The sequence below is a fragment of the Pyrus communis genome, chromosome 2, assembly GCF_963583255.1.
Source record: "Pyrus communis chromosome 2, drPyrComm1.1, whole genome shotgun sequence".
Lineage (NCBI taxonomy): Eukaryota > Viridiplantae > Streptophyta > Magnoliopsida > Rosales > Rosaceae > Pyrus > Pyrus communis.
The window spans coordinates 29,980,296-30,045,460 of record NC_084804.1 but is presented as its reverse complement, the minus strand read 5'-3'; the positions used below and the strand labels follow the sequence as shown (position 1 = coordinate 30,045,460).

At 38.0% G+C, this 65,165-nt stretch overlaps 1 protein-coding gene and 2 pseudogenes across 1 annotated transcript; 2 read left to right on the top strand and 1 right to left on the bottom strand.

The window, feature by feature from the left end:
• The window catches only part of LOC137727115 (ribosome biogenesis protein BOP1 homolog), a 7,858-nt pseudogene extending 6,725 nt beyond the window's left edge, over positions 1-1,133 (top strand).
• Positions 1,134-38,934: 37,801 nt separating this feature from the next.
• Positions 38,935-39,534, bottom strand: LOC137725031 (secreted RxLR effector protein 161-like). The gene has a single exon (XM_068463642.1). It carries the CDS (start codon positions 39,532-39,534, stop codon positions 38,935-38,937), a length of 600 nt encoding a protein of 199 aa, XP_068319743.1.
• A 4,485-nt stretch (positions 39,535-44,019) lies between these two features.
• Positions 44,020-57,553, top strand: LOC137726821 (ribosome biogenesis protein BOP1 homolog; annotated as a pseudogene).
• The last annotated feature ends 7,612 nt before the right edge of the window (positions 57,554-65,165 follow it).

Here is a 65,165-nt window from a genome sequence, read left to right as displayed (position 1 = left end):
AAACTCTCAAGTATGTTTCACATTTATTTTGTAGATGATGCAAACTATTATGATGATTTGTACTGTTTAGGAAGGGGGATAATACTTTCGTGCAAACTGCTGGCTTATTTCACTTCCAGTGTTACGGACTCTGATATACCCCGCAGAGTGCATAGGTTTTTGGAAGATGTTATTTGTTTGATAGGTCTAATACTATATGACCAGTCATTAACTATTTGACAAATACCAAACTAACTTTATACAGCATTTGCCTTGTTACTGTGGATGCATATATTTTTCTGACATTTCGAAACTTATCAGGTTGCTTCAGAAGGACATCAACAATGTATCTTTCCATGGTTCGTACCCACTGTTTGCAGCATGCTCTCATGACTGCACTGCATATGTTTTTCAAGGAATGGTTTATTCAGATCTTAACCAGAACCCTCTTATTGTTCCATTGGAAATAGTCCGAGGTCATACAAGCTCAAATGGGAGAGGTGCGACCTATAGCTTTCTCTATTTTATGTCCTGTTGGGTGGTTTAACAAAGATAATAGAATGCTGCTAGTGCATGTGCGGAATGATTATTGAAGATGGGCATCAGATTACCTTCGTAAACATATTTCCATGGGCTTTGAATGTTTTTAGAATGTATTATGTGTTCAAGGTTCCTTCTCAAGAATGCAGATAAGATAAAATGCTAAGGGGTTAGGAGAAAAAAAATGCATAGTTGCAGGCCAAATGCATTGTGAACTCAGTATCATAGCGTCATTCAAACTTTTATATAAAAGCTAAATCTTTGTTTTCCCTGACTGGTATGCAGGTGTATTGGACTGTAAGTTCCATCCAAGGCAGCCATGGTTATTCACTAGCGGTGCAGACTTGGTGATTAGACTGTATTGCAATTGAGAGGAAAAGAAAGGTAACGGCCTTTAGTTGGTGCCCGTTTATGGATCCGACTGCTCGGATCTGAATCTTCTACGGTCTACAAATATAGTGCTTAATTGTTTTATGTACCATGTGTTGATCGAAATGGTTCAATCATAATTTTGACGGTATACAACTAATTCTTCGTTTTTTGCCTTTATATTTAACTGAAATTCCGTTGTGTGTTCCTCTTTCTTTACATTGAGTTCATATTCCTTTCGTATATTTTGAGCCGAATATGTGGGATTGGATGTTATTGTTTCAGAGCTTGTGATTTCTTTTCCTAGCAGTGAAGGGTAATTGTGGTTAGGTTCAGACAAGCCTCAACAGGTCCTTGTAGTTGTCGACAGAACTTAGCAGGTTCCTGCTTGGTGCTTGACAAAATGCTTCATGAGGTTATAATGCCACTTTTTAAAAATATGAAGACTATTTCTTTTCCTAAATTACGTCTAATTTTTTTTGTTGTCAAATATTGTTAGAAGCGTTTTTCAAGCACCCTAAACAAACCCAAAGGGGGAGATGCATGAGTGCCTGTGGAACTCATGTCGATTAAAAGGACAAACTGGGTGATTCGACTTTAAGCAAAGAATTAAAACGTAAGTACCTTCTTTTGTTTGTTTCTTTAAGAAAACGAGAGAGACTCTAATTTTCAAATATTCCAATAAAAAAATATAAAGTTGAATCCTAAGTCAAGATATGTTGAATCCTAAGTCAATCCACTATTTGTCAATTAAGAGAAAATTTTATCTAAAGAAATGCAACTGCTACTTACCAACTAATATTGCGATTTAGTAAAATACCTCTTCAGTTGTAAGTGAAACATCTCAGGTTTAACTTATACGAATGACAATGATGTATATTGAGTTCAATACTTACTTAGTAGATGACCTATTGTGTGGCCTAGCTCAATCTTCCATCTCCTTAAAAAGTAAAATGTCATTGTATAAAAAAGAAAAAAGAAAATTGAATATACTTTATTTATATTTTTTTTAACTTCTCTTCCTAATTAAATCAGAGTATATTGATGAAAGTGTGCCTCCTTTTCATCTCAAAAATTATGTGATTAATTAGTGTTTTGTTTCCAAAATGCTGAATGAATATGACAAACACATGCACGTAAAAGCTAATTGTAATGTAAGCAGCACCTAAGCACAAGCTTACTGTCCGATTATCATTAATTTTGATAATTGTGCAGGTTTAGCAGGTAGATCTCGTATAATTAATTAAATTAGTTAATATTGTAGCCATAACTTCATTATTTCTGATGCCTTCAGTTCATCGTGTACATGTCTTTTCGAAGTTACAGTGCTAAAATTGTTCCCTGCACCCACTTGGTGACTTTATAATTTTTTATTTATAATTTTTTAGAGCTTTTCATGCACCCGCTTGGTCACTTAAACCATAATTCAATCTTAAGTTTTTATTAACTTTAACTTAGTTGGTTTTATTACCCTTTACCTTTCGTTATTCTTTTTTATATTTCATTCATCATTTTGCCTTTTTCTCAGATTCACAATCGTTGGTTTTACTTTTACCCTTGCAAAGGAAACTAAATTATCAGGTCTAAAATCTTGTGAGAAAAACATATAAGCAAATATGGCCTAAATTAAATATTTTGCGTCGTATTGTTTGTATTGATATGCTCATTTTTTTTGCTAAAAAATTGTAACATAATACAATGAACCACGACTAATAAAGACTGCGACGGAGAATGAAAAATTCATCGATCTAATAGTTTTAAATAGTTTTTATTTTAATGATATATGTCTCTACTTGATTAGAGATGCCTCACATTTAACTCACATAGATAACAATAACTATATATTGCAGATCGAAAAATGCATTCTCATCACTTTGCAAATTTACATTGCCAAAAAGTCCTAAAAAGCAGAACAAGGAGAGACTCACATCATATGACATGTGTGGGTTATCATAATATGACGTACTTGACCTATAATTGAGCTTCCATGAGGAGCAAAGCATTAGTTGTGGTACTTTTTTCAAGAAAGATCAATCACCATCTCTTTGCCTAAGATGGTTGGAAACTTTCACATATGATTGATAATTTTGATACTGATCTTATATTTCAGAATCTGGGGGAGCCTATTTTTTCTTGATTTCACCTTGCATAAAGTGGATTACGTAAGAAAAATTATACATTACAATGATAATAACCACCCTATCGAATAAAGGCATGCTAAAATTTGAAATTTGTTAGACTTTTAGCCCAAGTGAGACTTTAAGAATTTTAATTACTTGAAGCCGGTTTGAGCATTCTTCAAGTGACGATATTTCTAAATCTTGAAGGGGAAAGGGAAGGATAAATATCTTGATTGTGTTAAAGAAAATGTCTATTTTTCAAACTTCCAATCCAACAATTGGTTCCAATTTGCTAACCTTAGAGATAAAAGCATAAAAGCATTAGAGATAAAAGCATAAAAGCATCTTCAAGAGAATTGCTAAATTCACCTTTTTTAAGAAATATGTAGAGCAACATAGAATTTCCTTTCTCACCATTACCATTAATTATTTTTTTTCGAAGGTAAGTATTTCATTATATGTGAATTGAAGGGTTTACATTAAAAGTCAAAGTATTAAACAACCATTCTAACCCAAATTAGTCCTAGACATAAAAGCCGCCTCCTATAAGGCGAAAGAGGCTACTCCGTATTACAAATACGAGAAGCAAAAATAAAATCTACTGACCTCAACCGTTGCTTCACATATTGAATATAAAGAAGAAGAGCTTCAATTACAACATTCAGTTGAACCTTGCCATTAATCATATCCACAAGACCCTTAGAATCTGATTCAATCTGAACCACATCAAATTCCATATCAACACAAGCCAACAATGCAGCCCGCACCGCTTCTGCCTCCGCCCTTAAACTAGACTCACATGGAAAATTCCCCACTCCCTCCGCTCCTTTAAAAATCCCTGCGAAATCCCATGCCACCCATCCAAATTCCTTTACCCACTCACCATTAATTAATTCAATATAAAAAAATGTTGGAAACATTGGGTCTAATTGCTATAATAAATCACATAAAAAATCAAGAAATAATTCATGAAATTATATATCAGAATCATGCATGCACATGAGTAACCAATGTTATATGAACATGATATAATGGATTAGAAAAAGCTAGAAAATATGGTCGAGGCAAGTGTTGGACACTTTGTCCTTAAGACAAGTTTACATCCCACTACGGTGCTCATGGTTGATCGGCGCATGTCTCCCAAGATACAAAGACCACGTCCTAGTAATAGTAACACTCCAAATCACAAGGCTCCTTGAACCATGATTGTGTTGAAAACCCTCTCATACGGACTCAATGAGATTCTAATATTTAGTGAACTCTATGTATGATTATGTAAACAATAAAAAGTTATGTTTGTGATTATAGGGGGCTTCCCTATTTATGGAATGTGAGATACGTGTGACAGCCCGTCCCAAATTATTCGTCCCATAGGTGTGAAATGACGATTTTTCCCTTGGTGGTTATTTGCCATTTTGGGATGTTGTTTTGTTGTTTTTGGTGGTTGACTCTACATAACACACACACACACACCCATACCATACACTCCCGGGACCTTTCTCTTTCTCTTCTCTCTCGGACTTCTTCCATTTTCTTTACAAAGTGTATGGACCATTTCAAAGACAACTATCCACGCACGGATCAAAGGTTTGAAAGTGGGGTTTGGACTCCTAGCAAGCTCAGGAACTCATCCACACCAATTTTTGGACTTGAAACCCTCGAAAACCTAAGAACCAGGGAACCCCGATTTGGTGCACTGTTCATGCACACATGATCGTGGGGTTTTTAGAAGTTGCTAAGGTCATAGGAAGCCTTAGAATACTTTCACGAAGCTCAGAGAAGCATTTTGGAAGAATTGGACGTCGGGAAGGCCAGGAATGGCGAGTTGCAGGTTTGGCCGAAATTTCATGGTTTTTCCGGTGAGATTCCATGAATTTCAGGACTTGAAAGTGGTAGTGTTTTGTTCTACTCGTTGTAAGCTTCATTTTGGTACAAATTTCATGGATTTTGGTTGAGAAATGAAGAAGATATGAAGTTTTGAAAATTTTCTAATTCCGACGAGAATTCAAGTTGCGGACAGCGGCGCTGACGACGGCAACCAGCGAGACTCACCGAAGAAGACAAGGAATATTCCGTCAACTTTGACGAAATATACTAACGGCCTCAGGTATATGTAACGGTATATTCCATTTTTGGACGGAATATTCCCTAACGCCATTAGGGTTACCACACGTGTACCAGGCACGTGCTTGCGTGTGTCCGGCACGTCTGGCCGTGCCTTGGCCGATGCGTGGTGGCGCGTGAGAGGTCGGAAAATTATTTTAAAAATATGGGGATGTTCGTGAGGTTGAGTAGATCACGTTGGTATATCCAAACACCCCATTTGAGCATTGTATGAGACCTATCTTGAGGACGAGTTCAGTCACTCAAGGCTCGGGGGTTACGACCCTTCCACATACCAGTGAGTGGGCTTTTGGTTTTCCGTATATACCTATATACTTGTGGTTTTTCCCAGAAAATGAAATTGAATGTTTATATGTTTTAAATGCCATGCATAGTTTTTGCCTATTTTATTTATGCATTAGTAGTTGCATATAGGTATGTTTGGTGTTGCGGACACACAGGTAAGTGCCAGGTAAGTTTATAGTTTATGGTTCTGAATTAGTAGTTATGTGAGATGCATTGAGAGCTCATAAACTTACAACCCGGTGTTAGTGCTCCCGCCCAAAGTAAGGCACAGTCATTCACATGATGTTGACCTCTCGTACCACACGCTCATCTTGGATCTAAGTTAAGTGCACAGTCCTGTCGTACAGACCACTTTAGGTGGTTCCGACTTGTAGGTGACCCGTGATTATTCGCACAGTCTTCACGTGATCATAGCACTTGAGCGTATTTATTTACACCCAGTCCTGTCGTACAGACCACTTTAGGTGGTTTCGACTCATATGCAGGTGTAGTGATTGAGTTGTGGATTTGAACTCTAGGTTCAGCCGTACAGGTCACGTTAGGTGACTCCGGCTGACATATATTCTGCATTGATTAACATTACCTGGGTTACTTACATCTTATGCTGAGTTAGTTGACATGGCTTACATACATACATATTGTGAATGTTGCTACTTGATAATTCACATTTTGCATGCATTTATATCTTCCATATTTGGCGTCTTTGTGATGTTTTTGGATTAAACTGGTTGCATTTTACATTATTTGGTGTTAGTGTGCAGCCAAGTGTGTAATAGGATCAATTGGAAGGCAAATGAAGTAAAAACACTCCTTTTGGTAGCTGAGCATTATTCCAAACGTGGAGAGGATTCTGGAGAGTTAATTTGAAGTCCAAATGAGGAATCTAGGACTAATTTGGCTGTTGGAATTTCAGGAAAAGTTGTGGAAGACATGTGGTGCAATTCGGCCATATTGGGTGGTTCTAAACAAAGCAAAAACATTGGAGTCAGATTGGGTGGTTCCACACACCTTGCCGTGCAATCACATGCATTTCCAGCTCCCTTTTGTATTTCCAGCACCAAAACATGCACTCACATGCATTTCCAGCTCCCTTTTGCATTTCCAACACCAAAACATGCACTCACATGCATTTCCACACACCTTGCCGTGCATTCCCTTGCCTTTCCAGCTCACCTTGGCATTTCCAGCTCCACTCTTCATGATGGCAGTCCCATTCTCTCCCATTCTCTCCCTATAAAACCATGCAAAATCACTTCTCTTTGGGGGGATTCCATTATTCCCACACCCTAGCCGCTCCACCTCTGTCCATTTTCTCTCCCATTTGCAGAAATCATTCAACCCTAGCCACTCCACCTTCATTTACAACACGCTTGGAGAACCAACACCGAAGGCCACTCTTAAGGGATTTCGACATCAGTTTTGCTTCAAGGGTTCCTTCTCTTTAATTCTATGTTCACTCATGTTGTATATGTTTATGTCAAACATTCTGTAAACATGAAGTGTAACTAATCTCTTTCTAGGGATTCGATGTAGCCTTGCAAGATTGCCATGTAGTTAATTCAGAATGCTCAGTTGATCCATCTATTTCTTGTTTCATTCTCTGATTTAATTGCGACTTTGTGTGTTGATTTTAATGCTTGATCACCATTTGAATTAACCACAGGTTGTTTAGCCAAGATTAAAGCACACATTATGCATATTCTTGGTGGATATGTGAATGAATGAAGGGAATGTTTTGAAAACATCATGCCGAGTGTTTCCTTTGGTTTATGAAAGTTTCTTGTGCGTGACACATTCTTGATTAGGAACCGAAGTTGCACATCACAATTAGGCTCATGATTAGGAACATTTGATCAAATCCACACATCATATGGTTGATCATATCTAAGTGAAACAAACTCAAGAAATAGGTAGATGGCTGAGTATAAACTGACTTAACAAACATGAACTTGGTTTAGCAATGGTAAAATCGAATCCCTAGCTTCATCTCCATTGGTGCTATTCCATTTTATTATTTGTTGATTCATTTACTTGTGTTTATTTCATTTTTCGTGTGTTTTCAAGTTACAACAACAAATCTGTCTAAATTGATTAATTTTATTCTCTAATAGGTTTCTTGCAAAACAAGTGGTTGTTTAGGTCCAATTAGTCCCTGTGGATTCGACACCCTTACTTGTGCCGTTATACTAAACATATTTTAGCACTAGGAAGGAATACAACATTAAGACTACTCTGAGCATGGTTGTGATATATTTATATATTCTATTTTTTGGGAAATTATACGGGTTTTACGGAGAGGGGTTAGAACTTTTGAGATTGAAATGATTTTGAAAAGCTTTGTTTTTGCCCACTCACACTTTTTGTTTTGCGCCCCTCCAGGTTCTACTTAGAAGTGCTTTGGTGGCTCACGAGGACTTGACGGTGGTTCTGACAGAACATCATAAATGTAGGATCACCTTTGGGTGTTGTGTAATTAGTATTCGTTCTTCTGGACTGCACTTAGGCTTTCTGTGCTCTGATTATTGTTTATCACACTTATTCTTACACTTGCGTATTACTTTAACTAGCTTCTTTAATAGTTTGGTTTTTATTTATTCGTACTTTTATTATTATTTTTGCTTCCGCACTGTGCACATGGTTACGTCACCCTCACGTGACGGCCATCACGCCTTGATTTCGGTTGGAGTGTGTCATATGTCTTTGGAAAGCATGTGACTATTCATGAAGAGTCAAAAGTTGCAACACTTTATTTAAGTGGACATATCTTTCTACCAAAAGGCTCCACTTCGAATTTCCATTCAATTAATACATTTAATATAATAAATATATTATTAAATTTTCCAACAATCCCCCACACAAATGGCAATTGACTCAATACCATGCAAATGACAATGCAGACACTAGAGAGAGAATTCAGTAGGAAAAGTACCGCATCGAGATAGGTGGCTTTTGTCTTTGAACCTTCCGTAGTGAATTACTATCAGATTTACTTGGCTAATCAGTGAACGTGATGTCTTGAACTGCTCAGCGTGAACTAAGACAATAGTAATCACACAATACCCTTCCAAACACCCAATGGTTGCTCGATTGTGTTCATTTTGGCCCTGAACAATTCTTGGTTTCTCATGAGTGCTTTTAGAGTACTAAGCCCTTCAAAAATTCTCACAAGAATGGCCCCATTCTTCACTCAAGATAGGTGACTTCCTATTAAGAGTATCCTGCAATACCCCACTTGTTATTTCCAAGTATACGAATCATTAAAAGCAAAGCTTATCCTAAATACGCTACAAATAACATTGTTTCATCATAGGACATGGATTGGAGATTATCTCCGCAGTGCTCCCATTGAATCATCCACAATTCGGTTGTCCCCTTAAACCTAGATCTTGGGATCTCTAGTCAGCTAGGTTGGGTTGCCATTATGGCGATTCTTAAAAACATAGGCTTTTAACTCATTCCCCTCGATGATACAACTTACTTTCTAGTCAAACCTTTAATTAATTGGATCCACTAGGTTGATGACTATGTCTTATGGTGCGCACTTTCAATTATGAAATTATATTTTATTCAATAGTAGTTGTTTTCCAACATAATTCCTCCAAACATGCATTCGGACTTGATAAGTAATTTGCTAACACTTGAGTAAACTCCTACACATTTAAGGTATTTGCTAGAAGATCTCCAATCTTTTGATACCTTAAAACTTCAATTTTAAGAAATAGTCGTAATTTCTTTCTAGAAGCAAATTACTTTTACATTTTTTTATGTATATAACATTTCTCAAACAATAGCTAAGCCACCCCCACAATTCCCTCACATTGTGGTTGCTTTTTAATGCTATCAATTACTCATTCATCATACATAAGAAGTAGTTACCAATGAAGGTATTGTCTCTTTATCTATCTTCACTTCCAGGCTTTCATGCCTCAGAAGTCCTTTCTGTTGGAAATTTTGATGATATGGATGCTACTTCACCTACAACAAATCACAATAGATAGATATTAGTAAATGATCATTTATGTTGACATGGTAAGTTATATAAAATGGTGTAATAACAACAAAATACTTGTTTTTATATGGTAGAAGCCATTCTTCGTCGATACTTGATTAGAACACGATTTTAGGTTGAGGCGTGTAGTCACTATCCTTAAGAGTAGATTTTGCCCCTCTAAGACAATGCTTCAATATAGCAGGTTATAGCGCCCTACCCTCCAGAATACAACAACCTATGATCCTTGTAAGCGTACACTCGCAATACATAGATCGAGTGAACAACTCGATTCTTTCCTGTGGCATATAAGAGGTGGAAATTATAATAGCATTTGAGAGAATACATGAGATTAAGAGAAGATAGGATGATGGGATTCTTTTCAACTAGTGGAATTTTTCGGAAAGAAAGAATTTGAAGTTCAATAGCCAAAATCCATTCAAAAGGAAAAAAGAAAAAAAAAAAAAAAAAAAAAAAAAAAAAAAAAAACAAGAAGAATCTACATATATATAACAAATTACAAAAGGACATTGGAGGATTAAAGTGATGATTGATTAGGCAGTACCACAATTGTAATTCAAAGTCCATCAATTGTAATTCAAAACCATTCATTATACCTCAACGTTATAATGCTTCATTTTTCAGTTTTACAAATCAAAACTGCAATTAGGAATTTAAAAACAAATTGAACAGTATTAAAGTGACCAATAAAGAATTGTATTTTGAAATACCCAATTAAAATTCTAACACCCCCCCCCCCCATATTTCAAAATACAAATCGACTCACAAGAAGAAGGGAATTAGAGAAACACAAGTATAATGAGAGGACAAGGAAGTACCAAAGGAAAGTGAGAATCCAACACATCAAAATTGGTATCTTTTAGACTATGAACTAGCCTTAGGACGAGTTAGCGGTAACTCATAGAAATTTAGGAAAATTAAATTTTCTATGAACCAAGATTTCTTTGTGTGAATCATAGGACTAACCACCCACATTGAATCCTCGGGTTGGTGCGAATAGGCCATGCGCCCACTTGGATATTCATAAGTGCTCTAGAAATCCTGCCTAAGCTCTCATAGGAAGTGGCCCCACTCCAACACTCAAATTGGTAAAACCATCAAGTGTGCATTGTAGTCAAGCACACCACCTATATATCGGCTATGGTATTCATTAAGAACACAAGTTTAACCTTACATGCTGCAGTAGTTGCACTATCTACACCATAGGGATAGATTCTCAATAATGTTATTGACATAAATTGATAATGCACGCCCAATCAACGAGTGACTTGTTCTAACCCATATGAACCTACTTCATGGGATCTCCATTCACATAGGTTGGGTTACCATCACTCTTGATCAATGTTATAGGCACAGGTCTCATCCCCTTCAATTTAACAATCATCACTAGCATTTAGCTTAGCCGATTTGTCAGAGGATATCCTAGATCCAATTCTGACCTCAAAATAATTATATCAAATACATATGTATAAGTCATTTAGCTTGTGCTCTTATAGCTATGATATCACAGATGATGAACCGGTTTATCTCTTCCACAAATAGTGGGATATCTCAAACCAAATAAATTGGTCTATTCCACAAAGGGATATCACAATAATAGACTCAAAAAAAGTTGGTCTCTTCCATATAGAATGGGATATAACAAAGAGGTTGTTAAGCCTTAAAGAAATATCTTTTCCAACAAGTGTCAACTTATGTACCAATCCAAAGTGAACCTACATATCCATTTAAGATATCTCTCCCAAGCATGACATCTCAACATAATATGGCATTTACACATATAACATTACCATAAGTTGTTTAATAAAAATTACCATCCATTTCTAATTAATATAAACTATATAGTACCTCAAAATATTTAGCATTCAGAATGTGCCTCTGCAATGGTCGATGGAACTTTTCGGTACACCTGCCTAAATCCTTTCCATCGCACCAACTGAGTTTTAGTATCATAGTGGCCACACTTAATTTTCATACCAAAATTGGTGAGAACAAAATTAGTTCCTAACGTATTCAAGATAAATCTACTGCCATGCATATGAACAAAATTTCAAGTATGTCAAAATTTATCCAATATACCGGGCTCTCCTCCAATCCCCACAATTTTAAATGATGTCCTGAAATTTACTCAAATAAACTCATTAGTGATTACATCTAAAAGATGTATAGCAAAGCTCATTTATAATATTCATAATCACACGGTCAAAGCATCTAATTAATTCCTCCAAGCAAAATTGAGATGGAGAGATACCCTTACAGTTTAAAGATGCTATAAAATTGATATGTCAATATTGTCTCTTAATCAAATTGTATTGACACTGTGGAAAACCAATATAGCAGCCATAAATGTCACATCTCGGCCCGAGCCCCCATCACATTCCGGGCTCGACTCCACTATAGCACAATATTGTCTGCTTTCAGCCCCGACCACGCCCTCACGATTTTGTTTCTGGAAGCTCACACGAGAACTTCCTAGTAGGTCACCCATCATGAGATTGCTCTTGCGCACTACTCGCTTAACTTCGGAGTTCCTACGGAACCCGAAACCAATGAGCTCCCAAAAGGCCTCGTGCTAGGTAGAGATGAGAATATACGTATAAGGCTTACAGGATCCACTCCTCTGGACGATGTGAGATGTTACAATAAAGACAATGAGGAAATGCGAATTAATCAATTTAAAATGTAACATGTCTTATTCTTTTAGCCCCATTACTAGAAAATAAGAAAGAAGGAAGATTCAAATTAATTATATCAAGTATATGCATATGCTAAATAAATTTATATTTAGTTTAAGCTATCATAGCTAGGCTATCAGCACACAAAGACTTTAGATAAACCTGACCTCTTCTGTAAAGGGAGATACAAAATGGTCTTTTCCATAAATAATAGAAAGTCTCAAACAGGTCCAGGCCACTTAATTAGCCTTAACTATTCAACCTACATGTCACACATCAGTCGTTAATCAAAACTACCTCTTATATGTTTTGTACCAAGAATATAACTTTTCCAATACCTTATACTGAGATGTACCCCCACAATTTTCTAGTATGTCACCATCTGCAAAAAAAACCTTTTTAGTGAAGGGGCTCTCCACCCCAACCGATTAGAAGATATAAAAGTAATAATTTGCAAGTATTCAACATATATCTCATAGATATTACAGCACGTTAATTTGTAAATGTCAAAACACGAAAAAATATTATAAGCAGTAATAACCAATTAGTAATGGCACGCTATCATAACTCATATTTAATAATTAAGATAGCCTCTTTGATGATTGTTGTATAAGCAGTAATTCCCTGGAACTCTATAAAGACCCAAGCCCATAAAGATGCCCAGAAACATACTCTATGGCAGAAAAAATCCACCATCTCAGCATCCTCATATTGAATTCTCACGACATGGACTAAAACACAGCGATCAATCTATATTTCCCCAACATAGACTGACACTGGAAAAAAGTGTTGTGCACTTTCTGCCTGAATTTACAACTGGCATGCAGACAAGCAAGTTGGTGTTCCTTCTTGTCTTAATGAAATCACAAGTGTTGAACTCGCACGAGAAGTTATCCAGACTAAGACTTATACCTTGGAGGCACTTCAGCCTTCCAAATCATGAGAGATGGCTTAAAGCAGTAAATGGTTTTTCAATCATCTGTCTTGTATATTGTTTGATTATCTATTTTGTTACCTTTTCTTGTTTTGAATATGTTCGGGTTAATATTTGAACTTTGGGCTACAAGTATGTGGAAGCCCAAAAAGGGCAATTAAAGGAAGACTTGCCTGAAGCCTAGCATCAAGCCCAAAGACAAATTGGCGCCTTCCTATTAATGTATAGGCCATGTGCCCATGATTTAAATAACAAGTGATGGGAACTAACTCACAATCAGCCAAAAAGCACTTTTCAATGGCAATACAAGTTAAAAACTGATGACTCACTACCCTTCAATTGCTTTTGGGCAAGAGCAAAGCTACAGCAGTCAGGCTAATCTGCCTATAAAAGGAGGAAGAGGCCCCAGAGACAAGGACACTCAACCAATCAAACAAAAAAACATACAAACTCTGCTCTCAAGCCAGATTTGCATCTAAAAGTTGTAACCAGCCCAAATCTTAATCATTTTCAGGATCATTCCCTACAAAAGCCATCTTTTGTCTAGTTTAGAAGCTTTGCTATCACCCCTAGTGGCGTAGTATCGATTCCCTCGTGTAAACTTGTTTACCATCCATCCCTTCTTAGCACATAAACCCTGAAACTCAAAAGAGAAGTGATTGCAAGAAGTTCAACCATGCCCGACAAGGTGAAATCTAGCTCAAAGCTCTTTGTTTGTTTTATAAGTTAATAGATCTACTGCTTAAGTATTCTTCAGCATGTATTCAAGTCATATCCATCTATTTTCCTACCTTAAGAGTCTGATTTGTACCTGGATTTGGTCACTTTAATGAATACGCCTTCATTTAAAACCAATCAAGAGTCGAGTAAATGACTGAAGAGGATCTGGACTCCCCTTATTCAAACATACAAGATTATGAACTAAAAGTCCTTGATCACAAGTGTGACATCCCACATCGCCCAGGGGAGTGATCCTTAAATGTATATTCCCATCCCTACCTAGCACGAGGCCTTTTGGGAGCTCACTGGCTTCGGGTTCCGTAGGAACTCCGAAGTTAAGCGAGAAGGGGGCTAGAGCAATCCCAAGATGGGTGACCCACTAGGAAGTTGCTCGTGAGTTCCCAAAAATAAAACCGTGAGGGAATGGTAAGCCCAAAGCGGACAATATAGTGCTACGGTGGTGGAGCGGGCCGAGGAAGTGATTCCGCCCCGGGCCGGGATGTGACAATTTGGTATCAGCGCCTAACCCTGGCCGCGTGTGTGTCGACGAGGACGTCGGGCCCCTAAGGGGGGTGGATTGTGACATCCCACATCGCCCAGGGGAGTGATCCTTAAATGTATATTCCCATCCCTACCTAGCACGAGGCCTTTTGGGAGCTCACTGGCTTTGGGTTCCGTAGGAACTCCGAAGTTAAGCGAGAAGGGGGCTAGAGCAATCCCAAGATGGGTGACCCAATGGGAAGTTGCTCGTGAGTTCCCAAAAACAAAACCGTGAGGGAATGGTAAGCCCAAAGCGGACAATATCGTGCTACGGTGGTGGAGCGGGCCCGGGAACTGATCCACCCCGGGTCGGGATTTGACAACAAGGCAAGAAAAAGAACTTAATGTGGACTTAACCCATCCACGACAATCCTTTAATAACAAGAAGTCCGAGTAACTTGGGGCGCAAGTAATTGACTAAAACACACTTGCTTTACATCTGCTATACTGAGATAGCAGTGGCACGCCTAGCACTCAGTTAGTTTTGATTGCGAGCCTCAAGGCCTACATCCAAGGCCCTACAAAGGTACCTTTCAAAACTAACTTCATCCTCTTCTTGCAGTACATCAGCAAGCAAGAGCCCGACTACACATCCAAAGTGCCAATCCCTTGGGGAGCTGTGCTGAGAGCTAAGAAGCTCTCTCTGGAGAAATCTTCACTCGAACAGAATGTTTGAATGTTTTTTTGTGTGTGACTCTAGTATGCTTTGTTACTCTTTAGGCGCAAAATCTATGATGAATATAATGATGAGGAAGTAGAACAGAAGAAAGAAGATATCAAATCGATTAGTAGACTACTCAAAGGAAAGGCTCAACATGGTGATCTTGATCCATATGCGCTCTGTAAATCCTACTTATCCAGTTCTAATTAATATGCTATTTCTATTGATACAAATGAATTCTGATGACTCCATATTATACCATATATTTTACCTTCTTCTTAGTTATAGTTTATTGGTTATTTTGGTAGAATTTTGATACTTTGAATTATATTTCCAATGTAAGACATTCGACTTCCTCTGGAGAAAAACATGATCAAACGGATGAATTTTGGAGTGATTCCAATTGGAGGATGTTCATGAGTCTTTCACTTAGCCATTTGACTGTGGCAATGAAATAAAGGCCCAGTGCGCAGCTTTCCCAGATTTACGTTTCTGGACGTTTTGGGTATTTTGAAGGTCGAGATGACATTTTTTGAGGAAAATTCCTTCTGAGGATTTGTTAAAAACGTCTCAAGATTTAAAAAGAGACATTTTAGGAGCAAAACGGAGTTGATTTGGTAGGTAAAAAGACTGATTTTTTTAGAAGTCCGAATTTCTGTTTAAATAGGAAACCTTTTATTTTCTGGTTTATTATTTTATTATGTTTCCTAGTTTTATTCTAAGACCTTTTAGGGTTTTATTTTGTAGTAGTATAAATAAAGCTTGTTAGCCATTAGGGTTCCCGAGGCAATATTGGGAGAACACGCGCACTACATTAGAGAGCTTTGGAAGTTTATTTTAAAGGTGTTTTCTTTCCATGTTCTTAATAATATTTTGTTGGGTAAATTACATAAAACTACCTCAACTATTGAGTCATTAACAATTTCATACCTCATCTTTAAAAACTTTCAATGTCATACCTTATCTTCGAATTTGTTGCAATGTCATATCTTTCGTCAGTTGTCTGTCAATTTTTTCTGTTAAATATTGACGTGGCTTGAGACGGGGTCAACTTTCTATTAAAATATTAATAAAATAATAAATTACCATAAAAAAAAAAAAAAAATTCCCACTCATCTTCCCCGACCATCCCTTTTTCCTCTGCCTTTCTCCCCCCTCCCTTTTCCCTCCCTCCCTCCTCTGCACATCCATCATTCGCTCACCCCACCGCCCCCCACCCGAGTCCAACCTGCAACCCTGAAAAAAAAATAAAAAATAAAAACCATATTCATCTTCCCCGACCCCCCTTCCCTGCAACTCACCCCTTTCTTCCCCCTTCCCGTCTTCCCCAAACCCACTGCGCACCCATCCTCCACCTCCTCCTCCGCACCTACCCTCTTCCCTCCTCTACACACCTCACTCCTTAAATCCACACCCATTTTCTCCTTGCCCAATTTCTCCACTCGCGGAATCAGCCTGGAGAAGAGGGTTTCCCAATTCCACCTCACGAACCTGGCGATGGCCGCATAGACAGGATATAGGTTTTTTTCTGGGTTGCGGCGTAGACGTTCATGTTGGATTTGGGGGAAGAAAATGGTGGGTTTGGGGAAGACGAGATCTGGGTTGCAGGGAAAGAGGCGTCAGGAAAGATGAAGATGGTTTTTTTTTTTTTTTTGGGTTGCAGGAAGTAAGTGCGAGGGTAGGTGCGGAGGAGGAGGAGTATTGTTGCAATGAAGGGGGAAGATGAAGATGGGTTTTTTTTTTTTTTTTTTTTTTTGGGTTGCAAGTTGGGCTCGGGTTAGGGGGAAGACGAACTGGGGTTTGGGGAAGAAAGGAAAGGAAGGGAGGAAGGGAGGGAGGGAGGGAGGGAGAAGGGAAGGGGAGAAAGGCAGAGGGAAAAAGGATGGTTGGGGAAGATGATTGGGATTTTTTTTTTTTTTTTTTTAGGGTAATGTATTATTTTATTAATATTTTAATAGAAAGTGGATCCCGTCTCAAGCCACGTCCGCATTTGACAGAAAAATTGATAAACAACTAATGGAAGGAATGACATTGCAACAAATTCAAAGATAAGGTATGACATTGAAATTTTTTAAAGACGAGGTATGAAGCTATTAATGATCCAATAGTTAAGGTAGTTTTATGTAATGTACCCAATTTTGTTTTATGATTGTTTGTAACTAAGTTGTTTTGCTAGGGCGACGCCACAAGCCTTAACATGAATATGTAATTTTATTAATTTTCTTATGAATGGATGCATGCTTGCTTTGAATTATTAATCACAGCAATTAAACTATCTAATTGTTTTATGATTGTTTGTAACTAAGTTGTTTTGCTAGGGCGACGCCACAAGCCTTAACATGAATATGTAATTTTATTAATTTGCTTATGAATGGATGCATGCTTGCTTTGAATTATTAATCACAGCAATTAAACTATCTAATTGTCTTAGTGATTTGCCACCATTAGGGGTTTTTTGACAAGTACTTTAATGCAAAATCTGTTGGAACATCACCTTGAAATTGAAAAGGGCTTCTAGTGATTAGTAATTGTAAGTTCACTTAAGCCGAACATTACGCTCTTAAGGGTTGCATGGTTTTTCAAAGGATTTTCACAAAAATTAATAAGTCTTGCATGTTTATATTTAATTTGAATATCACAGATGGATTGCATGTTAGATATACGTTTTCACTTGAACATCACGAGGAAAATATGTATTAGGAAAACCTAACCTTCAAAGCATATATGTAGAAATTCATAACTAATTGGTAAAATTGTATAGGACTATTATGGTGATGGCGGAACCCTAGGCTTTTACAAATTGATTTTCTTTAAATTGTTCTCTAGTTAATTTATTTAATTGTTTTATTTTAAAATTCGTTTTTATTATATTAAATTCTAAAATTGATAGGAGCATATTTATGCGACTTAAATGGCTTGTTCTCGTACATTTACGTTATGTTTCTTTAGTTATTTTAGTACTTTAAGCTATTTTCGTGTGTTTGTAGGTCCAAAGGGCTAAAGGAGCAAAAAGATGCATTTTGGAGACTTTTGGAGCACTTTTGGGCTAAGGACGGATAGCTTATGCTTGAAGCCAAAGTGTTGGACGAAATTGAAGACCTAATTGGAGCCAAAGTGTTGGAACCTTGTTCTCTTTAGTTTTAGGACATTTAAACCTTTCCTAATCCCAATCATGCCATGCATAACACACATCCATTCTAACACATTGTCATTGCACATGCATTTCCTTCATTAGTTAACCCACATGCACTTATCACTTATCATCACCACTTAACCACTTATCATATCATAACCACATATCATATCACTTATCACTTATCACTTAACATATCATCCACCTACTTCACCTACAACATCCACTTCACCTACAACATCCACCTACTTCACCTACAACATCCACCTACTTCACCTACAACATCCACTTCACCTACAACATCCACCTACTTCACCTACAACATCCACCTACTTCACCTACAAATGACATAGCCATATGTTCCCTCCACTACTCCTATAAATACCCTTGCATTCATTCATTCATGGACATCTCATTTTCATACACAACACACCACTCCTCTACCATTTCCATAGTCCCCCAAACCTGATAGGAGCATATTCATGCGACTTAAATGGCTTGTTCTCGTGCATTTACGTTATGTTTCTCTCGTTATTTTAGTCCTTTATGCTTCTTTTGTGTGTTTTCAGGTTCTAAGGGCCTAGGGAGCAAGAAAGTGCATTTTGAGGCCATTTGGAGCATTTTTGGGCATGGATTGGATAGCTTATCCATGGAGCCAAGAGGATGGACGAATTTGAAGGCCTTGTATGCACTTGAAGACACAAAACAATGGCTCTAGCCCAATCAAACACATTATGCCATACAAACCAACCTATTTTAGGCCCATTCTATGTACTTAAACCCTAGCCCTTTAAACTAATTCATTTATCACTTATCAAACCATTCACTTATCACTCACCACATATCATTCACTTATCACTTAACATATCATTCATTTATTTCACTTCCATACTCCTCTTAATTCCACATGCATTCTCACACATGCACATCATTCACTCACATTTCCACCATTCATTCTTTATTCCTTTCCAAACATCTCACATGCATTTCCACCTTCCTACTTCATCATTTCACCACATTCTCCCTCTTTAACTCACATGCATTCATCATAATTCACAACACAAAACAACTTCATTGTTGTGGGTTCCCATTTCCTTTCCAAACATCTCACATGCATTTCTTCATTATTTCCTAACCCTACATGCATTATTTATTGCATCTTCACATGCATTCACACACACTTTACATGCATTATTTATTGCATCTTCATTATTTCCTATATGCCATTTTCAGATTTCCACCCACTAACCTAGTCATCAACACATGCACTTCCACCTTTCATCCACAATGATTCATGATTCATTCACTTTGCATCCTTTAAATCACATACTTTTCCATCATTAATTAGCCACTTGCATCTTAAACAAACAACCATATGTTCCCTCCACTACTCCTATAAATACCCTTGCATTCATTCATTCAAGAACATCTCATTCACAACACAACACCCCTCAAACACTTCCATTCTTTCCTTAGCCGTGAGTCCCCCCTCCCTACTAATCCAAACACCAACCATCTTTCCATTTCCATCACTCCTCACTCCATTCCACACTTCCATTCCCCCAAACCAACTATCCTTAGACCTTATGCTACAACAACGAGGAAGAGAAGAGGACCTAAACGTTCATACAATTCAAGTTTGAGTTGTTGGAATGTTTAGGTGATTCTTTGATTTCAATGTTTCATTTTAATTCTCTTTGTTTTGTACGTATAAGGAATGGAAGAGAAGAGTGCCTAAACGTTCATACAATTCAAGTTTGAGTTGTTGGAATGTTTAGGTGTTTCTTTGATTTCAATGTTATGAAGAACTAATCCCCCTTTAGCTAGGGGGTAATTCGAAATAAATGTTTATGCTTGCATTTTGATTTGATTACTTCTAATTGCGTTTCATAAGTTGTGAATTCAATTTGTTTAACTATTTGATTGATAACCTATTTGTGTATGTTTATTGAGAGTGCACGCTTAATTTTCATTCATGAATATGACGCTAGAATATAAGTGAGTTTCACCTAATCGTTATGAACTTATATTCACAAGTAGTGGAGGTTGCTTATAAACAATCGCGTTAAACGAATTCTTGGCATAAGTTTCATGCGTATTCCATAGTAACGAATGCCTCGTCAACACTTATAGTTTTCAAAGAACTTAATGATTCTTGCTTGTATCTCTATTATGCAATTCATGTAGGGAACTTGTGGGGAATGCTTTGGGTTGTCGTATGCAATCATCCAATTCATTAACTTAAGGAAAACTTGACGGTTAATTTAAGCGGACCTAATTAACCCGGGGTGATGAGTTTCATAATTTATTGAAATGCAATTGGAAATCTTTTTATTATGCAAGTGTAACATGTGTGGAGAAGAACCCCTTAGCTAGCCATACCATCCATTCATTTCCGTCAATTTCATATTTACAATTTGTTTTCTTTACAATCTATCCATTTTAGTTTAAATTCGTCCAAAATCAATCCCCCCATATTTCGTTTAAAGTCTTAGTCTTAATCTTTCTTATTTTTAGTTTTGAATTCTTCAAGTTTAGTATAGCATTTTAGTTTGTGTTTTTAAAAGCATTTTGAGTCTTTTGATTTGTTTTAGTGTTTTAAAGTTTAGTTTTACATTCTTTGAGTCTAGTTTAGTGTTTTATATTATGTTTTTACGTTTTTAAGTCAAATCCAAGTGATTAACAATCCCTCCTAATCCCCGGTCCAGAACGATCCCTACTTATACTTATACTACAATTGTCAAAAAGAGGGTTTAATTTGTGTGCGTATAAATCTCGCATCAAATTTTGGCGCCGTTGCCGGGGATTAGCAACTTTGCTAATCCCTTGGTTCTTTTCTTTTTTTTGGTTTAGTTGTTTTCGTTTTAGTTTCTAAACTTAGTGTTGTTTTCTTTGTTTGTTGTTACTTTTGATATTTGATTTAGTTCTCTTTCTTTGATTTTAGGTACTAGAGAAGTAAGATATGGATTTTGCTGGCATTCAAGCTCAATTGGCAAATCTTACTTCTAAATTGTCGCCGTATGCCGAAAGGACCACAATGCAGAGTGTCCCTACATTTGGTGCTTCATATAGGCAAGGATTTCAAGCCAATCAATGTCCACAAAGAGATTGGAGGGATCATTCAAACTCTATATGGTGGGAAGATCAACAAGTTCAACGTGAAGCATATTGGCAACCATATGAGGAGTTCTATTCAAGACCTATGCAGCCACCACAACTTCATATGCAATATGCTCAATTAAATTCAAGTTCGCCAATAGATTATATTCAAATTCTTAATGAAATAAATTCTTTGGCGCAGGGGTCACAAAATCAAGCCAAGGAGGCTCAACAAGAAGCATATTGGCAACCATATGAGGAGTTCAATACAACACCTATCCAGCCACCACAACCTCCCCCACAACAATTCCAATCAAATTCAAGTATGTCCATGGATAATGATAAAAATTTTCAATTACTAACCTCTTTGACGCAGGACGAACAAAATCAAGACAAGAAGTTGGGTAAATTGGACGAGCAATTTGGGCAGATTATGGAGTTCATGAAACAAATTCAAGAGCAAAGTGAACTTTCCAACTCAACTATTGAAAACTCGAAGGAAGATTTTGAAATCCATAATGCTATCACTTTGGGAAGTGCTATGGAGGTTGGAGCTGACCTAAAAATGTCCAAACATAGCCTAGAAGTGGATGAAGAGCTGCTAATTGAGGAGGAGGAAGAAGACATGCACACGGCAAGGGTAGAACAACCCTTGCCGCAGCCCCCTAAGCCCTCTAAACCACCCACCACCAGTAAGGACGTCCCAATTTCATGTTATTTTGATGTTATTCCACCCAATGTCCCTTTTCCTAGCAGGTTTTTGATTCCCAACCAAGAAGAGAGTAAAAAGGACATCGTGGAAGCCTTCCCAAAGGTGCAAAATGCTATTCAAATTCTTGGTGCAACACAGCAAGTTTTAGATGGTGTTGAATTCTTCAAAGGACTTTGTACACCAAGAAGAATGATTCAAGAGAAGGTAGTGGCTGGAGAAGATGTAGAAGGCATCAAAGAGGACAAATTTGAAACCACAATTCCCAAGGAAGTTGGATTTTATGACACGGGACAAGTCATAACTTTCGAAGGGGTGTTTATTCTGGAGTTCATTTTGGAGCACACAGGTAAGCCGCCTCCCCGAATTTCAATTTTCTTTTATACTAACATGTGGTTAATGATTCAGGCACCCAAAATGGAATTTAAACTATTACCGGATCATTTCAAGTATCACCGCCCATTCAAAGATAAATTCCATGCCGTTTGATTTTATTTATGTTAATAAAAAAATAAAAAAAAATAAAAAAAAAAAAAAAAAAGAAAAAAAAAAGAAAGAAAGATACTAAACATGGAGAAAGGTGGTGCTTCACAAAGGTTGTTTGCGTGAAGTCCCACTACGAGGCGCAGAAGCGGAAGGCGCAGAAGCGGGAGGCATAGAAGCGGGAGGCATCGAAGCGGAAGGCATCGGAGCGGGAGGCATCGGAGCTAGAGCATTCCAGGCCTCAATACTTGGCCAAGCGCTGGATGACCCAGGAAAAAGGTGCCTCTGGAGATAAGACGCAAGCCTTTGACGGTCACTGTGAATTCGACCCTCAGATTCTTGCAGCTCATCAAGCTTCCTCTTCATCCCCGACGAATAGTTATTTGCAAGCACATGCAAACTTCTATTCTCGTACTTAAGCTGCTGGATCTCTTGCTTAAGTCTTTCCACCTCTGCCATCAACGATTCCACCTGACGGGAGCGGGCAAGCAGGCGTAGGCCCATGTTGGACACAGAGCTCGCACACTGAACACTAAGTGCGAGGGACTCTTGAACGGCCAACTCATCGGACCGTCCTGACAGCAGCCTACTATCTTTTGGAGTGAGGAGGTTTTTAGCTACTATTGTAGCTGTTGTGGCGTCCTGCATCACAGAGTCTTCACCTGAAAGAGGACCGTTAGAAGATAAAAAAGAAGGGCGCCATACATTACCTTGACGGGGCGCAACCGGATCGCTGCTGAGACTCAAATCTAAGCTAAGGTTCGATGAGTTTGCCATTTTTTTCAAAAGTGTTCAAAGAGAAGGGGTGGATGAAGTTAAAAATTTCACAAAGGGCCGAAGTCGAGTTTCAGGAATGGGAAATCTTCAGAGTGTGTATGTTGGCGGTGATCGATAGCTCTATAAAATGCCAAGGCGACGCGTCCACTAATTCAAAGAGCCGGATTTTCCGGCGTAAGTTAGGCGACGCTCCCTCGGCTTTTCAGAAAACGCGTTCAACTTTGTCAAAAGATTTCTGACAAAGCTGAAAACACGTGGAGGCCATCATCGCAACTACACGTCTTTAGCCGACAAGCGCAAAGTTCGGCAACGCTTTCTCTGCTTTTCAGAAAACGCGTGCAGCTTTGTCAAAAGGAGCCGCATCTGCATTACCACGTGTCGTTCAGAAAGCGAAGGGGCGTCGTTCAGAAATCGAAGGGGCGCCTGCTCAGAAATCGAAGAGCCGAATTCAAAGATCGAAGAGGCGCCACTATTTCAAAAAGCCGGAGTTGCGGGATCAAAACGTTTGTCGACAAAGGTAAAAAGTACCACCACTTGATATTATCTCTATATATGTCGACCTTCGTCTTTTATGGCAGGGAAAACCTGAAGAAAATGCCCAACTCTCCCTCACCTCTGAGGGCACACTCCCAGCAAAGCCTTTCAAAATACTCAATTCTTTCTTCTTCCCCAAAGATGATACCAGATGCCTGGAGTACATATGACCCAGGAGGAAACGGCGGATTGAAGCATGTGCTGATTCATTCACCGCTTCTTCAAAGCAAAGGTATCTCATATCATCAAGGTCAAAAGCAAAAGTATCTCATATCATGCTCTTTCCCTGTCTTTTTCTTTGTCCTTGTTCTTACTCGCATGGCAAAGTAAAAGAAGCAATCAGCCGGCACTTGGAGTCAATCTTCCGATCTCGAGCCAACTGCCTGGAATCTATTCCTGATTGCTTACCTAGCGTTGCTCTCGAGTAGTCATCTTCAACGGTTGATACACTTCCGGAGAAGGGACCACTTCTGCAAAGGGGAGCGAGTAAGGCAAGTGAAAATGATACATTGAAGCATGTCGAGACAAACATAGGCTGAGTTATCCTCCAACCCTTTTCAATACGAATTGGAAAGATTGAACAAAGAAACAGACCAAAAGGGTATGCTCAGACTTTCGGGGGAGACCAAAAGAACCATCCTGCTGCCCAGTTCAAGAAGTAGCACAAAGGAAAATCAACGATGGGCAGAAACCAGTTCAAGAGTAAGCCTGTGGAATCACAAAGATCAAAAGCCTCAATGCAATTACCAAGGAGAAGATGGAATTTACACTCTATAACCAGATTTGCGTCTCTAAACTCTTCTCTTTGTTAATTACATTCTGCCATGTTTAGTATGTTTAGTTGTTGTTTGTGTGTTTACTTATGTTTTGTGTGAATCTATGCTTAAAACATTGAGGACAATGTTTGATTTAAGTGTGGGGGGGTAACTAAGTATGTTGATGCAAATTCGTTGAATTTTATCACCCATAACTTCAAGTGTTGTTCCTTGCTGTTTTAAAAATGTTTTTAAACTGTTTTAGTGTGTTTTGACTAAAAAATTCGAAAATCCCATAAAAATTTGAAAAATTGTCTTGAAAAACCCAAAAAGAGTTGTTTTAAAGTTGTTTTTGTGTGTTTGTGTCGTAGGTCACCTTCCAACACAATGATAAGGATTTGGTTTGTAATTGCATGACTGTTAAAAAGAATTATAAACATGGAGAAAAGTTTGATTTACTCTTGGTATATGCTTAGTTATGGTTATAATGTATGACTTCACATGCAATCATAAAAGAAAAATTGGTTTTTGTAACATGCTTGAAGGAAGGAACTCGTACAAACGCTACAACCTTGTGAGACTCGAGCTATTACCTTCTTTGGAGAGTTATAATCTGTGATTCTGTGTTTTCTAAAGTTGTTGCATGATCTCATTATTCCTTGCTTCGCTGCTACTTAGAATGCAATTGTATCATGATAGAACTAAATGCTAGAACTTATATCCGTTTCATTCAAAGCATGACATTGAATTGCATAACATATATCAAGATGAAGTTGTGTAGTTGCCACCATAGCCAAATAGCCTTACTTCTCATATTTCGTTTATGTTGTAAGTTTTACCCCCGTTGAGCCTTGTTTAGCCTTTATTCTTTGTTTACCCACATTATCCTCACCTAGCCTAGTGTAGGACAGTCCACACCCTTGTTCTTATTTGATAGTGAGCATGACTAAAATGAATTCCTTTTGAGTACATTATGCAAGAAAATGAGTGTGGGGGAGTAAAAGTTTGTTCTTACGTTTATATGTATGTTTTGAGATTCAAAAGAAAAAGAAGAAAAAAAAAAAAAAAAAAAAAAAAAAAAAAAAAAAAGAGTGAAAATAAGTAAGAATGAACTCACGAGCGTTGATGGTTGAAGAAAGGGTCCAAAAAAGTTGAATTTGGCCCTAAGTTTTGTGTGACTTTCCCTTGGGTGTTCAAAGTTGACTTCTGCGTTCTTAAGGGAATTCTAAGTGCCTAAATCAATACTTTGCTCACTATTGCTTTAAGAATGTTTGTTTATCCTTCACCTTTCATTGTTAGCCAACACCTTTAGCCCCGTTACACCCCTTTGACTTCTATCTTGATCGTTATGTGTTCAATAATGTGGAGTTTGAAATTGATATGAGCTTATGGAATCACTGGTTCTCATTCTAAGTAGTAGCATTCCATTCATGAGATCATATTCATGTCATTATCGTAAATCCAGAAAATGCTTTCCTTGTTATAACATATGTGAGTGTTCGTCTACATGTTTACATCAATCTTCTCACATATAACTAGTGTAGGGTGTGTAGTCAGAAAATCTGTGTGAAAAACGAGTGCATATCTTGTAAGGAATTGAGCAAATTCTCTAAGGCATGTTACTACATTCAAAACATGGTTTTAAATGCTTAATTGTGAACTAGTATATGGTGACTATGATTAAGAATGTACTTAAATGTGAAGATGACTAAAATCTGTGAGAATGATGATTTTTAACTTGTCATGTGCATTGGAAATCCCTAAGACGGTTGTTGGAAGGTTTAGGTTGTGTTTTACGTGTTTAGTGTCGTTTTGTTTATTTGTTTTTATTCTGTTTTGCTCGAGGACTAGCAAAAGCTAAGTGTGGGGGTATTTGATAGGAGCATATTCATGCGACTTAAATGGCTTGTTCTCGTGCATTTACGTTATGTTTCTCTCGTTATTTTAGTCCTTTATGCTTCTTTTGTGTGTTTTCAGGTTCTAAGGGCCTAGGGAGCAAGAAAGTGCATTTTGAGGCCATTTGGAGCATTTTTGGGCATGGATTGGATAGCTTATCCATGGAGCCAAGAGGATGGACGAATTTGAAGGCCTTGTATGCACTTGAAGACACAAAACAATGGCTCTAGCCCAATCAAACACATTATGCCATACAAACCAACCTATTTTAGGCCCATTCTATGTACTTAAACCCTAGCCCTTTAAACTAATTCATTTATCACTTATCAAACCATTCACTTATCACTCACCACATATCATTCACTTATCACTTAACATATCATTCATTTATTTCACTTCCATACTCCTCTTAATTCCACATGCATTCTCACACATGCACATCATTCACTCACATTTCCACCATTCATTCTTTATTCCTTTCCAAACATCTCACATGCATTTCCACCTTCCTACTTCATCATTTCACCACATTCTCCCTCTTTAACTCACATGCATTCATCATAATTCACAACACAAAACAACTTCATTGTTGTGGGTTCCCATTTCCTTTCCAAACATCTCACATGCATTTCTTCATTATTTCCTAACCCTACATGCATTATTTATTGCATCTTCACATGCATTCACACACACTTTACATGCATTATTTATTGCATCTTCATTATTTCCTATATGCCATTTTCAGATTTCCACCCACTAACCTAGTCATCAACACATGCACTTCCACCTTTCATCCACAATGATTCATGATTCATTCACTTTGCATCCTTTAAATCACATACTTTTCCATCATTAATTAGCCACTTGCATCTTAAACAAACAACCATATGTTCCCTCCACTACTCCTATAAATACCCTTGCATTCATTCATTCAAGAACATCTCATTCACAACACAACACCCCTCAAACACTTCCATTCTTTCCTTAGCCGTGAGTCCCCCCTCCCTACTAATCCAAACACCAACCATCTTTCCATTTCCATCACTCCTCACTCCATTCCACACTTCCATTCCCCCAAACCAACTATCCTTAGACCTTATGCTACAACAACGAGGAAGAGAAGAGGACCTAAACGTTCATACAATTCAAGTTTGAGTTGTTGGAATGTTTAGGTGATTCTTTGATTTCAATGTTTCATTTTAATTCTCTTTGTTTTGTACGTATAAGGAATGGAAGAGAAGAGTGCCTAAACGTTCATACAATTCAAGTTTGAGTTGTTGGAATGTTTAGGTGTTTCTTTGATTTCAATGTTATGAAGAACTAATCCCCCTTTAGCTAGGGGGTAATTCGAAATAAATGTTTATGCTTGCATTTTGATTTGATTACTTCTAATTGCGTTTCATAAGTTGTGAATTCAATTTGTTTAACTATTTGATTGATAACCTATTTGTGTATGTTTATTGAGAGTGCACGCTTAATTTTCATTCATGAATATGACGCTAGAATATAAGTGAGTTTCACCTAATCGTTATGAACTTATATTCACAAGTAGTGGAGGTTGCTTATAAACAATCGCGTTAAACGAATTCTTGGCATAAGTTTCATGCGTATTCCATAGTAACGAATGCCTCGTCAACACTTATAGTTTTCAAAGAACTTAATGATTCTTGCTTGTATCTCTATTATGCAATTCATGTAGGGAACTTGTGGGGAATGCTTTGGGTTGTCGTATGCAATCATCCAATTCATTAACTTAAGGAAAACTTGACGGTTAATTTAAGCGGACCTAATTAACCCGGGGTGATGAGTTTCATAATTTATTGAAATGCAATTGGAAATCTTTTTATTATGCAAGTGTAACATGTGTGGAGAAGAACCCCTTAGCTAGCCATACCATCCATTCATTTCCGTCAATTTCATATTTACAATTTGTTTTCTTTACAATCTATCCATTTTAGTTTAAATTCGTCCAAAATCAATCCCCCCATATTTCGTTTAAAGTCTTAGTCTTAATCTTTCTTATTTTTAGTTTTGAATTCTTCAAGTTTAGTATAGCATTTTAGTTTGTGTTTTTAAAAGCATTTTGAGTCTTTTGATTTGTTTTAGTGTTTTAAAGTTTAGTTTTACATTCTTTGAGTCTAGTTTAGTGTTTTATATTATGTTTTTACGTTTTTAAGTCAAATCCAAGTGATTAACAATCCCTCCTAATCCCCGGTCCAGAACGATCCCTACTTATACTTATACTACAATTGTCAAAAAGAGGGTTTAATTTGTGTGCGTATAAATCTCGCATCAAAACCTCACCTTAGACCTTGTGCTACAACAACGAGGAAGAGAAGAGGACCTAAACGTTCATACAATTCAAGTTTGAGTTGTTGGAATGTTTAGGTGATTCTTTGATTTCAATGTTTCATTTTAATTCTCTTTGTTTTGTACGTATGAGGAATGGAAGAGAAGAGTGCTTAAACGTTCATACAATTCAAGTTTGAGTTGTTGGAATGTTTAGGTGTTTCTTTGATTTCAATGTTATGAAGAACTAAACCCCCCCCTAGCTAGGGGGGTGATTCGAAATATATGTTTATGCTTGCAATATGATTTGATTACTTTTAATTACGTTTCATAAGTTGTGAATTCAATTTGTTTAACTATTTGATTGATATCCTATTTATGTATGTTTATTGAGAATGAACGCTTAATTTTCATGCATGAATATGACGCTAGAATATAAGTGAGTTTCACGTAATAGTTACGAACTTATATTCACAAGTAGTGGAGGTTGCTTATAAACAATCGCGTTAAACAAATTCTTGGCATAAGTTTCATGCAATCATAGTAACGAATGCCTCGTCAACACTTATAGTTTTCATGTTGCTTAATGATTCTTGCTTGTATCTCTATTATGCAATTCATGTAGGGAACTTGTGAGGAATGCTTTGGATTGTCGTATGCAATCATCCAATTCATTAACTTAAGGAAAACTTGACGGTTAATTTAAGCGGACCTAATTAACCCGGGGCGTTGAGAATTCATGGTTTATTGAAAAGACCAACTGAGAATCAATCTTGTATGCAAGTGTAACATGTATGGAGATGAACCCCTTAGCTAGCATTCATCCATAAATTTCATATTTACATTCTGTCTAGTTTATTAACTTGTTTCGTTATTTCAATTTTCGTAAAAACCTCAATCCCCCTTTTGCTTTAATGTTCATTTTAGTTAGAATTCAATTTAGTTTGTGTTTTTAAAGCATTTTGAGTTTTTGAGTCTAGTTTAGTGTTTTAAACTTTATTTTACGTTTTTGAGTCAGTTTCCAAGAGTTTTGCAATCCCTCCTAATCCCCGGTCCAGAACGATCCCTACTTGCACCTATACTACAATTTGACAAAAAGAGGGTTTAATTTGAGTGTCAAGTAATTCTCACATCAAATTTTGGCGCCGTTGCCGGGGATTAGCAACTTTGCTAATCCCTTGGTTCTTTTCTTTTTTTTTTTTGTTTAGTTGTTTTCGTTTTAGTTTCTAAACTTAGTGTTGTTTTCTTTGTTTGTTGTTACTTTTGATATTTGATTTAGTTCTCTTTCTTTGATTTTAGGTACTAGAGAAGTAAGATATGGATTTTGCTAGCATTCAAGCTCAATTGGCAAATCTTACTTCTAAATTGTCGCCGTATGCCGAAAGGACCACAATGCAGAGTGTCCCTACATTTGGTGCTTCATATAGGCAAGGATTTCAAGCCAATCAATGTCCACAAAGAGATTGGAGGGATCATTCAAACTCTATATGGTGGGAAGATCAACAAGTTCAACGTGAAGCATATTGGCAACCATATGAGGAGTTCTATTCAAGACCTATGCAGCCACCACAACTTCATATGCAATATGCTCAATTAAATTCAAGTTCGCCAATAGATTATATTCAAATTCTTAATGAAATAAATTCTTTGGCGCAGGGGTCACAAAATCAAGCCAAGGAGGCTCAACAAGAAGCATATTGGCAACCATATGAGGAGTTCAATACAACACCTATGCAGCCACCACAACCTCCCCCACAACAATTCCAATCAAGTTCAAGTATGTCCATGGATAATGATAAAAATTTTCAATTACTAACCTCTTTGACGCAGGACGAACAAAATCAAGACAAGAAGTTGGGTAAATTGGACGAGCAATTTGGGCAGATTATGGAGTTCATGAAACAAATTCAAGAGCAAAGTGAACTTTCCAACTCAACTATTGAAAACTCGAAGGAAGATTTTGAAATCCATAATGCTATCACTTTGGGAAGTGCTATGGAGGTTGGAGCTGACCTAAAAATGTCCAAACATAGCCTAGAAGTGGATGAAGAGCTGCTAATTGAGGAGGAGGAAGAAGACATGCACACGGCAAGGGTAGAACAACCCTTGCCGCAGCCCCCTAAGCCCTCTAAACCACCCACCACCAGTAAGGACGTCCCAATTCCATGTTATTCTGATGTTATTCCACCCAATGTCCCTTTTCCTAGCAGGTTTTTGATTCCCAACCAAGAAGAGAGTAAAAAGGACATCGTGGAAGCCTTCCCAAAGGTGCAAAATGCTATTCAAATTCTTGGTGCAACACAGCAAGTTTTAGATGGTGTTGAATTCTTCAAAGGACTTTGTACACCAAGAAGAATGATTCAAGAGAAGGTAGTGGCTGGAGAAGATGTAGAAGGCATCAAAGAGGACATATTTGAAACCACAATTCCCAAGGAAGTTGGATTTTATGACACGGGACAAGTCATAACTTTCGAAGGGGTGTTTATTCTGGAGTTCATTTTGGAGCACACAGGTAAGCCGCCTCCCCGAATTTCAATTTTCTTTTATACTAACATGTGGTTAATGATTCAGGCACCCAATCTGGAATTTAAACTATTACCGGATCATTTCAAGTATCACCGCCCATTCAAAGATAAATTCCATGCCGTTTGATTTTATTTATGTAAAAAAAAAAAAAAAAAAAAAAAAAAAAGATACTAAACATGGAGAAAGATGGAGCCTTCACAGAGGATGTTTACGTGAAGCCCCGCTACGAGGCGTCGAAGCAGAAGGAATAGAAGCGGAAGGCATAGGAGCGGAAGGCGCAGAAGCGGGAGGCATCGGAGCGGAAGCCATCGGAGCTAGAGCATTCCAGGCCTCAATACTTGGCCAAGCGCTGGATGACCCAGGAAAAAGGTGCCTCTGGAGACAAGCCGCAAGCCTTTGACGGTCACTGTGAATTCGACCCTCAGATTCTTGCAGCTCATCAAGCTTTCTCTTCATGCCCGACGAATAGTTATTTGCAAGCACATGCAAACTTCTATTCTCGTACTTAAGCTGCTGGATCTCTTGCTTAAGACTCTCCACCTCTGCCATCAATGATTCCACCTGACGGGAGCGGGCAAGCAGGCGTTGGCCCATGTTGGACACAGAACTCGCACACTGAACACTAAGTGCGAGGGACTCTTGAACGGCCAACTCATCGGACCGTCCTGACAGCAGCCTACTATCTTTTGGAGTGAGGAGGTTCCTAGCTACTATTGTAGCTGTTGTGGCGTCCTGCATCACGGAGTCTTCACCTGTAAGAAGACCGTTAGAAGATAAGAAAGAAGGGCGCCATACGTTACCTTGACGCGGCGCGCCCGTATCACTGCTAAGGCTCAATTCCAAGCTAAGGTTCGATGAGTTTGCCATTTTTCAAAAGTGTTCAAAGAGAAGGGGTGGATGAAGTTAAAAATTTCACAAAGGGCCGGAGTCGAGTTTCAGGAATGGGAAATCTTCAGAGTGTGTGTGTTGGGGTGATTGATAGCTCTATAAAAAGCCAAGACGACGCGTCCACCGATTCAAAGAGCCGGATTTTCCGGCGTAATTTAGGCGACGCTCCCTCGGCTTTTCAGAAAACGCGTTCAACTTTGTCAAAAGATTTCTGACAAAGCTGAAAACACGTGGAGGCCATCATCGCATCTACACATCTTTAGCCGACAAGCGCAAAGTTCGGCGACGCTTTCTCTGCTTTTCAGAAAACGCGTGCAGCTTTGTCAAAAGGAGCCGCATCTGCACTACCACGTGTCGTTCAGAAAGTGAAGGGGCGTCGTTCAGAAATCGAAGGGGCGCCTGCTCAGAAATCGAAGAGGCGTATTCAAAGATCGAAGAGGCGCCACTATTTCAAAGAGCCGGATTTGCGGGATCAAAACGTTTGTCGACAAGGGTAAAAAGTACCACCACTTGATATTATCTCTATATATGTCGACCTTCGTCTTTTATGGCAGGGCAAACCTGAAGAAATTGCCCAACTCTCCCTCACCTCTGAGGGCGCACTCCCAGCAAAGCCTTTCAAAATACTCAATTCTTTCTTCTTCCCCAAAGATGATACCAGATGCCTGGAGTACATATGACCCAGGAGGAAACGGCGGATTGAAGCTTGTGCTGATTCATTCACCGCTTCTTCAAAGCAAAGGTATCTCATATCATCAAGGTCAAAAGCAAAAGTATCTCATATCATGCTCTTTCCCTGTCTTTTTCTTTGTCCTTGTTCTTACTCGCATGGCAAAGTAAAAGAAGCAATCAGCCGGCACTTGGAGTCAATCTTCCGATCTGGAGCCAACTGCCTGGGATCTATTCCTGATTGCTTACCTAGCGTTGCTCTCGAGTAGTCATCTTCAACGGTTGATACACTTCCGGAGAAGGGACCACTTCTGCAAAGGGGAGCGAGTAAGGCAAGTGCAAATGATACATTGAAGCATGTGGAGACAAGCTTAGGCTGAGTTATCCTCCAACCCTTTTCAATACGAATTGGAAAGATTGAACAAAGAAACAGACCAAAGGAGTAAGCTCAGACCTTCGGGGGAGACCAAAAGAACCATCCTGCTGCCCAGTTCAAGAAGTAGCACAAAGGAAAATCAACGATGGGCAGAAACCAGTTCAAGAGTAAGCCTGTGGAATCACAAAGATCAAAAGCCTCAATGCAATTACCAAGGAGAAGATGGAATTTACACTCTATAACCAGATTTGCGTCTCTAAACTCTTCTCTTTGTTAATTACATTCTGCCATGTTTAGTATGTTTAAGTGCTTTTTGTGTATTTACTTATGCTTTGTGTGAATCTATGGTTAAAACATTGAGGACAATGTTTGATTTAAGTGTGGGGGGGTAACTAAGTATATTTAATGCAAATTCGTGGGATTTTATCACCCATAACTTCAAATGTTGTTCCTTGCTGTTTTAAGGTGTTTTTAAGTTGTTTTAGAGTGTTTTAGTGTGTTTTGTTTTATAATTCGAAAATCCCATAAAAATTTGAAAAATTGTTTTGAAAAACCCAAAAAGAGTTGTTTTAAGAGTCGTTTTTGTGTGTTTGTGTCTTAGGGTACCTTCCAACACAATGATAAGGATTTGGTTTATAATTGCATGACAGTTAGGAAGAGTTATAAACATAGAGAAAAGTTTGATTTACTCTTGGTATATGCTTGGTTATGGTTATAATGTATGACTTCACATGCAATCATAAAAGAAAAAAATTCGTTTTTGTAACATGCTTGAAGGAAGGAACTCAAACAAACGCTACAACCCTGAGAGACTTGAGCCTATAACGTTCTTTGGAGAGTATAATCTGTGATTTCTTGTTTTCTAAAGTCGTTGCATGATCTCATTATTCTTTGCTTGGTTACTACTTAGAAGGCGTTTCATCATATAGTTCCAAATGCTAGAACTCATGCCCATTTCATTCAAAGCATGTTATTGATTTGCATAACACATATTCAAGAAGAAGTTGTGTAGTGACCACCACCATAGCCAAATAGCCTTACTTCCCATACTTCGTATATGTTGTAAGTTTTAACCCCGTTGAGCCTCGTTTTGCCTTTATTCCTTGTTTACCCACATCACCCCTTACCTAGCTTAGAGTAGGACTTTCCTATACCCTTGTTCTTAAAGTTTAGTGAGCATGACTTAAATGAATTCCTTTTGAGTTACATTATGCAAGAAAATGAGTGTGGGGGAGTAAAAGTTTGTTCTTACGTTTATATGTATGTTTTGAGATTCAAAAGAAAAAGAAGAAAAGAAAAAAAAAAAAAAAAAAAAAAAAAAAAAAAAAAAAAAAAAAAGGAGTGAAAATAAGTAAGAATGAACTCACGAGCGTTGATGGTTGAAGAAAGGGTCCAAAAAGTTGAATATGGCCCTAAGTCTTGTGTGATTTTCCCTTGGGTGTTCAAAGTTGACTTCTGCGTTCTTAAGGGAATTCTAAGTGCCTAATTCAATACTTTGCTCACTATTGCTTTAAGAACCTTTGTTTTACTTTACCTTTCTTTGTTAAACCATTACCCTTAGCCCCGTTACAACCCTCAACTTCTATCTTGATGTTATGTATTCAATATGTGGAGTTTGGAATTGATATGAGCTTATGGAATCACTGGTTCTCATTCTAAGTAGTAGCATTCCATTCATGAGATCATATTCATGTCATTATCGTAAATCCAGAAAATGCTTTCTTTATTATAACATATGTGAGTGTTAGAATTCATATTTACATCAATCTTCTCACATATAACTAGTGTAGGGTGTGTAGTCAGAAAATCTGTGTGAAAAACGAGTGCATATTTTGTAAGGATTTGAGCAAATTCTCTAAAAGCATGTTACTACTTTCGAAATGTGTTTTAAATGCTTAATTGTGAACTAGTATGTGGTGACTATGATTAAGAATGTACTTAACTGTAAAGATGGCTAAAAATCTATGGGACTAATGATTTTTAACTTGTCATGTGCATTGGAAATCTGAGACGATTGTTGGAAGGTGTAGGTTGTGTTTTGTTCGTTTTGTTTTGTTTTTGGTTTCTTTTGTTTTGTTTTGCTCGAGGACTAGCAAAAGCTAAGTGTGGGGGTATTTGATAGGAGCATATTTATGCGACTTAAATGGCTTGTTCTCGTACATTTACGTTATGTTTCTTTAGTTATTTTAGTACTTTAAGCTATTTTCGTGTGTTTGTAGGTCCAAAGGGCTAAAGGAGCAAAAAGATGCATTTTGGAGACTTTTGGAGCACTTTTGGGCTAAGGACGGATAGCTTATGCTTGAAGCCAAAGTGTTGGACGAAATTGAAGACCTAATTGGAGCCAAAGTGTTGGAACCTTGTTCTCTTTAGTTTTAGGACATTTAAACCTTTCCTAATCCCAATCATGCCATGCATAACACACATCCATTCTAACACATTGTCATTGCACATGCATTTCCTTCATTAGTTAACCCACATGCACTTATCACTTATCATCACCACTTAACCACTTATCATATCATAACCACATATCATATCACTTATCACTTATCACTTAACATATCATCCACCTACTTCACCTACAACATCCACTTCACCTACAACATCCACCTACTTCACCTACAACATCCACCTACTTCACCTACAACATCCACTTCACCTACAACATCCACCTACTTCACCTACAACATCCACCTACTTCACCTACAAATGACATAGCCATATGTTCCCTCCACTACTCCTATAAATACCCTTGCATTCATTCATTCATGGACATCTCATTTTCATACACAACACACCACTCCTCTACCATTTCCATAATCCCCCAAACCTCACCTTAGACCTTGTGCTACAACAACGAGGAAGAGAAGAGGACCTAAACGTTCATACAATTCAAGTTTGAGTTGTTGGAATGTTTAGGTGATTCTTTGATTTCAATGTTTCATTTTAATTCTCTTTGTTTTGTACGTATGAGGAATGGAAGAGAAGAGTGCTTAAACGTTCATACAATTCAAGTTTGAGTTGTTGGAATGTTTAGGTGTTTCTTTGATTTCAATGTTATGAAGAACTAAACCCCCCCCTAGCTAGGGGGGTGATTCGAAATATATGTTTATGCTTGCAATATGATTTGATTACTTTTAATTACGTTTCATAAGTTGTGAATTCAATTTGTTTAACTATTTGATTGATATCCTATTTATGTATGTTTATTGAGAATGAACGCTTAATTTTCATGCATGAATATGACGCTAGAATATAAGTGAGTTTCACGTAATAGTTACGAACTTATATTCACAAGTAGTGGAGGTTGCTTATAAACAATCGCGTTAAACAAATTCTTGGCATAAGTTTCATGCAATCATAGTAACGAATGCCTCGTCAACACTTATAGTTTTCATGTTGCTTAATGATTCTTGCTTGTATCTCTATTATGCAATTCATGTAGGGAACTTGTGAGGAATGCTTTGGATTGTCGTATGCAATCATCCAATTCATTAACTTAAGGAAAACTTGACGGTTAATTTAAGCGGACCTAATTAACCCGGGGCGTTGAGAATTCATGGTTTATTGAAAAGACCAACTGAGAATCAATCTTGTATGCAAGTGTAACATGTATGGAGATGAACCCCTTAGCTAGCATTCATCCATAAATTTCATATTTACATTCTGTCTAGTTTATTAACTTGTTTCGTTATTTCAATTTTCGTAAAAACCTCAATCCCCCTTTTGCTTTAATGTTCATTTTAGTTAGAATTCAATTTAGTTTGTGTTTTTAAAGCATTTTGAGTTTTTGAGTCTAGTTTAGTGTTTTAAACTTTATTTTACGTTTTTGAGTCAGTTTCCAAGAGTTTTGCAATCCCTCCTAATCCCCGGTCCAGAACGATCCCTACTTGCACCTATACTACAATTTGACAAAAAGAGGGTTTAATTTGAGTGTCAAGTAATTCTCACATCAAAAATCAACATTTTCCAAACTTTGTTTTAAATAATTAATTAAGAGTTGATTTTAAACACAAATTATTCATTCAATCCCTGTGGGAAACGATCTTATTTGAGCTGCTATACTACGACAACCTTGTTCTCTTGTAAGTATTTTTAAGTGTTTTTATCCCTACTTTTGTAGGTAGTCAAAATCCTATCAAATTCCTTATTAAAGTTGAAGTAAAATTCTCCATGTTTCAAGTGCGGCCATATGCTGATTGGTTTAAATGGGATGACTCCAAGCATCCACTATCAAATGCACCTGAACACAAAAGACGATTCATTCCTTCAAAATCTGAAAGTAAACTGGTAAGGCATGTTAAATGTATTGCGCCTATTGTGTGCTTTCTTTCTTTTTCCTTACCCTTAGTTTTATTTTATTTTCAATGTAGCTTGTGAAAAATAGACAAGTGCAGCATACTTCTGTTTTTCTATTTTTTTTTTTTCCTTCTAGTGTTTGGGTTGGAGAAATTATTATTGTCATCTTTTCCAGTTTAAGATGGCTTCCTGTTCCATACTCTGAGCTTTTTCTGATGACTCTATAGGTTAATAAGATTAAGTTGGCCATTTGTAAGGGTTTAATTAAGCCTAAAAAGTCTAAAGAAGAAGAAGAAGAAGGAAGTGTTTACCGATTGTGGGAAGATGACTCTAATTCAACAGAAAAGAATAACCATCTAACTTACATTCTTGCACCAATGCCGAAGTTGTCAGGTACTTGTTTTCATCCACATTCTCAGGATTGTAAAATAAGATTAAGTTGGCCATTTGTAAGGGTTTAATTAAGCCTAAAAAGTCTAAAGAAGAAGAAGAAGAAGAAGAAGAAGAAGAAGAAGAAGAAGAAGAAGGAAGTGTTTACCGATTGTGGGAAGATGACTCTAATTCAACAGAAAAGAATAACCATATAACTTGCATTCTTGCACCAATGCCGAAGAAGAAGAAGAAGAAGAAGAAGAAGGAAGTGTTTACCGATTGTGGGAAGATGACTCTAATTCAACAGAAAAGAATAACCATATAACTTGCATTCTTGCACCAATGCCGAAGTTGTCAGGTACTTGTTTTCATCCACATTCTCAGGATTGTAAAAAATCAGATAGGGAGCAATTCCTTTTTGTTCAAATGGTATCAGACATAGCTTTTAGGTTGATTAACATGTAAAAGGTGAAAACTTTCCAGCATAGAATTTTGAGAAAGGTAAAGTGCAGAGAATGGAGAATGTTCTTGTATTTTCTTAAATTGGAATCGAAGAAGAATACACAGAGAATATATCATCAGCATAGTCAAATGCCAGATCCTATTTTTCAGGGATCAAGGACACATCTCCATCCATTGAGGCCATCGGAGGTTGGGATTCTTCCACTTCGGAGATGATCGAATGACATAGTACAATCCTAAACATAGAGGAAGAACAACTGTGTAGGTTTCCTAAATTAGAAACTAATCTAGCCGTTGTAATTTAAATATAATGACTACTTCTAAAAATAGAAAGTTCTTCATCTCTTCAATCTCTACATTCTCTTCAACTTCTTTCTGCAGCATTGTCATCTGCAGCTCGATATTAAGCTAGTATGCAGCTTAATTCTCAACAGCCTCTCCTAAGCTGCTTACTGGCTTTACTCCAAGTCTCAATCTCAACTGATTGAACCTCACCTTTGGCAGTGCCTTTGTAAATATATCTGCAAGTTGCTCTTCACTTGTACAGAACCTTAAATCAATCACACCTTCTTATAGAGCTTCTCTTATGAAGTGATACTTTCTGTTTATGTGCCTAGTCTTCTTATGGAAGATTGGATTTTTAACCATGGAAATGGCTGACATATTATCACAAAATAAGGGGTTGCCTCAGTTTGCATTTCTCCAAAGTCATCAAGGACAAATCTCAACCAAATGGACTGTGTTTTTTACCTCAAATGCTGAGACATACTCAGCTTCAGCAGTTGATAGTGCAACTGTGTTTTGTTTCACAGAAGCCCAGGAAAATACCCCACTGCCAAAGTTAAAAGCATACCTAGAGGTGCTCCTACTATCATCCTCACTACCTGCCCAATCTGTATCACAAAATCCAATGAGAATTGCATAATTCTCATTCACATATTCAATGCCATAATTAAGAGTCCCTTGCACATATCTTAGTACCCTTCTTGCAACTCTCAGATGCTTGTTTGTAGAACTGTTCATAAACCTGGATAACAAACTTGTAGCATACATCAGATCAAGTCTAGTTCCTGTTAAATATAATAGGCTTCCCACAATTTTCCTGTAAAGTCCTCCATCAGCCAATTCACTCCCATCCACTTTCTTAAGTTTTTCACCAGTGGGCAAAGGAATAGATACTAGTTTGCAATCTTCAAGTCCAAATTTCACAAGTAGAGACTTGGCATACTTACTTTGGTGTATGAACACTCCTTGATCAGTTTGTAGTATCCCTATGCCTAAGAAATGATGTAGAAGTCCAAGATCTGACATTTATATCTTTGCATCATTTCTCTTTTGAACTCACTAAGCATCTTTTCACTACTTCCAGTGTAGACAATGTCATCAACATATATTGAGACAATTATCAACCCTCTTTCATTATCAGACCTTGCATACAATATGGCTTCACTTGTGCTTTTTTTTAATTTACACAGGGAGAAATATGCATCAATCTCACTATACCAGGCTCTAGGTACCTGTTTAAGTCCATATAGAGCCTTCCTTAACTTCAAACCCTTCAGGCTACTAAACATACACTTCTTCATCAAGCACACCATTTAAAAAGGCTGATTTGACATCCAATTGAAATAGTTTCCAGCCTAGCCTTGTGCAATGAAAGTTTGAATTGTGTCCAACCTTGCCACTGGTGCAAAGGTTTTATTGTAGTCTATCCCAGGTTCAAGCCTGGCCTTGTGCTTTTAAACTACCCCATCCAAGTTGAGCTTAGTCTTAAACACCCATTTTACACCTATAATAGGTTTGTCTGCAGGCCTATCAACAAGCTCCCAAGTGTTAATGTTTTTAATCATTTCCAACTCTACATTCATAGCCTCTTGCCAAGCTATATCACTTGTTGTTTCTTGATAGTTCTCTGGTTCTATAATGCACAATTGACGTCTTGCATATATATCTTCTAGAGTTCTTAACTTCACTGGAATGGAGCTAGGTATGGAGCCTTAACTTTGACTTCCACCATTGTTCTCAACTAACTCATCATACTTATGTTTGAATGAGAACATTCAACATTGTTTAACTGAGTTGCATATATTGATTCTTCTCTAGTTTCATTTTCTGCATCATTCCCTTCAAGATTGAAGGGTATTGAGAGAGACTGCACTTGTTTACTTTCCCAATTCCGTGACTGGTTTTCACTAAAAATCACACTCCTTGAGGGTACAATCTTCTTAGTTTGCAGATCATACACTCTATAGCCCTTTTCACAGCTTCCATATCCCATGAATACTCCTTGTTTGGTTATCTCATCAAATTTATGTCTCAGTGGTGATAAAACATGAGTATAGCAAATACAACCAAATACTTTTAGATGTTTAATTCCAAGCTTCCTATCTGTGAAGGCTTCAAAAGGTGTTTTATCCAACACAAATGTTGTAAAGCATCTATTTTGCAAATACACACCTGTGCTCACAGCTTCTGCCCAAAAAATCACAGGAATTCCTTTCTCAACCATCATGGATCATGCCATTTCACCAATCGTTCTATTTTTTCTCTCAGCAACTCCATTTTGCTGAGAAGAGTAAGCAATAGTCAGTTGCCTCTCAATTCCCATGCTTGCACAGTAGTCCAGAAACTCATGAGAGATGTATCCACCACCTTTGTCACTTCTTAGTTTTTTTAAACTGAAACCAGTTTGCAACTCAACAAAGGCTTTGAAGTTCTTAAAAACATTGAAGGTATCAGATTTATTTCTGAGAAAGTATACCCAACACATTCTTGAGAAATCATCAATGAATGTGATGAAGTACATATTTCCACCAATAGACTCATTTTGCATTGGTCTACATACATCAGTGTGTACCAACTCAAGTGGATAGCTTGCTCTCCACACTTTTCCCTCGTCAAATGGTTCTCTGTGATGATTCCCTAATACACAGCCTTCACACACACCCTTCATTTTGCTAGATCAGGTAATCTAAGCACCATTTCCTTTTGCTGCATCTTCTTCATACTTCCAAAGCTCAAATGACCCAACTTCTTATGCCAAATCCAAGAATCTTCAGTCACAGATGCTTTTCTTGTGTTTGTACCATACTTGACCAATCTTGAAACTACTGAGCAATAGTCAACGTTATACCGTCAAGGACCCACAAGAGTTTCCCCCTAACTAAGAGGCCAATCACAGCATGACACGTATCAACATCAAAGACCAATTACAGCACAACACGCGTCAAAGTCAGAATAAAGCTAGAAACTCTCTTCTATAAAAGGAGATCATTCTCTCACAATAATCCTTAATGTCATTTGTACTAAATCATTCACTAGAACTCATTAAAGGAGAGCTTGAAACTATGTATTTGTGTAAACCCTTCACAATTAATGAGAACTCCTGTACTTCGTGGACGTAGCCAATCTGGATGAACCACAAACATCTTGTGTTTGCTTCCTTGTCTCTGTCCATTTACATACTTATCCACACTAGTGACCGGAGCAATCTAGCGATGGTCACAAACTTGACACTTTCTGTTGTACCAAAGTCCTCATCAATTTTGTGCATCAACATTTTGCTGCAAGGGTTATAGATTCCAGTAAAAGAGGAAAACATCTATTACCAACCATTGTCACTCTTGCTACAACATTATTTAGGCTGATGTCATCAAAGATTATTGCCATATTCCCTCCAAATAGAACATAGAATCCATGCTTCAACATCTAACTTACACTCAATAAGTTTTCATCCAAACTTGGAACCAGCAACACTTCATTTATATACCTTTTCCCACGTTGAGTTTCAATAACTAAAGTGTCTTTCCCAGTAGCTTGTAAGGTCTCCAATGCCCATTTTAACCTTACATGTCACAAATCTATCAATGTTTATTAACACAGACTCTTGAGAGGTCATATGATTATTGTAGGCACTGTCCACAAACCATACAGTTCTATCTTGTGCAATTGAAGTTGAGTGACAAGCATAGAACATGGTTGATGTGGTTACTTCTTCTTCCTAAGCATAGTTGGCTACTTGCTTGTGACTATCGCAGTCCTTTACAATATGACCAAAACGGTTGCACTTTCCACACTTGGCTTTTCCTTTGTATCTGCACACACCAAAATGGTATTTCTCACAGACTTGGCACTGTGTTTTTACACCACTTTGACTACTAATCCCTTGCTTATTCTGTGAATTGAATTTATTATTCCAGTTTCCTCCAAGGTTGTTGTTCCGGCTTGAACCATTGGTATTGTTTTAGTTTCCACTTTAAGACCAATTATTTCCCTTCTTGTATTGCCCCTGCCACTTCTGGTTTTGCTTGTTCTATGAACCTTTGTAAGTTCCAGTAACTTGATTGTTTTCAACTCTGAGACTACTAAAGGCTCTCTCAGTTGTTGTCACCTTATCCCTTTCATCATGCATATCTTCTTTTTTATCATAGACTTTGACATATGCAATGACTTCTTCAACTCTAATGGCATCCAAATCTCGAGTTTCCTCTATAGTGGACACAATGGACTTATACCTCCTACTTAGACTTATCAATAGTTTTTTGCACAATCATTTTCTCAAGCACATCTTCACCAACTGACTTTAGATTATTCACAATAAAAAACCTAGCCAAATAATCATCTAGGGTTTCACCTTCTGTCATTCTCATATACTTAAAATCAGCCTTAACTGCTTGAAGTTTTACAGCTCTTACCTTTTTATCTCATCTAAACTCTCTTCTTAGAATGTCCCAAGCCCCTTTCACAGTCTTCTTATTTCTGATGCGAGGGAAGAGCTCATCTGTTATTGCTCCCTGAATGAGACTTGGCACCTTGGTGTTTTTGATTTTGTCTTCTCTGGAGATGATGGGTGCATCCACAGGAACTTGCTCAGCCTCACTTTCTTCATCTCCAGAGCCTTCTTCCTTCTCGGGAATCAGCTACGGTTGTACTCCGAGTTTTACCACATCTCATAGATCATATGATATAAGGATAGTCTCCATTTTGACAGCCCAAAAATCGTAATTTGCACCATCAAACTATGGAGCTCGTAAATCTCCACTGGAAGAACTCGATCCCACCATTTCTTAGTGAGTATCAGTGAACCAACCAACAAAGGAACCACCTTTATCCCTTATGGGAGTTTTTCTCATGAAAAACCTCCTCACAGTTTACACCCCTTTCTGGAATCAAACCTAGAGCTCTAATACCATGTTCAAATGGTATCAAACATAGCTATTAGGTTGATTAACAGGTAAAAGGTGAAAACTTTGCAGAATTTTGAGAAAGGTTAAGTGCAGAGAATAGAGACTGTTCTTGTATTTTCTTAAATTGGAATCGAAGAAGAATGTACAGAGAATATATCATCAGCACAGTCAAATGCCAAATCCTATTTTTTAGGGATCAAGGACACATCTCCAGCCATTGAGGCCATCAGAGGTTGTGCTCCTTCCACTTAGGAGAGGATCGAATGACATAGTACAATCCTAAACAAATAGGAATAACAGCTGTGCAAGTTTCCTAAATTAGAAACTAATCTAGCCGTTGTAATTTAAATCTAACGGCTACTTCTAAAAATAGTAAGTTTTTCATCTCTTAATCTCTGCATTCTCATCAACTCATTTCTGCAGGATTGTCATCTGTAGCTCGATATTAAGCTAGTGTGCAGCTTAATTCTCAACACTTTTTGCTTGCGTGAAATATCTTGAGACTTGATGGAAATCTTAAAATTTAAATTTTCTTTTAGGCCATGAAGAGTCCTTCAATCCATCTTTGGAATACATCCCAACACAAGAAGAGATCAGCTCTTACCAGTTAATGTATGAAGAAGACCGTCCTAAAGTTATACCTAAAAGGTAATATGGAATGTGAATTGAAATTTGGACTAATGTTAATTTGTTACTCTCCATGATTGTTCAGCTTCTAACACGCACCCCATTATCATATTGGTTAGGTTTGCAAATATGAGAAGCATCCCTGCCTATGAGAATGCTGTAGCGGAATCAATGTGTTCCAATTTCTGGCCTTGCACCGACCATCCAATGGACCATGGACTAAACGGCCACGCCTGACCTGGTTGAAGATTGGGTGAAGGTTCTGTGCCAAAGGAATGAATCTTCGGAAAGAAGGCTCTGTGAGGGAGCCGAGCACGAAAGGGCAAAGGAAAGAGGTCGGGTCGGACACTCGCTTCTACGTATTATTTTTATAAATTAAATTCCAGGGACTAATTGAGAGGTGGAGTGCAACAAGCTTTTCTGCGGGAGGCCAAGAGGCGCCTACCCCACTGGTTTACCACGAATTAAAACTATTAACCCGCACAAGATCCATCACGCGGATCCATTTCTATTTTTATTGATATGTGCGCTTTGAGAGATGTTTGGATCTATATTTGTGCCCCAAAGTCCGAAAGAAACGTGTAAGTGAAAAATCCTGTTTGAGGGAAAGATTCCCTAGTGATTATTCTGTCAGGTTTTGATAGTTTTGCAAGATCTTTCAAAATGTACAATCTAATTCTGGTCTTCTAGTCATATGATGTTTCAACTTAATATAGACCCTGAATCTCTCAAGCCTAAGCTACCGAGCCGAACTGAACTTAAGCCTTACCCTGTAGCATGTTATCTTGAATATACAGGCCACGAGGATGCAGTTACATCTGTTTCTGTAGAAGCTTCAGGGCAGTGGATTGCATCAGGTATCAATGTCATGCTTAATTCTCTGTTACTTTCAGTTAGGTAATTGAAATTGGATGTAAATCTCATCATCTGTTGTGGTTCTTACAGGTTCATTGAATGGAACTTTGCGTATTTGGGAGTTTGAAACTGGTAGATGTGTCAAAATCTGCGATATTGGTGAAGCCGTCAAATATGTGGCTTGGAATCCTAATCCTGAGCATTCTATAGTGGCTGTCTCGGCGTAAAGATGCATTCAATATATTTTGGTTTCATTTTTGCTTTACATTTATTTCACTGGGGATCTTGTTACTTGAATGTGTAAAATGACTGTCGCAATCTTTTTAGGGGACCAGACGTACTTCTTTTGAACACTGGTTGTGGGACTGAAGAAGTACAGAAAAGAACTAGAGAACTTCTCTCTGTTGGGATGCCTATGCCCGACGACTCTGGTCAGTGTGAGATTGTTAGTGCTTTGAAAAACATATTACTTATACGGGCACAACTGTTAGTGTATAAGCTATTGAGCTTACATGAATATTAGAAGTAAATAAGTCTTGTGTCTAATTGTGTATTCACTTTGGTAATTAAACCAAGTGTAGAGGTCATATTGTAAAAAGGGTTTTGTAACATGTGTAAAGATCTCCTTGTGTCCATCTAGATGTGTGGCAGAGATCATCCTCTTTCTATTATGCTTTGTAACCCAACCGTTGTGCAAAGTGTGTGCGTGTGAAGCAATACTATATATGCAGTTTACTCTCTGTGCAAGTTTCAACAGAGAGCACCACCATCATAATCTTCTCTCCATTGTTTTTGAGTTTTGAGCTTATCCTTATTCCTACTTCTCGTTCAACTAAAAACACTTCAATTAGAACTTTAACATGGCCTCAGAGCCTGGTTCGATCATTTGAGATCTGGGCGTAAAAATCAATCGAGCTACACTTGAGCTCGTTCTAGATTGAGCGACGTTGCCGGAATTCCATAAAACCCGATTTCGATTTGTATTCGTATCATCAAAGCTCGAGGATGGCTGGATCTGGAAGTTCTGAGGTGAGAACTCCGATCTTCTCCGGTGAGAACTACGAGTTCTGGAGAATCAAGATGGTGACGATTTTCAAATCCCAATGGTTATGGAAACTTGTGGAAAAAGGTGTTACGACATCAAAATCGAAGGAGAAAAAGATTGAAGGAAGCTCAGGAGAAGAAGACGATGAGAAAACTGTTGCTGCATATATGCAGGATGCAAAAGCTCTGGGTATTATCCAGAACGCAGTCTCAGATCAGATATTCCCTAAAATAGCCAATGCAGATTCTGCGAAGATGGCATGGGATCTGTTATATGGTGAATACCATGGTGGTGATCAGGTAAGATCTGTGAAACTACAAAACCTGAGACGTGAATTTGAGTATGCTAGGATGCGTGATGATGAAACTCTGTCTGGGTATCTTACTAGGCTAAATGAATTGATCAATCAGATGAAAACATTTGGTGAGATTCTGTCTAATGAAAGGCTTGTACAGAAAGTTCTCATTAGTCTCAGTAAACCATATGATCCCATATGTCTAGTTATTGAAAATACCAAGTGCTTAGAAACTGTAGAACTGCAGGAGGTTGTAGCAATTTTGAAGAGTCAAGAACAACGATTTGATTTGCATAGTGTTGATGTCACTGAAAAGGCTTTTGCCTCATTCTTTGTGAGTTCAAAAGGACAAACCAGTGGAAATGCTCAATCTGGTACATTCAAATCCTATAAGCACTTGAATTCGAAGGGAAAGAAATGGGAATCTAAGCCTAAGTTTCAACAGAGGTCATTCACTAATCCTACACAGAACTCAAACTCTTCTGGGTATGTGAAGCAAGATGCAGTTAAACCACAGTGTAGAGTGTGTTCCAAATTCCATTTTGGTGAATGTAGATATAAGGGGAAACCTAAGTGTTATAATTGTGATAAATTTGGTCATTGGGCTAGAGAATGCACTGTAGGGAAGACTGTGCAAAAGGCAAACTCTGCAAATCAGGTGGAAGTGACAGGAAATTTGTTCTATGCTAATAGTGCAATCTCAGAGTCAAATGTCAATGGAAACTGGTATATTGATAGTGGTTGTAGTAACCACATGACAGGGGATGCTAATCTGCTTGTTGACATAAAAACAAATGTTGCTGGAAAAGTGCAAATGCCTACTGGTGTGTTAGTGAATGTTGCTGGAATGGGTTCATTGGAAATAGACACTAATAGAGGCAAGAAGTATATCAGGGAGGTTATGCATCTGCCAGGATTAAAGGAAAACTTACTGAGCGTTGGGCAAATGGATGAGCATGGATACTATCTCTTGTTTGGAGGAGGCTTGTGTAGTGTATTTGATGGACCTTCTCTTGATAATCTTGTGATCAAAGTTAAGAAGAAGGAAAACAAATGTTATCCCCTTTCTCTGTGGAAAAACAGCCAACTTGTTCTGAAAGCTAGCACCGATTCAAATTCTACCTGGATTTGGCACAAGAGATTAGGACATCTAAATCTCAGGAGCCTTAAACAACTCAGAGAAAATGAAATGGTAAATGGTCTTCCACATCTTGAAAACATTGATGGTGTATGTGAAGGATGCCAGTTTGGGAAACAACATCGTGATTGGTTTCCAAAAGAGAAAGCTTGGAGAGCAAGCAGTCCTCTAGAGCTTATACACACTGATTTGTGTGGCCCTATGCAAAATGAATCAATTGCTGGGAATAAGTACTTTATGCTTCTCATTGATGACTATACAAGAATGTCATGGGTTTACTTCCTAAGACAAAAATCTGAGGCTCTAACTTGTTTCAAGAAGTTTAGAGCCATGGTAGAATTACAGAGTGGTTTCAAAGTAAAGTGCCTAAGAAGTGACAGAGGAGGTGAGTTTGTATCAAATGAATTCAACCAATTCTTAGAGGCTGAAGGAATACAAAGACAACTGTCTATGGCCTATACTCCACAGCAAAATGGAGTAGTGGAGAGGAAGAATAGAACAGTTGTAGAGATGGCCAAGGCAATGCTTCATGATAAAAGCATGCCATATTTTCTGTGGGTTGAGGCAGTGCATACAGCAGTGTACATTCTAAACAGATCACCTACAAAAGCACTGGATAATCTGACACCATTTGAGGCATACAGTGGCAGAAAACCAGGAATTGGTCACCTAAAAGTATTTGGATCAATCTGCTATGTGCATATACCATCTGAAATGAGACAGAAACTAGATGCTAAGAGTGTCAAATGTGTGTTTGTTGGATATGCTACATGTGAGAAGGGATACAGAGTGTTTGATCCATGCACTAAGAAGTTAATTCTTTCAAGAGATGTAGTTTTTGATGAAACTATGACCTGGAATTGGAAGGAACATTCAGAGAACTCTGTTGCTGTGACCCACATTCAGAATTCACATGGGTTGGGTGAGATTCAAGACTGTGCCTCCAGTTCCTCTACATTCTCTCATACTGAAGAACAAGAAAGCAGCATTCAAGAATCTGTTGAGATTCCTCAGTCTTATGATCATACTCCAGTGAAATGGAGAAGCATAAATGATATTATGGCACAGTGCAATTTGTGTATTGTGGAACCTGAAAAATTCGAAGAAGCTGCTCAAGATCAAGCTTGGATAAAAGCTATGGAAGAAGAACTGACCATGATTGAGAAGAATAGAACTTGGGAATTGGTGGATAGACCAAGTGATAAACATGTTATTGGGGTGAAATGGGTATTCAAAACCAAGTTGAACTTGGATGGATCAGTACAAAAGAACAAGGCACGGCTAGTTGCCAAGGGGTATATGCAGAAACCAGGAATTGATTACAATGAGACCTTTGCTCCGGTTGCTAGACTAGATACAATCCGAACTTTGATAGCTCTTGCTGCACAGAGAAGCTGGAAATTATATCAACTTGATGTTAAATCTGCATTTCTGAATGGACAACTGCAGGAAGAAGTCTATGTTGAACAACCCGAAGGATTTGTGATTAATGGCAAAGAAGATAAAGTCTACACATTGTATAAGGCTCTGTATGGATTGAAGCAGGCACCTAGAGCCTGGTATGGAGAGATTGATAGTTATTTCACTCAGTGTGGATTCATAAAGAGCTTGAGTGAAGCAACTCTTTATACTAAGACAAGGGGAGATAAGGATATTCTAATTGTCTCTATCTATGTTGATGACATAGTATACACTGGAAATAACCAGGAGATGCTGAATGAGTTCAAAGAAGACATGAAAGATAAATATGAGATGACAGATCTCGGGGTGCTTCATCATTTCTTGGGGATGAGGGTTATACAAACAGATACTAGCATTTTTATCCATCAAAGGAAGTATGCTTCTTCCTTATTGGATAAATTTGGTCTAAATGAGTGTAAACCTGTCTCCATACCTCTCATTACTTCTGAGAAATTAAGTAAAGATGATGGAAGTGGTGCAGCAAATGAGGAGCAGTATAGGAAGATTGTAGGAAGTCTGTTGTTCCTCACTGCCACAAGGCCGGATATAATGTATGCAGCTAGTTTATTAGCTAGATATATGCATTGTCCTACCAATAAACACTATGGAACAGCTAAGAGAGTGCTCAGATATGTTAGGGGCACATTGGACTATGGTTTGAAGTATGAGAAAGGCAAGAAGGCAGTCTTAATTGGTTTTTGCGATAGTGACTGGGGAGGATCTCTTGAAGACATCAAGAGCACCTCAGGCTATGCATTTTCTTTTGGGAGTGGAGTGTTCTCATGGGCCTCTGTGAAACAACACTGTGTTGCTCTTTCTACTGCAGAAGCCGAGTATATCAGTGCTTCTGAAGCCACAGCTCAGGCCATATGGCTCAGATTTGTTCTGGAAGATTTTGGAGAGTTACAAGTTGATGCAACCCCTCTGCAGTGTGATAACACATCTGCAATCTCAATATCCAAGAACCCTGTGTTTCACCAGAAGACAAAACACATTGACAGGAGATATCACTTCATCAAGGATGCCTTGCAGCAAGGGATAATTGACTTGGTTTACTGTCCTACCAAAGAACAAGTGGCAGACATTTTCACCAAGGCATTACCAAAGGACAGATTCAACTATCTCAGGGACAAACTTGGAGTTATATCAGCTCAAAGCTTAAAGGGGAGTGTTAGTGTATAAGCTGTTGAGCTTACATGAATATTAGAAGTAAATAAGTCTTGTGTCTAATTGTGTATTCACTTTGGTAATTAAACCAAGTGTAGAGGTCATATTGTAAAAAGGGTTTTGTAACAGGTGTAAAGATCTCCTTGTGTCCATCTAGATGTGTGGCAGAGATCATCCTCTTTCTATTATGCTTTGTAACCCAACCGTTGTGCAAAGTGTGTGCGTGTGAAGCAATACTATATATGCAGTTTACTCTCTGTGCAAGTTTCAACAGAGAGCACCACCATCATAATCTTCTCTCCATTGTTTTTGAGTTTTGAGCTTATCCTTATTCCTACTTCTCGTTCAACTAAAAACACTTCAATTAGAACTTTAACAACAACAGCATCCTGTGTAAGCTGGCTTCATGATGATAAACTTGAGGGAATCAGATTAAGGCATTCCAAGGTACATTGGCCTTTTCCTTCATCAATTTATTTGTGGTGGTTCGAGAATACGAGTGTCTTAACTGTAAGTCAAGATTGGAATGATGGTCTTCTATGAAGATTCTTAACTGTTTTCTTGTTTGGTCCTGTAGACCGTGGCTTCGGGAGAGTGGCATTGTAAAGGAGACTACCTTTCAACAGTGATGCCAGCAGATATCCTTTTTGCATGATGCTATCTCTTTATATTATCATTTGCAATTAAGTTAATAATTTATACACAAGCTCTCTAAGAAGTTTAACCAGACACTTTCATTCAAGTTAGATGGGGTTGCAGTTACTTCAGTTTTCCATCCTACACGGTCTTTCTTCTTCATTTCAACAAAAAAGATTATTCGTGTTTATGATCAGGTGAAGGATGGAAAACTCGTCAAAAAGCTTGAGACTGGACTTCGTGAAGTCTCCTCTACTGCAGTTCACCCTTCTGGTAGACTTTTAATTATTCATTCATTAAGTTTCGCTATTTCTATGCACTATGTACAACTCAATTGGCCTGTCTCGTCTTCTTTACAGTCGTATTCGAATTGTACTCTAATATATTTGGATTTTACTGTTAGTGCAGGTGATCATATAATTGTGGAAAGCAGAGAAGGAAAATTATGTTGTTCGATATGGACCTTTCATCTAAACATTACAAAACTCTCAAGTATGTTTCACATTTATTTTGTAGATGATGCAAACTATATGATGATTTGTACTTTTTAGGAAGAGGGATAATACTTTCGTGCAAACTGCTGGCTTTACTTCACTTCCAGTGTTACGGACTCTGATATACCCCGCAGAGTGCATAGGTTTTTGGAAGATGTTGCTTGTATGATAGGTTTAATACTATATTGTAAGAGTATATAACTGAATTAGTTAGATTGTGCCATCTGTCAGTAATACAGTGGCTAGCTTGAAGACTATGGTTAAGACAGTTCAGATATGATAAGGTCAAGGCAGTATATAACATAGCTTGTGTAAGAAGATTGTAACAATGCAAAAATAATAAAGAAAAGAAGATTTCTTTCTCTCTCTCTCTAAAGCTTCTCTGATTCTTTCTCTTCTTCCTTAACTCTTCTGTCTTTCTGGATTCTATGTATGATATGGTTAACATGGTATCAATCGCTCTCTAAAGCTTCGATCGTAAGCTTCGATCGTAAGCTTCTTCGATTCTGGTTTCTTAAGCTTCCGCTCCATTCTTTCCTTCTTTCTGAATCATTCTTTTTCTGATTTCTGGGTTCTGGTGTTTGCCCATTTCTTTGATTTTTCCTCTGAAAATCTTTGTTCACCACCTGTTTGGTTTTATTCCTCTGAGAGAGTTCTTACTATGGTTACTGCAAATCAACTGCAAATCTTGCAGTCCCCCATTACTGGGTTGATTTCGTCTGTGTCAACTTCGGTTTCGGTTAAATTGGATGATTCTAACTACCTTCAATGACATTTTCAAATGAAGTTGATGCTTGAAGGCTATGGAATTATGGATTTTGTTGATGGAACAAATCTGTGTCCGTCTCAGTTTTCTACTGATCTGGAAGTTACTTCGTCTGGGTCTGGTATGAGAGTTGAATCGGATTCGTATAAGGTTTGGAAGATGCATGATAGGGCTCTAATGCAACTTATTACTGCTACCTTGTCTCCAATGGCTATTTCTTGTGCAATTGGGAGTAGTAGTGCTAGAGATTTATGGGTTCGTCTTCAAGAACAGTTTTCTACGGTAAGCAAGACTTCTATTTTCCAGCTAAAGTCTGATCTTCAAACAATCAAGAAAGGGGCTGATTCTGTCTCCCAATATCTTCAACGCATCAAAGAAACAAGAGACTATCTAGCAGCTGCTAGTGTTACATTTGTTGATGAGGATATTGTGATCTTGGCCTTAATGGTCTACCTGCAGAATACAATACGTTCAGATGTGTTATTCGTGGCCGAGAGAATGTGATATCGTTGAAGGAATTTCGTGCCCAGTTACTTGCTGAAGAAGCCACTATTGAAAACAATTCATGTGTTTCCTTTCTTACTGCAATGCTGGTAAAGGAGCAAGGTTTTACTTCTGGGGCTTCATCATCTTCAGATCAAGGTTCGTTCTCAAATGGATTTCACAATTCTAATGGGTTTCATGGGAACTCTGGTCAATCTTCATTTTATAATAGGGGTCACAAGTCCAAATTTAAGGGTAAAGGCAAAGCTACGTATAATCAAGGTCAGAGATTTGGTTCGAATCAGGGACAAAAGTTTTATCATTCTAAACCTACCGTTCGAGATTTTGCTCCTGGTATACTTGGTAGTCCTTCTCAGGCTCACAATGGTAATTCTCTTTCCAATGTCATATGTCAAATATGTTCTCAACATGGACATTCTGCTGCTACATGTGTGTATAGATGTGCTGAATCTTCTGAGAATTGTCAAATCTGTGATAGAAGTAATCACACGGCTAAGACATGTTTTTACAGAAACAAAGAAAGGAATTATCCATCACAAATGACTGCTATGCATACTGTGTTTCCTGGTTCAATGCAATCTCAGTATATGAGTGCTATGCCTCCTGTGTCTAATATGTCCTCTGTGAATATGGTTCCTTCCATGAATGCATCTTCTTCCTATGCTATGCCTCCTATGTCTTCTGCCATGCCTAATCCAGTTTCTTCTCAAGTCTGGCTCACTGATTCCGGGGCAACCACTCACATGACGAATGAATTGAGTAATTTGTCCGTTGCTTCACCATATTCTCAAACTGACACAGTTCAAACAGCTGCTGGTGAAGGTTTGCAAGTCTCTCATATTGGCGATTCCCTTTTAAGGACTTCTCCACAGTCTATAAAATTGAATTCTGTTCTTTATGTTCCAAAGCTATCCCATAATCTGTTGTCAGTTCATCGTATTTGCCTTGACAACAACAGTTGGCTAATTTTTTATGCTGCTTGTTTTTGGATTCAGGACAAAGCCACAGGGAGAATCTTGTTTAAGGGCCTCTGCAACAATGGATTGTATCCCATTTCTTCATTTCCTGTCATTCCTCATATTCCTCAACAACAAGCCAATCAAGTTGTTGCTTGTCTTGGACATACTGTCACCTCAAACTTGTGGCACTCCAAACTAGGTCATCCCTCCAATCCTATTGTCTCTCTTATACTTAGGAAATCTAATGTTGCTATTAACAAGGATGTGTCTTCTATAGTTTGTCAAAGTTGTCTAGAAGGCAAATTTAGTAAACTTCCTTTCTGTTCGCCTACTTCCAAATCTGTAATTCCTTTTCAAGTTGTACATAGTGACCTATGGGGTCCTGCACCTTGTGTATCTGTGGATGGATTCAAATACTATGTCATATTTGTTGATGAATGTACACGATTTTGCTGGCTGTTTCCTTTGCGAAATAAATCAGATTTTGTCTCTGTGTTTGTTTCCTTCTATCAATATGTTTTTACCCAATTTTCAGCTCGAACTAAGATCTTGCAGAGTGATGGGGGGGGGAGAATACATTAGTAAATCTATTCAATCTTTTCTTGCTCAACAAGGCATTCTTCATCACAAATCTTGTCCTTATACCCCTGAACAAAACGGGTTGGCTGAGAGAAAGCATAAACATATTGTTCAAACTGCCTTTACTATGTTACAAACTGCACATTTGCCTTCTAAATTTTGGACATTTGCCTGTCAAACAGCAGTTTACTTAATAAACAGAATGCCATCGCCTGTTATTCATAATAATTCTCCCTTTGAACAATTATATTCTGTTATTCCAGATATTCATCATCTTCGAGTCTTCGGGTGTGCTTGTTTTCCATTGTTAAAACCTTATAATAGCAACAAGTTTCAACCTAGATCTACTAAGTGTATATTTTTGGGATATGCTTTGAATTACAAGGGGTACACTTGTTATGATCCCTGTCATGAGAAGACCTATATATCAAGACATGTTATTTTTAATGAGATAGACTTTCCATATGCCACAATGGTTGTCAAACCCAAGCTTTCTGTGTTACAATCATCTCCCTCTACTGTTCCCTGTTCCTCTGTGCTTCCTAATCTTGCTAATATCCTGGTTACCCCTTTCACATCCTGTTCTTCACCCCACTCCTCCAATCTGCACCATTCTCAGCCTAATATCCAATCTTCCTCTCAACCCTCCCCTGCTCCTCAATCCATTGTTGTGCAAGATTCTTCTGTGGTACCTGAGTATAGCTCAGACACTTTGCATGTGGTTCATGACATTCCATCAATGAATCTGCACCCTATGCAGACACGTTCTAAAAGTGGGATTATCAAGAAGAAAGTTTTCTTGGCTTCTGTTAATAGTGCAGCTGAGGTTGATTTAACTACAATTGAACCAGCCTCTTATAAGTCAGCTTTGAAAGTTCCAGTCTGGTATTGTGCAATGCAAGAGGAGATTGCAGCTTTGCATTCACAGAATACATGGAGTTTGGTTCATCTGCCACCTAATAAGAATTTAGTTGGCTGTAAATGGGTGTTTAAAGTAAAAAGGAATGCTGATGGAAGCATTGCCAGACATAAGGCTTGGTTGGTAGCAAAGGGGTTTAGCCAGGAACAAGGTTTGGATTATGGGGAAACGTTTAGTCCTGTGGTCAAGCCTACCACAGTTCGATTAGTTCTTGCTCTTGCTGCTCAGTTTACTTGGCCCTTAAGACAACTTGATGTTAAAAATGCCTTCCTTCATGGCATTTTAAATGAGGAGGTATACATGTCTCAACCTCCCGGGTTTGAAGATTCTAGATATTCCTACTTAGTATGAAAGTTACATAAGTCTCTTTATGGCTTAAAACAGGCTCCGAGGGCTTGGAATGATCGCTTTACTCAGTTTTTACCACAGTTGGGTTTCAGCAACACATATTCTGATTCTTCACTGTTTGTTAAGTATGTTGGTGCTGACATTGTGATTCTTCTGTTGTATGTTGATGATATAATCATCACTGGAAGTGCAGCTGCAACAATTCAACAAGTCATTGCACAGTTAACCAAAGAATTTGAGCTTAAGGATCTTGGTCCTTTACATTTTTTCTTGGGTATTCAGATCACTAGAACTGCCTCTGGTTTGTTTCTATCTCAGGAAAAGTACATTCAAGATTTGTTGAAGAAATCTGATATGCTGGACTCCAAACCTACTGCCACTCCTTGTTTGCCTTACCATAGGCTTATTAAGGATGATGGCCAACCGTTTAATAATCCAGCTCTATACAGAAGTGTCGTTGGGGCTTTGCAGTATCTTGTATTTACCAGGCCTGACATAGCCTTTTCGGTTCATCAAGTTAGTCAGTTTATGCAGGTTCCCATGCTATCTCACTTCACTGCTGTCAAACGAATCTTAAGATATCTTAAAGGTTCTCTCAGTCATGGCATTAGTTACACCAGTGGAGAGTTGATCCTCAAGGCTTTTAGTGACGCTGACTGGGCAGGGGATCCTAATGATCGACGGTCCATTACTGGCTTGGTGGTATTCCTTGGCAATAATCCCATTGCTTGGTCCTCTAAGAAGCAACAGACTGTGTCTCGATCGTCCACTGAGGCGGAGTACAGGGCTTTATCCACTACTGCTGCTGAGTTAGATTGGGTGCAGCAACTTCTTACCTTTTTGAAGATCCCACTCGAGTCTACTCCTGTTTTATTCTGTGATAATATGTCTGCTATTGCTCTCTCTTTTAATCCTGTCCAACATCAGCGGACAAAACACATTGAAGTAGATGTTCATTTTGTTCGAGAACGTGTGGCTCACAAGCAGCTTCTCGTGCAGTTTGTCTCCTCCTCAAAACAGTTTGCTGATATTCTCACTAAAGGCCTCAGTTCCCCATTGTTTGCTACTCATTGTTCCAACCTCCAGCTTGGGTCCTCCCAACCTGAGCTTGAGGGGGGATGTAAGAGTATATAACTTAATTAGTTAGATTGTACCATCTGTCAGTAATACAGTGGCTAGCTTGAAGACTATGGTTAGGACAGTTCAGATATGATAAGGTCAAGGCAGTATATAACATAGCTTGTGTAAGAAGATTGTAACAATGCAAAAATAATAAAGAAAAGAAGATTTCTTTCTCTCTCTCTCTAAAGCTTCTCTGATTCTTTCTCTTCTTCCTTAACTCTTCTGTCTTTCTGGATTCTATGTATGATATGGTTAACATATATGACCAGTCATTAACTATTTGACAAACACCAAACTAACTTTATACAGCATTTTCCTGGTTACAGGGGATGCGTATATTTTTCTGACATTTCGAAACTTATCAGGTTGCATCAGAAGGACATCAACAATGTATCTTTCCATCGTTGGTACCCGCTGTTTGCAACATGCTCTCATGACTGCACTGCATATGTTTTTCATGGAATGGTTTATTCAGATCTTAACCAGAACCCTCTTATTGTTCCATTGGAAACACCCGAGGTCAAACAAGCTCAAATGGGAGAGGTGCGACCTATAGCTTTCTTTATTTTATGTCCTGTTGGGTGGTTTAACAAAGATAATAGAATGCTGCTAGTGCATGTGCGGAAAGATTATTGAAGCTGAGCATCAGATTACCTTCGTAAACATATTTCCATGGGCTTTGAATGTTTTTAGAATGTATTAAGTGTTCAAGGTTCTTCTCAAGAATGCAGATAAGATAAAATGCTAAGGGGTTAGGAGAAAAACATGCATAGTTGCAGGCCAAATGCATAGTCAACTCAGTATCGTAGTGTCATCCAAACTTCTATATAAAGCTAAATCCTTGTTTTCCCTGACTGGTATGCAGGTGTATTGGACTGTAAGTTCCATCCAAGGCAGCCATGGTTATTCACTAGCGGCGCAGACTTGGTGATTAGACTTTATTGCAATTGAGAGGAAAAGAAAGGTAACGGCCTTTAGTTGGTGCCCGTTTATGGATCCGACTGCTCGGATCTGAATCTTCTACGGTCTACAAATATATTGCTTAATTGTTGTAAGTACCATGTGTTGACCGAAATGGTTCGATCATAATTTTGACGGTATACAACTAATTCTTCGTTGTTCGCCTTTATATTTAATTGAAATTCCGTCGTGTGTTCCTCTTTACATTGAGTTCATATTCCTTTCGTATATTTTGAGCCGAATATGCGGGATTGGATGTTGTTGTTTCAGAGCTTGTGATTTCTTTTCCTAGCAGTAAAGGGTAATTGTGGTTCGGTTCAGACAAATCTCAACAGGTCTTTGTAGTTGTCGACAGAACTGTGGTGTAAATAAAAGAAAAAACTCTTCGTGAAATAGAATTTGATATGTTTTTTATACTAAATTACTTCTAAATTTTTTTATTGTCAAATATTGTCACAAACGTTTTTCAATATTGTTGAAAAGGACCCTAAAATAAACAAACCCAAGGGGGGGTTGCATGAGTGCCTGTGGAACTCATGTCGATTAAAAGGACAAATTGGGTGATTCGACTTTAAGCAAAGAATAAAAGGTAATTATCTTCTTTTGTTTGTTTCTTTAAGAAAACGAGAAACTTTGTTTTCAAATACTCCAATAAAAAATATAAAGTTGGAGGCATTGGAGTCCATTTTCCAATCGGCATCTTCCTTTGCATTTTTCTTCTTCTTTTTATTTCTTTTCCCATGTATGTTCTAATCTAAAGTAGTTCAATTTTATTTTATTTTTACACCAACACAAAGGATGGATATTCGACACATAAGTCATGTTTACTAACTCATAATCAGAATAAAAATAAGGAATTTGATTCCGATTACAGATTATACATGTGTTTACTAAAATTTGAAGGAATCAAAAGTGTGTGGGACCCACACACAAAATGGAATTCAATTCCTAGGATTGGAGGAATTGGACTCCCTCTATAGATGTGGTAATTGAATTCCGGGAGAATGAGGGAATCGGGAATGCATTTGCTCTTCCTATTATACCCTCACTTACTTTTTTTACTTCTAAGATTATCCTCTATAAACCCATTAACCCTTATTTAATTATGCACATCTGCCCCACCTTCCCACATGGCAAAAATTAATGTTGATGCGTGTTGGAGGCAGGGGGAGTCGAGGGTTGGAGTGGTGATTCGGGACTCCTCTGGACGATGTCTTGCAGTCAGGAGGAGAGAGGTATCTGCGTCAAGTGTGACGGCTGTTGAGGCTCTCGCTGTGCTTGAGGGTTGTCTTCTAGCTCGGTAGGAGAATTTGAACCAGCTTGTTGTGGAATCCGATTCTTTTCCTATCATCACTTGATTGAAGGAATCTATTAACAAAGCGACTTGGGAGGCTTTCCCCATGCTGGCCCGTGTGGTTGACTTTGGTGCCTCACTGCATACATGCAAATGGTCTTGGATTCCAAGATCGGGAAACAAAGTGGCAGATTTTGTTGCATCGCACCAGGTTCCAGAGATGCGTGACTTTGTCTGGGTAATTAGGCCTCCTCCATCTTCATTTGTAAGAATTTTAAACAAAGATGGTTTACCTTGCCCCCCGACTTAGTTTATTTTGTGTGAGGATAGGGTGACACTCTTGCTTGTTCTGGTGGTGTCATTTGTTCTCTGTCCTCATGGTTGTGTACCTTTGCTTGCTGGTTGCCGGCTTTCCGTTCTGGCCTTGTTTATGATATGATCCGTTGCAAAAAAAAAAAAAAAAGAATAACTCCTTACTTTTTTTTTATTTTCATGCTCATTTACATTATGCACAACTCTATGCTCATTCACATTATGCACAACTTCATGCATATGCCGAAGAGAAGAAACTACAACTTGAGCTAGAAAATTTAAATATTAAAGTAAATACTTAAATTTATAAAAATAAAAAATAAATAAATAAAAGCATTTTAGTGTGTCTATGAAATAAAAAAGCAATTTAATTTTTTTTCTTACTATTATATATTATATCAAATTTTATTATAAAAAAAAGTATATAAAATACTTGATTTGGGACAAGGGCATTTTAGTAATCATACTGGTTTATAGTCCGATTCTGCTGAATTAGTAAACAGCTTTATGGAATAAGTGTCATTTCTATTCCGATTCCAGAACATTTAAGTAAGTGAGACGTCTCAGATTTGACTCACATAAATAACGATGACGTATATTGAGTTTGATATTTATTTCATAGATGATTTATTGTGTGGCCTAACTCAATCTTCCATCTCCTTAGAGTAAAATATCATTGTATAAAAAAGAAAAAGAAAATTGAATATACGTAATTTATATTTTTTTTAAACATCTCTTGCTAATTAAATCAGAGTAAATTAATGAAAGTGGTGCATCCTTTTCATCTCAAATATTATGTGATTAATCATTGTTTTGTTTCCAAAATGCTGAATGAATATGACAAACACATGCACGTAAAAGCTAATTGTAATGTAAGCAGCATCTAAGCTCAAGCTTACTGTCCGATTATCATTAATTTTGATAATTCTGCAGGTTTAGCAGGTATATCTCGTATAATTAATTAAATTAATTAATATTGTAACGATAACTTCATTATTTCTGATTCCTTCAGTTCATCGTGTAAATGTCTTTCAGAAGTTGCAGTGCTAAAATTGTTCCCTTCGGACAAGGATTGTCTGCCCTCCTATGCTCTCCTGTTTTGTGTGGTCATTGTTAAGCCACGTCACCATTTTATATATTTTTTTTATAGAGATAATAAGACAAAAATGAATAGTAATATAAAATATTGATGTGCCTTAACCGTGACTACACAAATAAGAGGGCATGGAAGGGCACCGAAAGTGGAAGGACAGACAATCTTTGTCTGTTCCCCTCACCCACTTGGTGACTTTATATTTTTTTCATTTTTTATTTATAATTTTTTAGAGCTTTTCATGCACCCACTTGGTGACTTAAACCGTAATTCAATCTTAAGGTTTTATTAACTTTAACTTAGTTGGTTTTATTACCCCTTTACCTTTCGTTATTCTTTTTAATATTTCATTCATCATTTTGCCTTTCTCTCAGATTTACAATCGTTGGTTTTACTTTTACCCTTGCAAAGAAAAGTAAATTATCAAGTCTAAAATCTTGTGAGAATAACATATAAGCAAATATGGCCTAAATTAAATATTTTGCTCCATATTGTTTGTATTGACATACTCTTTCTTTTGCTAAAAAATTGTAACGTAATACAACGAACTGTCACTAATATAGATTGGGACAGAGAATGAAAAATTCATCGATCTAACAGTTTTAAATAGTTTTTGTTTTAATGATATATGTCTCCACTTGATTAGAGATGCCTCACATTTAACTCACATAGATAACAATAACGATATATTGTAGATCAATAAATGCATTCTCATCACTTTCAAATTTACATTGCAAAAAAGTCCTAGAAAAGAGAACACACATCATAGGACATGTGTGGGCTATCATAATATGAAGTACTACTTGACCTATAATTGAGCTTCCATGAGGAGAAAAGCATTAGTTGTGGCATTTTTTTCTAGTATGGAATGGTGTATATTATATATTGGAATCCTTGATCGTTGGATCATTGGCTATTAGACTCTTGGCCAAACATTTAACTCTTTATTCATTCGGTGCATATCACACACTAGAACATAGTAGAATTTTCCCTTATTTTGACCCAGTGTGTAATAAATTAATGTCAAGATTAAAATGCAAAACTCTAATTTCAGTACCTTTGTGGTCCAAAAGCTGCAATGGAATCAAGTGCACAAGAGTTCTTTCCTAACCCATTAAAATTTGGAGTAGGATTCTTTACACAAGGCAAAATATCTTTTTCACCAATGAAAACTATGCAGGTACAACTCAGAAAAAAGAAAAAAAAAAGGTTGCCTATGAAAGCTCCATATAACCAGTTCTGCAAAAGTGAAGGAGATCTAGGTTGGTGATCAAGATGGTTGGAAACTTTCACACATGAATATGATTGATGATTTTGATACTGATCTTATCTTTGAGAATCTGAGGGGGCCTAATTTTTCTTGATTTCACCTTGTCTAAAGTGGATTATATAAGAAAAATTATAGATTACAATGATAATAACTATCCAATAAGGGCATGCTAAAATTTGAAATTTGTTAGACTTTTAGCCAAAGTGAGACTTTAAGAATTTTAATTACTTGAAGCCGGTTCGAGCATTATTCCTAAATTTTGAAAGGAAAAAAGAAGGATAAATACCTTGATTTTGTTAAAGAAAATGTCTGCTTTTCAAACTTCCAATCTTGATTGTGTTAAAGAAAATGTCTACTTTTCAAACTTCCAATGTTCCAATTTGCTAACCTTAGAGATAAAAGCATAAAAGCATCTCCAAGAGAATTGCTAAATTCACATTTTTTAGAAATATGTAGAGCAACATAGAATCTCCTTTCTCACCGTTACCTTTAATTTTTTTTTTTTTTTTTTGAAGGTAAGAATTTCATTATATTCGAATTGAAGGGTTTATATTAAAAGTCAAAGTATTAAACAACCACTCTAACTCAAAATAGTCCCAAACATAAAAGCCCCCTCCTGTAAGGCGAAAGAGGCTACTCCATATTACAAATACGAGCTGAGGAGCAAAAATAAAATCCACTAACGCTAGTCGCTGCTTCACATATTGAATATAAAGAAGAAGCGCTTTAGTTACAACATTTGGTTGAACCTTGCCATTAATCATATCCACAAGACACTTAGAATCTGATTCAATCTGAACCACATCAAATTCCATATCAACACAAGCCAACAACGCCGCCCGCATCACTTCTGCCTCCGCCATTAAACGAGACTCAAATGAAAAATTCCCCACTTAAACTTAAATTTAAATAATAAATTATGTTTGGACCTCAGTTGGAGATTGTTTTTTGTGACATGGCTAAAACGAGCCCTATTGACACACCCCGATCGAGATCAGGGCATGCTGGCCGTCACGTGGAAGTGACGTAACCATATGCACAGTGCGGAAGCTAATAAAATAATAATAAAAGTACGAATAAATAAAAACCAGCTTTACACAAAGTAAGAACATACATGTGCGAGCGTAAGTGTGAAAAACAAAGTTCAGAGCACGAAGACCTAATGCAATCCGGGAGAAGTAACACTACAAAAACACACCCAAAGGTGGTCCTACACTGGTGATAATCTGTCAGATAAGCCGGGGAAATCCTCTGGGGAGCCACCAAAAGTGCTAGCCAACTAGAACCTGGAAGGGCGCAAAACAAAAAGTGTGAGTGGGCAAAAACAAAGCTTTTCAAAAACCATTTCATAAACAAGATTCTAACCCCTCGCCGTAAAACCTGTGTACTTCCCAGAAAAATAGAATATACATATATATAAGTCATGCTCAGAAATATGCCATGCCAAAAGCCTCAAAATAAAATGCAAGTGCTCAGGTAATGCCGAAACAATGTCATGTAATCTGTCAGCCGGAGTCACCTAACGTGACCTGTACGGCTGAATATAGAGCTCAAATCTCCATCTCACTAATTATACCTGCACACGAGTCGGAACCACCTAGAGTGGTCTGTACGACACGACTGGGTGTATAATAAGTACGCTCAAGTGTTACGATCACGTGAAGGCTGGGCGAATAATCGCGGGTCACCTACGAGTCGGAACCACCTAAAGTGGTCTGTACCACAGGACTGTGCACCTAACTTGGATCCAAGATGAACGTGTGGTACGGGAGGTGAACATCACGTGAAGGACTGTGCCTAACTCTGGGCGGGAGCACTAACACGGGGGGTGCAGGTTATGAGCTCTCTATGCATCTCAAATCACTACCGAACATAAACATAAATCATAACTCACCTGACACTTACCTGTGCGTCTGCAGCACCAAATATATATACATATACGACTAATAATGCGTAAATAAATGACAAACAATAAGCATGGCATATAAATGTATAAACGTTTCATTTCACTTTCTGGGAAAAGCATAAGTATATAGGTATATACGGAAAACCAAAAGCCCACTCACTGGTATGTAGAAGGGTCGTAACCCCCTTGCCTCGAGTGACCGCGCTCGTCCTCGGGATAGGTATCACCTATATGCGAAACAACTATAAAAACGTTAATTTTAAAGCACATAACCAACATCACGAAATAACTTCTCATACAATGCTCAAATGTGGTGTATGAATACACCAACGCGATCTACTCAACCTCAGAAACATCCCCATATTTTTAGAAAAAATTTCTGACGCCGCACGCGCCCCCACGCGCCGGCCAAGGCACGGCCACACGCGCAGGCACGTGCCTAGCACACTGACGGCGTCAGTTAACGCCGTCAGGAATATTCCGTTAAATCTGACGGATTCCGTTAACGCCGTTAGGAATATTCCATCCAAACTAACGGAATATTCCTTCGTCTTCTCCGGCCAAACTCCGGCACCATCGCCTGCGCCGGAAAACCGGGAAAACTTTAAAACCTTGTATCTTCTTCGTTTCAACCAAATTTCACAAAATTGGTACCAAAATGAAGCTTACAACAAGAGGAACAAATCCATACCACTTTCAAGCACTAAAACCCACAGAATCTCGGCGGGAAAGCACCACCAACTCCGGCCAAGCTTGTAACTCACGATCCCGACGTCCAAAACCTTCAAACGAACCACCCCGAGCCTCCTAAGGACCTCACCAAGCTTCCTACAAGCTTGAAATTCCCAAAAACACAAGAATTAACATGTGCATGAACAGTGACCAAATCGGGGTATCCCGAGTTCGACGTGAAAACGAAGGTATCCTTACCTGAAATAGGTATGGTTGAACTCCCAATGACCTCACGAGCACGAATATGTAATTTGTTTCCTCGATCTGTGAAGGTTTCAATGGTTTTGGTTGTCGTCCGTACAAGAAGAATAGGAATGGGAGAGAGAAAGGGCTCGGGACAGGGCTGGGAGAGAGGGTAAGTGAGTGTGGTGTGTGTGTGGTCCAAAACCAGCCAAGCAACACCCAAAACAACCATAATAGGGGAAAAATCGTCATTTCACCCCTACGGTTTGAAAATCCGGAACGGGCTGTCACACCTATGGCCCTGTGGCCCTCGGTTGGAGATGGAGGCAAATATAGCCATGTACCGTTCATTAAAATATTAATATCTTGGAGGACCAGAGGGCTAAAACGAACCCTTTGGCCAACCCTCGGCTGGAGATGGCCTAAAAAGCCTAATTTCTCGTACACAACTGGGGTGAAGGTTGTCAATAGTCAACACCAACAATGAAGAGAGAGAGAGAGAGAGAGAGAGAGAGAGAGAGAGAGAGAGAGAGAGAGAGAGAGAGAGAGAGAGAGAGAGAGAGAGAGATAGGTGGAGATGCTAATGCTAATGTCACCTAAAGTTGTTGAAGTTCAACAGTTCTATGCTATTGCATACAAGTTCTTTGTGCATGCTTATTTCGGAATACACTGGTTGCCCTTCTAAGTTTCTAACAATGAAGGCATTCATGAATATTAATAGATATTTGTGTTCTTCTGGTTTGGTGTTTCGGTGTCTGAAATGTCAAGCTAAGAAATGGGTTCTTTGCTATACCTGCACTGCATAATAATTTCTCGATGTACCACTTTCTTGAAGGTCCAAACGTACATTGCATTGCAGTTGTGTTATGCAATTATGCAGATACAAACTCTGCATTGCAGTTTTCATTTTATTATAGTCAAATTAGCTAATGTTCTGCAGTTATTACATTCTAGTTAATGTTTGATCTATTAATTTCACAGTGGTTTTGCTTATGGAATTGCATAAGACCAGTGAAACATATTCGTTTCCATTCCGTTAAGTAAACATACCCTGAGCTACACTAGAAAGGGAAGAAGGTTTCAACTCGTAG

What these genes read in the sequence shown, in the direction of transcription:
- LOC137725031 (XM_068463642.1), bottom strand. Translation starts at nt 39,534, where the DNA reads ATGTCAGATCTTGGACTTCTACATCATTTCTTAGGCATAGGGATACTA.